Source organism: Magnolia sinica, chromosome 10, assembly GCF_029962835.1.
Source record: "Magnolia sinica isolate HGM2019 chromosome 10, MsV1, whole genome shotgun sequence".
Classification (NCBI taxonomy): Eukaryota; Viridiplantae; Streptophyta; class Magnoliopsida; order Magnoliales; family Magnoliaceae; genus Magnolia; species Magnolia sinica.
The window spans coordinates 86,451,545-86,520,353 of NC_080582.1; the positions used below are offsets into that span (position 1 = coordinate 86,451,545).

The 68,809-nt window shown below is 36.8% G+C and overlaps 2 protein-coding genes and 1 long non-coding RNA gene across 4 annotated transcripts; 1 reads left to right on the forward strand and 2 right to left on the reverse strand.

Moving 5' to 3' along the window:
* Nucleotides 1–32,886: 32,886 nt before the first annotated feature.
* LOC131217387 (NAC domain-containing protein 92) lies at nt 32,887–38,083 on the forward strand. Its single transcript, XM_058212303.1, has 3 exons — nt 32,887–33,675; nt 35,468–35,739; nt 37,432–38,083. Exons 1-3 carry the CDS (start codon nt 33,504–33,506, stop codon nt 37,927–37,929), a joined length of 942 nt encoding a protein of 313 aa, XP_058068286.1. The 5' UTR covers nt 32,887–33,503; the 3' UTR covers nt 37,930–38,083.
* Nucleotides 38,084–43,422: 5,339 nt separating this feature from the next.
* On the reverse strand, nt 43,423–58,234 carry LOC131217393 (uncharacterized). 2 transcript variants are annotated; one of them, XM_058212309.1, is made up of 15 exons: nt 57,985–58,234; nt 56,376–56,503; nt 56,109–56,180; nt 55,863–55,976; nt 53,170–53,238; nt 53,002–53,058; nt 51,852–51,905; nt 51,682–51,744; nt 51,503–51,565; nt 50,828–50,992; nt 50,515–50,670; nt 47,084–47,164; nt 46,891–46,952; nt 46,578–46,706; nt 43,423–43,750 (listed from the first exon to the last, which is right to left on the reverse strand). In XM_058212309.1, exons 1-14 carry the CDS (start codon nt 58,145–58,147, stop codon nt 46,625–46,627), a joined length of 1,329 nt encoding a protein of 442 aa, XP_058068292.1. In that variant the 5' UTR covers nt 58,148–58,234; the 3' UTR covers nt 43,423–43,750; nt 46,578–46,624. The 2 variants fall into 2 exon arrangements, with proteins under 2 accessions (XP_058068292.1, XP_058068294.1); XM_058212311.1 differs by lacking the exon at nt 43,423–43,750 and adding an exon at nt 43,771–43,889.
* On the reverse strand, nt 54,399–55,856 carry LOC131217394 (uncharacterized). The gene is made up of 2 exons (XR_009157249.1): nt 54,595–55,856; nt 54,399–54,468 (listed from the first exon to the last, which is right to left on the reverse strand). It is a non-coding gene; the product is annotated as an uncharacterized LOC131217394 (long non-coding RNA).
* Nucleotides 58,235–68,809: the final 10,575 nt, after the last annotated feature.

Sequence of the window (68,809 nt, forward strand, 5' to 3'; positions counted from 1 at the left end):
AAATCGGGTTCGGGTTCAGGATCGGGTTTAGGTTTGGATTTTCAAGTTTAAGTTTAGGTTTAGGTTAGGGAGTTAAGATTAGGATTAGGTGTAGGTTTAGGTTTAAAGATTTCAGAATACATTTAGGTTTTAGGTTTAAGTTTAGGTTATAGGTTACAGGTTTAGGTTTAGGTTTAGGTTAAGGTTTAGGTTTAGGTTTAGGTTTAGGTTATAAGATATAGGTTTAGGGAATTGAGAATAGGTTAATGTTTAGGTTTAGAAAATCGGGTTCGGGTTCGGGATCGGGTTTAGGTTTGGGTTTTCAAGTTTAGGTTTAGGTTTAGGTTAGGGAGTTGAGATTAGGATTAGGTGTAGGTCTAGGTTTAAGGATTTGAAAATACACTTAAGTTTTAAGTTTAGGTTTAGGTTATAGATTTAGGTATAGGTTAGGTTATAGGTTAAGGTTTAGGTTTAGGAAATCGGGTTCGAGTTCAAGATCGAGTTTATGTTTGGGTTATCAAGTTTATGTTTAGGTTTAGGTTAGGGAGTTGAGATTAGGATTAGGTGTAGGTTTAGGTTTAGGGATTTGAGAATACATTTAGGTTTTAGGTTTATGTTTAGGTTATAAGTTATAGGTTTAGGTTTAGGTTTAGGTATAGGTTTAGGTTTCGGTTTAGGTTATAAGCTATAGGTTTAGGGAATTGAGAACAGGTTAAGGTTTAGGTTTAGAAAATCAGGTTCGGGTTCGGGATCGGGTTTAGGTTTTGGTTTTCAAGTTTAGGTTTAGGTTTATGTTAGGGAGTTGAGATTAGGATTAGGTGTAGGTTTATTTTATAGATTTAGGTTTAGGTTAGGTTATAGGTTAAGGTTTAGGGAATTGAGAATAGGTTGAGATTTAGGTTTAGGAAATCAGGTTCGGGTTCAGGATCAGGTTTAGGTTTGGGTTTTCAAGTTTAGGTTTATGTTTAGGTTAGGGAGTTGAGATTAGGATTAGGTGTAGGTTTAGGTTTAGGGATTTGAGAATACATTTAGGTTTTAGGTTTATGTTTAGGTTATAGGTTTAAGTTTAGGTTTAGGTTTAGGTTTATGTTTCGGTTTAGGTTATAAGCTACAGGTTTAGGGAATTGAGAATAGGTTAAGGTTTAGGTTTAGGAAATCGGGTTTGGGTTCGGGATCGAGTTTAGGTTTGGGTTTTCAAGTTTAGGTTTAGGTTTAGGTTAGGGAGTTGAGATTAGGATTAGGTGTAGGTTTAGGTTTAGTGATTTGAGAATACATTTAGGTTTTAGGTTTAGGTTATAAGTTACAGGTTTAAGTTTAGGTTTAGGTTAAGGTTATAGGTTATAGGTTTAGGTTTAGGTTTAGGTTATAAGATATAGGTTTAGGGAATTGAGAATAGGTTAATGTTTAGGTTTAGGAAATTGGGATCGGGTTTAGGTTTAGGTTAAGGAGTTGAGATTAGGATTAGGTGTATGTTTAGGTTTAAGGATTTGAGAATACACTTAGGTTATATGTTTAGGTTTAGGTTATAGATTTAGGTTTATGTTAGGTTATAGGTTAAGGTTTAGGGAATTGAGAATAGGTTGAGGTTTAGGTTTAGGAAATATGGCTCGGGTTCAGGATCAGGTTTAGGTTTGGGTTTTCAAGTTTAGGTTTAGGTTTAGGTTAGGGAGTTGAGATTAGGATTAGGTGTAGGTTTAGGTTTAGGGATTTGAGAATACATTTAGGTTTTAGGTTTATGTTTAGGTTATAGGTTATAGGTTTAGGTTTAGGTTTAGGTTTCGGTTTAGGTTATAAGCTATAGGTTTAGGGAATTGAGAATAGGTTAAGGTTTAGGATTAGGAAATCGGGTTCGGGTTCGAGATCGGGTTTTGGTTTGGGTTTTCAAGTTTAGGTTTAGATTTAGGTTAGGGAGTTGAGATTAGGATTAGGTGTAGGTTTAGGTTTAGGGATTTGAGAATACATTTAGATTTTAGGTTTAGGTTTAGGTTATAGGTTACAGGTTTAAGTCTAGGTTTAGGTTAAGGTTATAGGTTATAGGTTTAGGTTTAGGTTTGGGTTTAGGTTATAAGATATAGGTTTAGGGAATTAAGAATAGGTTAATGTTTAGGTTTAGGAAATCGGGATCGGGATTGGGTTTAGGTTTAGGTTAAGGAGTTGAGATTAGGATTAGGTATAGGTTTAGGTTTAAGGATTTGAGAATACACTTAGGTTATATGTTTAGGTTTAGGTGATAGATTTAGGTTTAGGTTAGGTTATAGGTTAAGGTTTAGGGAATTGAGAATAGGTTGAGGTTTAGGTTTAGGAAATTGGGTTCGGGTTCAGGATCAGATTTAGGTTTGGGTTTTCAAGTTTAGGTTTAGGTTTAGGTTAGGGAGTTGAGATTAGGATTAGGTGTAGGTTTAGGTTTAAGGATTTGAGAATACATTTAGGTTTTAAGTTTATGTTTAGGTTATACGTTATAGGTTTAGGTTTAGGTTTCGGTTTAGGTTATAAGATATAGGTTTAGGGAATTGAGAATAGGTTAAGGTTTAGGTTTAGGAAATCGGGTTCGGGTTCGGGATCGGGTTTAGGTTTGGATTTTCAAGTTTAGGTTTAGGTTTAGGTTAGGGAGTTGAGATTAGGATTAGGTGTAGGTTTATGTTTAGGGATTTGAGAATATATTTAGGTTTTAGGTTTAGGTTTAGGTTATAGGTTATAGGTTTAAGTTTAAGTTTAGGTTAAGGTTATAGGTTACGGGTTTAAGTTTAGGTTTAGGTTATAAGATATAGGTTTAGGGAATTGAGAATAGGTTAATGTTTAGGTTTAGAAAATCGGGATCGGGTTTAGGTTTAGGTTTAGGTTAAGGAGTTGAGATTAGGATTAGGTGTAGGTTTCGGTTTAAGAGTTTGAGAATACACTTAAGTTAAAGGTTTAGGTTTAGGTTATAGATTTAGGTTTAGGTTAGGTTATAGGTTAAGGTTTATGGAATTGAGAATAGGTTGGGGTTTAGGTTTAGGAAATCGGGTTCGGGTTCAGGATCAGGTTTAGGTTTGGGTTTTTAAGTTTAGGTTTAGGTTTAGGTTAGGGAGTTGAGATTAGGATTATGTGTAGGTTTAGCTTTAGGGATTTGAGAATACATTTAAGTTTTAGGTTTATGTTTAGGTTATAGGTTATAGGTTTAGGTTAAGGTATAGGTTTAGGTTATAAGCTATAGGTTTAGCGAATTGAGAATAGGTTAAGGTTTAGGTTTAGGAAATCGGGTTCGGGATTTGAGAATAGGTTTAGGTTATATGTTTTAGTTAAAGTTATATGTTAAGGTTAAGGTTATAGGTTTAGATTTAGGTTAAGGTTATATGTTTAGGTTTAGGTTAGGTTAAAGGTTTTTGGTTAAGGTTTAGGTTATAGTTATAGGTTTTGGGATTTGAGAATAGGTTTAGGTTATAAGTATAGGTTTAGGTTAGGTTATAGGTTAAGGTTTAGGTTTAGGAAATCGGGTTCGGGTTCAGGATCGGGTTTAGGTTTGGGTTTTCAAGTTTAGGTTTAAGTTTAGGTTAGGGAGTTGAGATAATGATTAGGTGTATGTTTAGGTTTAGGGATTTGAGAATACATTAGGTTTTAGGCTTAGGTTTAGGTTATAGGTTATAGGTTTAGGTTTAGGTTTAGGCTTGGTTTTGGTTTTGATTTAGGTTATAGGTTATAGGTTTAGGTTAAGGTTTAGGGAAAGGTAATAGGTTTTGATTTAAGTTATAGGTTATAGGTTTAGGTTTTAGGTTTAAATTTAGGTTTTGATTTGTGTTATAGGTTATAGGTTTAGGTTAAGGTTTAGGTTTAAGTTATAGGTTTTGGGATTTGAGAATGGGTTCGGGTTTAGGTTATAGGTTTTGGTTATAGGTTATAGGTTTAGGTTAAGGTTTATGTTTAGGTTATAGGTTTTGGGATTTGAGAATGAGTTCGAGTTTAGGTTATAGATTTTGGGATTTGAGAATGGGTTCGGGTTTAGGTTAGAAGTTTTGGTTTTGGTTTAAGTTTAGGTTATAGGTTTTTGGATTTGAGAATGAGTTATGATTTAGGTTTAGAAAATCGGGTTCAGGTTCGGGATTGGGTTTAAGTTTGAGTTTTCAAGTTTATGTTTAGGTTTAGGTTAGGGAGTTGAGATTAGGATTAGGTGAAGGTTTAGCTTTAGGGATTTAAGAATACATTTAGATTTTAGATTTATGTTTAGGTTATAGGTTATAGGTTTAGGTTAAGGTCTAGGTTTAGGTTTCGGTTTAGGTTATAAGCTATAGGTTTAGCGAATTGAGAATAGGTTAAGGTTTAGGTTTAGGAAATCAGGTTCGGGATTTGAGAATAGGTTTACGTTATATGTTTTGGTTAAAGTTATATGTTAAGGTTAAGGTTATAGGTTTAGGTTTAGGTTAAGGTTATATGTTTAGGTTTAGGTTAGGTTATAGGTTTTTGGTTAAGGTTTTGGTTATAGTTATAGGTTTTGGGATTTGAGAATAGGTTTAGGTTATAAGTATAGGTTTAGGTTAGGTTATAGGTTAAGGTTTTGGTTTAGGAAATCGGGTTCGGGTTCAGAATCGGGTTTAGGTTTGGGTTTTCAAGTTTAGGTTTAAGTTTAGGTTAGGGAGTTGAGATTAGGATTAGGTGTAAGTTAGGTTTAGGGATTTGAGAATACATTAGGTTTTAGGCTTAGGTTTAGGATATAGGTTATAGGTTTAGGTTAAGGTATAGGTTTAGGTTATAAGCTATAGGTTTAGCAAATTGAGAATAGGTTAAGGTTTAAGTTTAGGAAATTGGGTTCGGGATTTGAGAATAAGTTTAGGTTATATGTTTTGGTTAAAGTTATATGTTAAGGTTAAGGTTTAGGTTAAGGTTATATGTTTAGGTTTGGATTTGGTTATAGGTTTTTGGTTAAGGTTTAGGTTATAATTATAGGTTTTGGAATTTGGGAATAGGTTTAGGTTATAAGTATAGGTTTAGGTTAGGTTATAGGTTAATGTTTAGGTTTAGGAAATCGGGTTCGGGTTCAGGATCAGGTTTAGGTTTGGGTTTTCAAGTTTAGGTTTAAGTTTAGGTTAGGGAGTTGAGATTAAGATTAGGTGTAGGTTAGGTTTAGGGATTTGAGAATACATTAGGTTTTAGGCTTAGGTTTAGGTTATAGGTTATAGGTTTAGGTTTGGTTTTGATTTTGATTTAGGTTATAGGTTATAGGTTTAGGTTAAAGTTTAGGGAAAGGTAATAGGTTTTGATTTAGGTTATAGGTTATAGGTTTAGGTTTTAGGTTTAGGTTTAGGTTTTGATTTATGTTATAGGTTATATGTTTAGGTTAAGGTTTAGGTTTAGGTTATAGGTTATAGGTTTTGGGATTTGAGAATGGGTTCGGGTTTAGGTTATAGATTTTGGTTATAGGTTATAGGTTTAGGTTAAGGTTTATGTTTAGGTTATGGGTTTTGGGATTTAAGAATGGGTTCGGGTTTAGGTTATAGGTTTTGGGATTTGAGAATGGGTTCGGGTTTAGGTTATAAGTTTTGGTTTTGGTTTAAGTTTAAGTTATAGGTTTTTGGATTTGAAAATGAGTTATGGTTTAGGTTTAAGAAATCGGGTTCAGGTTCAGGATTGGGTTTAAGTTTGAGTTTTCAAGTTTATGTTTAGGTTTAGGTTAGGGAGTTGAGATTAGGATTAGGTGTAGGTTTAGCTTTAGGGATTTGAGAATACATTTAGGTTTTAGGTTTATATTTAGGTTATAGGTTATATGTTTAGGTTAAGGTATAGGTTTAGGTTATAAGCTATAGGTTTAGCGAATTGAGAATAGGTTAAGGTTTAGGTTTAGGAGATCGGGTTCGAGATTTGAGAATAGGTTTAGGTTATATGTTTTGGTTAAAGTTATATGTTAAGGTTAAGGTTATAGGTTTAAGTTTAGGTTAATGTTATATGTTTAGGTTTAGGTTATGTATAGGTTTTTGGTTAAGGGTTAGGTTATAGTTATAGGTTTTGGGATTTGAGAATAGGTTTAGGTTATAAGTATAAGTTTAGGTTAGGTTATAGGTTAAGGTTTAGGTTTAGGAAATTGGGTTTGAGTTCAGGATCGGGTTTAGGTTTGGGTTTTCAAGTTTAGGTTTAAGTTTAGGTTAGAGAGTTGAGATTAGGATTAGGTGTAGGTTAGGTTTAGAGATTTGAGAATACATTAGGTTTTAGGCTTAGGTTTAGGTTATAGGTTATAGGTTATAGGTTTAGGTTAAGGTATAGGTTTAGGTTTCGGTTTAGGTTATAAGCTATAGGTTTAGCGAATTGAGAATAGGTTAAGGTTTAGGTTTAGGAAATCGGGTTCAGGATTTGAGAATAAGTTTAGGTTATATGTTTTGGTTAAAGTTATATGTTAAAGTTAAGGTTATAGGTTTAGGTTTAGGTTAAGGTTATATGTTTAGGTTTAAGTTAGGTTATAGGTTTTTGGTTAAGGTTTAGGTTATAGTTATAGGTTTTGGGATTTGAGAATAGGTTTAGGTTATAAGTATAGGTTTAGGTTAGGTTATAGGTTAAGGTTTAGGTTTAAGAAATCGGGTTCGGGTTCAGGATCGGGTTTAAGTTTGGGTTTTCAAGTTTCAGTTTAAGTTTAGGTTAGGGAGTTGAGATTAGGATTAGGTGTAGGTTAGGTTTAGGAATTTGAGAATACATTAGGTTTTAGGCTTAGGTTTAGGTTATAGGTTATAGGTTTAGGTTTAGGTTTAGGTTTGGTTTTAGTTTTGATTTAGGTTATAAGTTATAGGTTTAGGTTAAGGTTTAGGGAAAGGTAATAGGTTTTGATTTAGGTTATAGGTTATAGGTTTAGGTTTTAGGTTTAGGTTTAGGTTTAGGTTTTGATTTATGTTATAGGTTATAGGTTTAGGTTAAGGTTTAGGTTATACGTTATAGGTTTTGGGATTTGAGAATGGGTTCGGGTTTAGGTTATAGGTTTTGGTTATAGGTTATAGGTTTAGATTAAGGTTTATGTTTAGGTTATAGGTTTTGGGATTTGAGAATGGGTTCGGGTTTAGGTTATAGGTTTTGGGATTTGAGAATGGGTTCGGGTTTAGGTTATAAGTTTTGGTTTTGGTTTAGGTTTAGGTTATAGGTTTTTGGATTTGAAAATGGGTTATGGTTTAGGTTTAGGAAATCGGATTCAGGTTCGGGATTGGGTTTAAGTTTGAGTTTTTAAGTTTAGGTTTAGGTTTAGGTTAGGGAGTTGAGATTAGGATTAGGTGTAGGTTTAGCTTTAGGGATTTGAGACTACATTTAGGTTTTAGGTTTATGTTTAGGTTATAGGTTATAGGTTTAGGTTAAGGTATATGTTTAGGTTTCGGTTTAGGTTATAAGCTATAGGTTTAACGAATTGAGAATAGGTTAAGGTTTAGGTTTAGAAAATCAGGTTCGGAATTTGAGAATAGGTTTAGGTTATATGTTTTGGTTAAAGTTATATGTTAAGGTTAAGGTTATAGGTTTAGGGATAGGTTAAGGTTATATGTTTAGGTTTAGGTTAGGTTATAGGTTTTTGGTTAAGGTTTAGGTTATAGTTATAGATTTTGGGATTTGCGAATAGGTTTAAGTTATAAGTATAAGTTTAGGTTAGGTTATAGGTTAAGGTTTAGGTTTAGGAAATCGGGTTCGAATTCAGGATCGGGTTTAGGTTTGGGTTTTCAAGTTTAGGTTTAAGTTTAGGTTAGGGAGTTGAGATTAGGATTAGGTATAGGTTGGGTTTAGGGATTTGAGAATACATTAGGTTTAGGCTTAGGTTTAGGTTATAGGTTATAGGTTTAGGTTTAGGTTTAGGTTTGGTTTTGGTTTTGATTTTGGTTATAGATTATAGGTTTAGGTTAAGGTTTAGGGAAAGGTAATAGGTTTTGATTTAGGTTATAGGTTATAGGTTTAGGTTTTAGGTTTAGGTTTAGGTTTTGATTTGTGTTATAGGTTATAGGTTTAGGTTTAAGTTATAGGTTTTGGAATTTGAGAATGGGTTCGGGTTTAGGTTATAGGTTTTGGTTATAGGTTATAAGTTTAGGTTAATGTTTATATTTAGGTTATAGGTTTTGGGATTTGAGAATGGGTTTGGGTTTAGGTTATAGGTTTTAGGATTTGAGAATAGGTTTGGATTTAGGTTATAAGTTTTGGTTTTGGTTTTAGTTTAGGTTATAGGTTTTTGGATTTGAGAATGGGTTATGGTTTAAGTTTAGGAAATCGGGTTCAGGTTCGGGATTGGGTTTAAGTTTGAGTTTTTAAGTTTATGTTTAGGTTTAGGTTAGGGAGTTGAGATTAGGATTAGGTGTAGGTTTAGCTTTAGGGAATTGAGTTTAGCTTATAGGTTTAGGAAAAGCTTAGATTTAGGTTATAGGTTTTGGGATTTGGGAATAGTTTTAGGTTATAAGTATAGGTTTAGGTTAGGTTATAGGTTAACGTTTAGGGATATGAGTTTAGGCTATAGGTTTAGGTTTAGGTCTAGGTTTAGGTTTAGGGAATTGAGTTTAGGTTATAGGTTTAGGAAAAGATTAGATTTAGGTTATAGGTTTTGGGATTTGAGAATAGTTTTAGGTTATAAGTATAGGTTTAGGTTAGGTTATAAGTTAAAGTTTAGGGATTTGAGTTTAGGTTATAGGATTAGGTTTAGGTTTAGGTTTAGGGATTTGAGTTTAGGTTATAGGTTTAGGTTTAGGTTTTAGGTTTAGGTTTAGGTTTAGGTTTGGGTTTTGGGATTTGGTTTTGATTATATGTTTTGATTTAAGTTATAGATTATAGGTTTAGGTTTTAGGTTTTGGTTTTAGGTTTAGGTTTGGTTTAGGTTATAGGTTTTGATTTAGGTTATAAGTTAACGGTTTAGGTTATAGGTTTTTGGATTTGAGAATGGGTTCGGGTTTAGGCTATAGGTTTTGGCTTTGGTTTAGGTTATAGGTTATAGGTTTAGGTTTAGGTTTAGGTTATGGGTTATAGGATTTGAGAATGCGTTCGGGTTTAGGATATAGGTTTTGGTTTTGGTTTTGGTTTTGGTTATATGTTTTGATTTAGGTTTAGGTTTTAGGTTAAGGTTATAGGTTTAGGTTAAGGTTTAGGTTTAGGTTAAGGTTATAGGTATAGGTTAAGGTTTAGGTTTAGGTTTAAGTTTAGGTTATAAGATATAGGTTTAGGGAATTGAGAATAGGTTAAGGTTAAGGTTTATGTTCGGGTTCAGGATTGGGTTTATGTTTAGGTTTTCAAGTTTAGGTATAGGTTTAGGTTAGGGAGTTAAGATTAGGATTAAGTGTAGGTTTAGGTTTAGGGATTTGAGAATACATTTAGGTTTTAGGTTTAGGTTTAGGTTTTAGGATTTAGGTTAAGGTTTAGGTCTAGGTTAAGGTTGAGGTTTAGGTTATAAGTTAAGGTTTTAGGTCATAGGTTTTGATTTAAGTTAAGGGTATGGCCCCTGCAAATACAGATATAAACACGGCCATCCGGCGCAAATGGTTAGGCCCTTCCAATGCTGTCCATAAAAAATGGACAGCTTCATCATAGTCATAATAGCAGTTCCCTCTTTCCAGGGAACCCCGCTCTTCCGAATAGCTCCGACGCACATCCGGGTCTGCTCCATTAATTTCGATCAAATACATAAACACGGCATGTCCAAATGGCTAGGCCCCTCCAATGCTGTCCATAGGAAATGGACAGCTTCATCATGGTCATAACAACGGTTCCCACCTTCCATGGACCACCGCTCAACATCCGGATAGCTCCAACGCACATCCGGGTCTGCTCTATCAATTTCGAGTTAATACATAAACATGGCCTGTCCAAATGGTCAGGCCACTCCAATACTGTCCATAGGAAATGGACAGCTTTATCATGGTCATAACAGCGGTTCCCACCTTCCAGGGACTCCCGCTCAACATCCGGATAGCTCCGACGCACATCCGGGTCTGCTTCATCAATTTCGATCTAATATATTTAAAAACAACATAATTATATCTAAAAGCATTTGGATACCTGGGGAAGGCTTCCCATATTCGTATTATTGGTTACTCATCCCTTTGTCCATAAGCGACAATTGACCAACACTTTCTATTGCTACTTGTACTCTGAAACCAACACAAATAGAACTGGAAAACAATATAAGGAATAAGAAAAAATGAATTTACCTATACACATCATTAAATGTTTCCCTATAAGGAGGTGATATTATATCTTTGATAGCCACAACCTGTATGACAGAAAAATGCAACCGATACAGTCTATTACAATTCAAAGGAGAAAAAAGATTTGTAGCTGCGCCGATATTCTAGTACATTACGAACGGCTGCCTACGTATCCAAAAAGTCAAATTGGGATCAAGCCACTATGTAGTTCTTTTTAATTAACCAAGTTACTAAAGGTCATAAATTTCATATTTAGCAAAGTATCACTGAATGTCGTCTCGAATCGTTTCTGGTTGGGATTTGAGAATAGGTTTCGGTTAAGGTTACAAGTTTAGGTAAATGTTATAAGTTTAGGTTATAGGTTAAGGTTTAGGTTTAGGTTTAGGTTATAGGTTATAGGTTAAGGTTTAGGTTAGGTTTTAAGTTTAGGTTAAGATTATAGGTTTAGGTTATAAGTGTAGGTTATAGGTTTAGGTTTAGGTTAGGTTATAGGTTAAGGTTTAGGGAATTGAGAATAGGTGTAGGTTTAGGTTTAGGAAATCGGGTTCGAGTTCGGGTTAAGGTTTAGGTTATAGGTTTTGGGATTTGAGAATAGGTTTAGGTTATAAGAATATGTTTAGGTTTAGGTTGTATGTTTAGGTTAAGGTTATAAGTTTAAGTTATAAGTTTAGGTTTAGGTTATAGGTGTAGGTTATAGGTTTAGGTTTAGGTTTTATGTTTAGGTTAAAGTTATAGGTTTAAGTTATATGTTTAGGTTTAGGTTATAAGTGTAGGTTATAGGTTTAGGTTTAGGTTAGGTTATAGGTTAAGGTTTAGGGAATTGAGTTTAGGTTTTAGGTTATGGAGTTGAGATTAGGATTAGGTGTAGGTTTAGGTTTAGGGATTTGAGAATACGTTAAGGTTTAAGTTTAGGAAATCGGGTTTGGGTTCGAGATTGAGTTTACATTTGGGTTTTAGGTTTAGGTTTAGACATGCATTTACTGGAACAAAAATGCCACTAACCAACATAAGGAACACAGTTTGCATGCAGATTTTAAAAATTACTAATGGGGGCAGTTTTGTTAAGAAAGAGTCTGCCGATATATCAAATGTTGTCCCATAATACTATATTAAAATGCAGAAAGCTAATATTTCTTATGCAAAAGCCGTCAAAATCTTCCACCAAGAGAATCTTACAAGTTACAACTTTAGTTAGGGTGTTGGTAATCTTGTTAGCTTCTCTGCTTGCATAAGCAAAAGAAGGGTTTGGTCTAGAAGCTTTCTCTTGATTCTTATTCAAAGAAACATCAAGTATTCTAGGATGGGAAAGAATATTAGTCATGTGATTAATTGGAATATTGATTTTTTCCCCTTTCTTTCCTTTTTATTGATTTGCATTGATGCTAGACAAAGGATGGTAGAAAAAGACTGTAACTTGCAAAAAGAAGAAAATAAATAACTCAGTTTCTGAAAAATGCCTAAATTTTTGATGCTAATGGTTTTGAATTTGTTTTTATTTGAAAAGAACATCTCTAAAAAATAACTCCTAAGTCATGTAATTTTCTTTGTAAATTTTTCTCCTGTTACAATCAGCAATATATGTCTTTAACCAGAAAAGTTATCTACGAACTCTGATTTTTACCATAGGGTGCATAGCTTCTAGAATGATCTGGTCTCTGAATCTGAATTAGGTGACATCATTTCTATTAAAGACCATTAGGTTGCACATATATAGTAACAAGCAGAGCCTAGGATTTCAACATTGTTTTATAAGTATACATTTCATCGAGATTCATATATATTTTCATGGAAATCCATCTTAAAAGTCATTTGGATCATTCAAATTTTAGGATTACGTGTGCAGTTAAAGATTTCAAAAACATACACTTAATGTTGAAATTCACACACATTTTATGAAAATCGATCATAAAACTCAAAATCAAGCTGCAAATAAAAGGAAACAGATATAGCCTTAAATTTCAGATTCCTGCCATATTGGAACTCCCAATTCCCTGGCAAATATGGCCCTTTGGATCATTTCCTCGCATGTACCTGCAGTAGCATTCAAGTAATGTCCTTGATTTCACCTATTTCAGCCTGAGCTTTAAAATCTTGTCCTATTTTGGCTTCCTGTCCTGCAGAAAAAGGGGACTGTAGATGTTGAGGGGCTGCTAGACCAAACCTTTCTGTCAGCAGTTTGGTCCAAATCCAAACAATGGTCTGTTCCAGTCCAACCATGACATGTTTAAACAAATAAAATGATAGGAACTGACTGCAACTACCTGCCTATAGCACAGTTGGTAGTGTTTGCTCTATAAAATAAAAAATAAAATGGTACTCAAACACCACAACCCATTTTGAATTTTACTAATAAACAGTAGAATTGAAGCAATAGTCCAACTGGCAATATGCCCAATCCAGATGTGCAAACCATTTTGGGTCATATGTCACTGCAAAAACAAAACCTAAACCACACAAATGGAGAGAAATGCCCAATCCAGATGTGCAGACCAGTTTAGGTCATATGTTAACAATTGTTTTGTTCAATTGATGGTTCTTTGCCATCCAAATAACACAAAAACTCACATCATGGCCAGCCACAGTTGAGAACTCTGTCTTTGATTGGTGGCCCAAGCATGGAAACATGAAATCCTCCATACATGGGTTATACCCTAATGACTTGAGCAATATTAAATCCAACGTTTCTCATGGTATAGTCCACCATACATTGAAGGTCCTTTCTCTTTTTATTAAACGGCGGCATCTGGTGCTTCTTGGGAGTTCTGGATATTAGATTCATGGTGTTCATAGAAACTCATGTGTTCCTTTTCTTCTTCTCTATGGCTGCTGCTAGGTTCAAGGGGCCAGGATTAATGAGGATATTTGAAGGCAGAAATGAATCAAATGATAAGCAGCAAGTTGGTTATAACTTGCAAACGAAAGCAAAAGCAACCCCGTTAACATAACCCAATAACACACAAAAAAGAGAAAGAACCTCACAAGAATTTAGTGGATTTAGTTTATGTTAAAATTGAATACCTGCCATACAAGAAATTCAAATTAAACTATCCAAATAATATATTCCAGTCCAGATGTATCATTAACCAGAAAAAAGAAGAAGAAGATTATTTTGATTATCTGACCATTGAATTGGTGGACATTGACTGTGCGATTAAAAACGAAATACATACAATGGTAACTAAGAATCAATTCTAAAGAAGCATAAATGATGAGAAAAATGCCCTTTCAGAGAAATAGACATCAGGATTCTCTATTCCCTCAGGTTATAAAATGCTTACCAATCCAACAATCTTTTTTTCAATCATTGACGTTGGATTAGAGTTCAGTGCATTCACCAAAGATACAATCAGTTGCTTCAGTATGGACTGCTTAGATAGACCTGCTTAGATGGGTGATTTCCCTCTCTCCTTCTTGGTCCCCACATTTCTCTCTCATACACCAACCATCAAACAGGGGGTGTGCATGTCCACAATGTATTTTCCATTGCCTTCCCAATCAAACAAAAATAATTCAAACAGATATAGCAACAAAAACCAAGGATTAAAAATGGATTTGGCATATCATACCATTCACCAAGAGATTTAGGGCATCCACCTATAAACCAATCCCAAACAGATAAAAAAATAAAAATCCAAAATATATGAAACAATAATAATATCTAGATCTACTGATGAGGAATACATTAATAAATAAATAACAAAAAAATGAAAATCTTTATATTATGGCTTGAACATTCAATGTTTGAGAGAGAGATACCAACAACGTCGAGAGGTTGACTTAGGGGATGCTCGTTGGAAAGATTATGCTCGCCGAAAAGATGCGTCGTCAGATTTGGGGAAGAAATACTCCGGAGAGTGGCAGAGAGGTTGAGAGAGAGGGAGGGGCTGCTGGCTGCACCAAATGAAGGGCAGGGGCTGCTGGCCGCACCAGTCAGGAAGAGAGAGAGAGAGAGAGAGAGAGAGAGAGAGAGAGTCGGGGGTAGGAAGAAGCTCAAAGTCACGCGGGTGTCTGGGACCGGGACGGCGAGAGTCGCGCGGGTGTCAGGGACCGAGACGGCGAGAGAGAGAGAGAGAGAGAGAGAGAAAGAGAGAGAGAGAGAGGGCAGAGGGATGGCGGTGAGGGCAGAGGGAGAGATAGAGAGAGGGCAGAGGTAGGGCTGATTGAGAGGGAGATTGGGCACGGCTTCGTTTGAGTGCGCACCCAATTTTGGGGGAGGGAGATTGGGTGTATTGTGGGCCCCATCAAGATGTACATGTTTCATCCATTCCGTTCATACATTTTTAAAGATCATTTTAGTGCTTGATACAAAAATTGATAGCGATATAAATCCTAGGTGGGCCACACCACAGGACAAAAATAATGAATGGATATTCACAATTAAAATCCTCCAAAGGCCCACTATACTATTTATTTGACATCTAATCTATTGATTTAGTCATAAAGACCCAGATGAAGGGAAAAAATAAATATCAACTTGATCCAAAACTTTCATGGCCCCCAAAACGTTTTCAATGGTCAAAATTCATTCAACACTATTTACTATAATGTGGTCCACTTGAGATTGAGATATAATCATTTTTTTTGTCATATAATAAAATGATATATAAAAATAGATGAACGGCATGGATGATACACATACATCATGGTGGGCCCCACAGAGCACCAGCTAATGGCGGGTGTCAAGGGGAGTAGTCAATCCATTCCCATGATTTATTCATGTAGCCCATATATTTTTATACATCCTGTGGGACCAACCATGATTTATTCATTTTATCCACTCCATCCATCCATTATAACATATAATTTTGGAGAAAAGAGACCCATGGTCTATACTCAACACATACATAAGGATATTCAAGGATGGCACATGTGAGTTCTGGGCCACTCATGTAGATCACCATATAATGTCTATCATACCCCAAAATCAGTTTGATACATTCATTAAGTGGGCCACATATTCACGCTGAATATGAAACATCCATCATCTTTTCTCTAACCATCTAGAAACCACTGTCAGCATTCAGTTAGTGAAAATTCTCCAACACTCAGTAATTGTAAACAGCAACAATAACATGCAAAGCAAGCCCAAATGTAACAACAAATACACAAAAAAATGCTAATGTATATAGATAATCTAAACAGATTCACAAAATACCCCAACAAATTTCAACAATCTAATAAATAAAATACATCAGATGCAAATAATGCATGTTGAAATGAAATAGAAATAATCAATTTGATCCAAGTGGGACACATAATGGATGGGCTAGATTTGTGAACCACATAAAAATCCTCCTAAGACCCACTATACTGTTTATTTGACATCCAATATGTTGATTAGGTCATACAAGGCTAGATGAAGGGGAAAAACAAAAATCAGTTTGATCCAAAACTTTTATGGCCCCAAAATGTTTTTTAATGGTTGACACTCATTCAACATTGTTTCCTGGAATGTGGTCCACTTAAGATTTGGATATATCTCACTTTTGGTTTCATACCGTAGGATGATCTTTAAAAATAGATAGACGACATGGATTAAACATATACATCATGGTAGGGCTCACAAAAGTTTTGGATCAAGCTGATATATATTTTTTCACTTCATCCAAGTCTTTATGACCTAATCACCAAGTTAGATGTCAAATAACCATTACGGTGGGCCCTAGGAGGTTTTTAACGGTGGACATTCAATCACTATTGTTTTCCTATGGTGTGGTCAACTTTAGATTTAGTCTACCTCATTTATGGAATCAGGCCCTAAAATTATCTTTTAAAATGGATGGACAGCATGAATAAAACACATACATTGTGGTGGGGTCCACATTGTATCGACTACTAGCAACCTGGCTAGTGGCAGTGTAACTAGCCAAACCACGTACGTTTTTGGATGGAAGCGGATTGTGTATAGAGTAACTCGGTACCCTAAGTGCACTGAGTAAATCCTGTGGGGCCCACCATGATTTATTCATTTATTCACTATCCCACTCTTTTCTATGGTGGGTCCACTTGAACTTTGGATCTGCCCCGTCAGTCAGATGCACCATTCCATGGTGGGCCACCAGCTTAAAAATAAAGTCAATCAATCACTTGGGTGGGCCACACCACATACTATAGTTGAGAGGGTTACTCTCCCATTAAAACATTCATAATCATTTATTGGGCCCACCTAGATGTGGTTCATAGATCCAGCCCATTCATAATGTGTGTCCCACTTGGATGAGGAGTTAGACCAAGTTTCATACACATCCAAAACTCATGTGGGCCCCACCAAATGCTTTTATATATTTTGGGGATGTCTTCGCATAGTTTTAGATGCTATGGCCCACCTGAGTTTCATATATGACTGATTTTTAGACTTAAAGGGGACACATCAAATGCATGGTATTGATGTTCTACACGCATCATGGTGGGGCGCACGTAGATTAACCTCATGGGAAGTTCCTATGAGGTGACCTTATAGTACCATTTCACTATTTAGGTAACTCCTTCATGGGTGTTACTCTAACCGTGTAGGGCCCACCTTGATATATTTTATGTATATCGACACCGTCCATTCACTCTATTTTACTGATCATTACCCTCAATTTGACTAGTTACTCGCCTCGATCATACTACACATGAGAAAGATAATGGGCAAACAAGATTGATCAACAATTTAAGTGAATTTTGATTTAAACATATGAAGTTATTTACTCTTCAAGTCCGGATTGATCAAATTGTTTAAAAACAGTTAAAGGTTGTTTATAATATTAAAAATATATAAATTAATAGAAAACAAAAACATCAGCTTGATCCAAAACTTCTATGGCCCCTAAGAAATTTTAAATGGTAGAGTTTCAATCACACTATTTCCTGTGGTGTGGTCCACTTGAGCTTTGGATATGCTTCCTTTTTGTTTTTAAGACCTCAAATTATCTGCTAACATGGATGAATGGAGTGGAAAAAATAAATAAATAACGGTGAACCCCACAGAGTTTACTCTGGTAAAGGTAATGAGTAACACTTAAATGTAATGGAGAAAGGTTTCCTTGAAACATTCATAATCATATATTGGGCCTGCCTAAATGTGATTCACATATCCAACCCACTCATTATGTGTATCCCACTTGGATGAGGGGTTAGACTAAGTTTCAACCGCATCCAAAACTCATGTGGGCCCCACCAAGTGCTTTTATATTTTTTAGGATGTCTTCACATAGTTTTAAATGGTATGGCCCACTTGAGTTTTGTTTACCGATGATTTTTTAGATATCTCATAACATAAAGGGGACACATCAAATCCACAGTGTTGATGTTCGACAAACATCATGATGGAGCCCACAAAACTTACTAACATCAATTCTTAGGTTCTCACGAGGTTAGTAAGTTGGGTCACAATTTTAACCAGAATATTTGGCCCATTTTACATGTCTAGTCCATTCACTCTATTTTACTATCAATACTCTCAATTTGACTAGTTACTCGCCTCAATTTTAACCAGAATATTTGGCTCATTTTACATGTTTACATATGAGAAAGATATTGGGCATACAATATTGATCAACAATTCAGTGAAATTTGATTTAAACATCTGAAGTTAGTTACTATTCAATTTGAACTGATTAGATTGTCCAATAACGATTAAAGGTTCAATTAGTGGATGTGCCTAATAATTTAGTTATTTTATATTTCACAAAAAAATTTAACATTTTTTTTTTCAAAATGTATATTTTTTTAACTCTTTTAACTAAATATCATTTTTATTATAAATAAATTTAACATTTTTTTTTACAAAATTTAGTTTTCTTCTTTAAAATATATATTTTTTTACAATTTGTCAATTTTTTCACAATTTTGTTTAATTTTTTAAATTTTCTTTTTCAAAATATCATTTTTAAAATATCACTTTTGTTATATAACTTTTTAATTTTTCTTTTCAAAATACAAAATCTAGTTTTCTTTTTTAAAAAATATATATTTTTTACAATTTGTCAATTTTTTTCACAATTTTGTTTAATTTTTTTAAATTTTCTTTTTCAAAATATCATTTTTTAAATATCACTTTTGTTATACAACTTTTTAAATTTTCTTTTCAAAATACAAAATCTAGTTTTATTTTTTAAAATATATATTTTTTTGCAATTTGACAATTTTTTTACAATTTTGTTTAATTTTTAAAATTTTCTTTTTCAAAATATCATTTTCTTATCGTTTTTTTTTTTTCAAAATTATCACTGATTGGATGATCTTAACTGTCTGAAATTGCCGTTGGATTAATTTGGACCATTTTCTTTTTGACTATCCTGAGGAACATTGACTTGTACTATTCTTTTTAAACATCTATATGCTTCAATCTCCTTTGGTTTGCACTTGTGTTGAATGGCGCATCTATTCTGTTGGGTAGGACACTTATTTTAATATCATGATGATTGGATAATCTCAACCATCTGATATTACCGTTGAATTTAGACCATATTCTTTTTTACCAAGGTATTAAGGAACTTTGATTTGCACTCCTCTTTCTTAAATGTGCATATTTTTTTTTAACATCGAGTTAACACTCTTCTTCTTCTTTTTCTTTTTCTTTTTTCTTTACACGTTTACATGTTTTTAATGCCACCTTGTGTATTGTAGGCCACATTCATTCAATTTGGTATAGATCCATTTTTTTTTTTCAATTTTTCTTGTCAAAATACAAAATCTAGTTTTCTTTTTTTAAAAATATTTTTTTTTACATTTTTTCAAAATTTTCACAATTTTGTTTAATTTCTTAATTGTTTTTTCAAAATATCGTTTTTTTAATCTCACTTTTGTTATATAACTTTTTAATTTTTGTTGTCAAAATACAAAATCTAGTTTTCTTTTTTAAAAAAAATATATATTTTTTCACAATTTGTCAATTTTTTCACAATTTCATTCAATTTTTTAAATTTTCTTTTTCAAAATATCATTTTTTTATCGAAATCTTGTTATATAACTTTTTAATTTTTCTTTTCAAAATACAAAATCTAGTTTTTTTTTTAATATATATATATATATATATTTTACAATTGTCAATTTTTTCACAAATTTGTTTAATTTTTTAAATTTTATTTTTCAAAATATCATTTTTTAAATATCACTTTTGTTATATAACTTTTTAATTTTTCTTGTCAAAATACAAAATCTAGTTTTCTTTTTTAAAATATATATATTTTTTATAATTTGTCAATTTTTTCACAATTCTGTTTAATTTTTTAAATTTTCTTTTTCAAAATATCATTTTTGTTATATAACTTTTTAATTTTTCTTTTCAAAATACAAAATCTAGTTTTCTTTTTTAAAATATATATTTTTTACAATTTGTCAATTTTTTCACAATTTTGTTTAATTTTTAAATTTTCTTTTTCAAAATATCATTTTTTAAATATCACTTTTGTGATACAACTTTTTAATTTTTATTTTCAAAATATAAAATCTAGTTTTCTTTTTAAATTATATATTTTTTTGAAATTTGACAATTTTTTTACAAATTTGTTTAATTTTTTAAATTTTCTTTTTCAAAATATCGTTTTTTAAATATCATTTTTGTTATACAACTTTTTAATTTTTCTTTTCAAAATACAAAATCTAGTTTTCTTTTTTAAAATATATATTTTTTTACAATTTGACAATTTTTTTACAATTTTATTTAATTTTTAAAAATTTCTTTTTCAAAATATCATTTTCTTATCGAATTTTTTTTTTCAAAATTATTAACATTATTAAAAGTTCTTAATTTTTATTTCAAAATCTAGATTTTTATAAAATTACATTTTTTTTTCAAAATCTAAATTTTTTTCTTAAACATTGTTAGTTATTTTTCTAAATTTTTTAACTTTTTTTTTTTTTTTGAAATTCATATTAATACTTCAGCATTAGAGACGGTCTAGGACCGTCTCTAATGCAGACGGTCCTTGACTGTCTCAAATAACCACAATAAGACGGCTAAGGACCGTCTCTAATAGAGACGGTCATTGATAGTCTCAAATAGAGACTGCTAAGGACCGTCCCTAATACAGGCTATCTTTGACGACCTACCAAAACTAGTAAAAGACGGCCGATGACCGTTTATAACTGAGACAGTCAATGACAGTCTCAGATTACCAATACAAGACGGTCAATAACCGTCTCTAATAGAGACGGTCCTTAACAGTCCCAAACAGAGACAGCTAAGAACCGTCCTTAAGATAGACTCTTTGACAGCCCCAAATTACAGGAAAAGATGGTGAACGACCGTCTCTAATTGAGACGGTCTTTGACAGTCTCAAATTACCAGTAAGAGACGGCCAATGACCGTCTCTAATTCTCCCATATAAGACGGTCAGGGACTCTCTTATTCCCGACGGTCAATGGCCGTCTTTTATCTAAAGTTAACGACGGTTTTTGACCGTCTTAAATGATTTGTCAACGTTCAAAATTTTAAGATAATAATAAGGACGGTCAAGGGCCGTCTCTAAAGCGTCTTTAAACTAAGCAATTTTAGAGACGGTCCAGAACCGTCTCTAAATCCGTCATTTTTTCCCATTTTTCACGTAGTGTAATTGGACTAGGCCAAACCCGTTCTCCTCTAAAATTTAAGTAAAAAATACATCATTGAACCCGTTCAATTGAAAAAAATTAAAAATGCTAGGTGAATAATGTGTTCGAATTTGATTTATTCTCAAATAACTGTTCATTTACTTTGCTTGAAACAAACCCATGTCATTAGTTGGCACTAGCTCAGGTCCAGCTCTTTAAGACTAATTGGCACAAAAATCAAAGTAATATACTCATTGGGTAAGCCACAACCATACATTGATTCAAATAATTGATTATCCATTGATCTCAACAGTATAACTTGTTCAAAGTGGACCACCTTAATTTTTTCCCATAGTGATTTTGTTAGAATCCATGTTTATACTGCTAGAGTGGTTTGCATAAAATAGACACAAACTACTTTATGTCCAAAAGTTGGGGCTGACCCATTTATCATTGGGCCGCCTCGCCTCGAGAAGGAAATCTTGTAGGAGTTGTAATCGACTGATTAATGTAAATGTATTAGAAGAAATGGGTCTATTATTCTACTATAATCCCTTGCTATAGTATTTTCTTTCAATTTAAGTAATCCAAAGGAAAGAAAAAAAAAAAAAAAAAACCTCAAAAAAATCAAATCCTAGCCTAAGATAAACTCTTAGTTGAAACTTCTTAATCGACTAATTTTTAATTAGTTCTCTAATCAAACTCATACTACTAAAACACTCTCCACCCACTTATCTATTTATAGTCTAACGCTAGTTAAAAGATTAAGTACCTAAACATACTAGACTTATAGTGTGGCCCACTGGCACGACCCCTTTGCTATATGGATGGTAGTGATGATTCTCAACAACATATACATACAAACCATTGTAAAATTAGCATTTGGAATTTGCATGATAGAATTGAATTGAATGTATAGACTAGATGTCTTAAGGATGCTAGAAGTTTTACTATTTGAGATCATTTGCAAGACTGTTAATATCGTTGCTTTCCTTCTTCACAGTACAAAAAGTCAATGGGTTAATTCTCTATATTTTTTATGAAACACTATTGAAAATAATGTACCCCAAATTCTTAGGTGCGTTTGGATGCTTGATTGAATTGAAATAATTCAAATTAATATAAAAGAATGATGAATTGATCTAGTACCATTTTAATTTAGAATGCAGAATCAAACGTTGGATTAATTGTAAATTCATTTTGGACTAGATCGACCAAAAATCCATTATGTTAAATGTTGTAGATTGCCTACGAAATACTCCTGAAAATATATGCTCAATTTAACTAAATTGAAAAATAAATAAATCCAAATTAATATAAAACAAATGACAAACAAGGTTTGATGCCATTTTATTAGAAATGCCAATCACGACACTGTCAGCACTAGTCGCGGTAGTGGCGACTGCCAGTGCCAGCCACAAACATCTCTCTTCCTATCACACTCTCTTTCTCATCTTACTCTTTTTTCTTCCTCTCTACCCACAACCTATGTGAAAACTCCCAAATCAAAACTCTTGCCTTAGCCTTAATAAAAAAAATCATGAAATATAACGGATGAAGGAAGAAATGAGGGAGGAAAGAGATGGAAGCAGGAAAGAAAGAGACTAATGGAGACGCACTTGGTTCCTCTTCCATTCGGATGGGGGAGTTGTACCTAATCCAAATTCAAACTCTTGTCCTAATTTAATATATAAAAAAAATCATCAAATAAATAGGGATAGATCCACCTGGTTCATCTCCTCCGTTCAACAACTTGTAAGAAAGTAACAAAACAAGAGAAAATGTTATAATTTTAAGTTTAAAAAGCAACTTATAAAAAACCCTTTGCCAAACTTGCTTTTGTAACATAAGCATCTTATTTATTGCTATAAGAAGAAAAAAAAAAGTAAGCTACTTATGTTGCAAAAGTAAGTTTGCTAAAGGATTATTTATAAGTTACTTTTTAACTTAAAATAAATTACAACCATTATTATTATTATTATTTTCTTTTTTACTTTCTCATAAGTCATTGAACAGAAGAGACGAACCAGGTGTGTCACGATTACTCTCACTCGCTTTCCTCTCTTCCTTCCCTCATTTCTTCCTGTTTATTCCATTTTCAAAAAAAAATATTAGGATTAGGCACATGTAATTAGTTGGACTAGCTGGAGATAGGTATGAATGATCACATTAATGCTCTATTTTTATTAAGATCTTAACAGAGACATTTAGTGCTTTATTCTCATCATGCTATTTTAGAAGCATGTGACTTCTATGAGAGTTGTCTATCCTTAAGATATATTTGAGTAGTGAGAGTTTAGCGTGATATGATTTATGCACAAATCTCATTTATTTATTATTGATGATTCTATTACGCAGTTTACTTCTATTTCCTTCAGTGAGCATATGTGTTATAAGTGAAATTTTTTGTCTTATTGGAGGTATATAGGATCTTAGCAGAGACAGTTAAGCTAGTTGGAGTAAGTACATGTGATCATATTAGCCGAGCAATCTCCATATTGCACTTCTATATCCTAGATCTATATCAGTGTGATTACTAGTACTTGTGACTATGATTTGTCTTATTTTATAAATATTAAATGTCACGATGACTATCAATATTAGCAAATATTAGTGGTCTTGATAGATGAGATCTAAAAAGCATTGCTCATATCATCCAATGGTAGTGATTTTAAAATTTAATGAGCACACATTAGAATATTTTAATAAAAATATTTTATATAATTTTTTTTAAAAAAAATTGAAATTAATTAATGTGGCATAAATGGGAGAATGTAATATTTTTATTACATGATCAATGGCTTAAATTAATCAAACATATTAATTGTTGGATTATTTGGATTTGAGCATACCAAATGGCCCTATATAAGTTGTAAACAATTTAGATACGTAGGGTTGGTGGTACTTTCCCTGTAATCTTGATTCCCTCACCTGAATAGAAAAGTAATTATTCCATCACAGGTTTTTAAAAGAGTATAAGGTTTTAAAAGGGAAAAGGTGCATAGGATCAAGTTTATCATCATCAACAGTCAACCGGAATAGTTTTCCATTCAAGCATGCGATTGAGTTTAATGTTTATCCCCGTTGATCCCCATAAAATTAAAATAAATAAATAAATAAAAACTAGAACCATTAAAGTATGTGAATAGTTCCCTAGATCTTAATGTTTTTTGATAAGGTGATCTATTATTTCACAAATTAAGTTAGCAATGATAATTAAGATCAACAACATATCAAAGCCAACCAACACTAACATCAAAGTCATCATGAATGGTTGGCGATGTAATCCGAACAATGCTCAATCTTAGGACAAATTAATCAAAAGTCACGACTCGCCCAATCGGATGGTTCACCCATATTTTCAGTGTTGAATCATTGTGGCCAACCAGATTGGACTCAAGAGTCCTAGTCGACTTCAATGAGTTAGATGAGTCCAAATCAACTAGGGTTTGCATCTAACTCAGACAATGCATCAATATGTGGACAGCCCATCTTAGGGTTATAGAAAGCTTCCCAAATTCCATAATGTGGCCGAGATGTCTGTACGGACTTACAATTTGGGTGGTCCATCTGATTGCCCTTTTCGTGGGCTGGGCAACAGTATCTATTTGTTTTTGGTCTTCAAATGTATGATTAAATCAGAAATGACTGTTGATCAATGTTCAATGGGGAAAGCTAGGCGGTTCATCAGTGTGATCCTATATGCTTGCCAATCCGTAGAAGGGCCCATCAGATTGATGGTCCAGATCATCTTACCGTACATCCATATGAGCCCTGAAGACAAAACATGTAACTCAAATATGTACATCTTGAAATCATTAGGAGATAACTAAGTTGGAAAAATAGATATCAAGAGTCAACTCAACTCGACTAGCTAGATTCCACCGAAAAACTCAATCTGTTTGCAACTCGGGTCAGAACTCGAGAAATACCTGACTTAGAACCAAAAAGATGTTTTTTTTGGAAAAACTCAACAAATTCTTGAAAGAACTTAATAAGGCCTTATCATTTACACTTTTAAATATTAAATATAACTGAAAAAGCTTTTAAAAACTCGTTTGAGTTTTCTAGTCGAGTGGTTTTTGAGTCAAGTAGAGTTTTTGTGTTTTAAACCCTGAAGAGGACCACACATATATAACACAACATGAGAGAGAGAGAGAGAGAGAGAGAGAGAGAGAGAGAGAGAGAGAGAGAGAGAGAGAGAGAGAGAGCTAATATTTGAAAAACTGCTTTTAGTGTTAATACCTGGTTAAATACCTTATTTTGGACTTTTTAAAATAGAAAAGCCTCCACAGAAAGATGGCCCAAATTCTTCTGTGGGGCCCAACTGGCCTATCTAAACTCATGGTGGGTTGTTGGGGTCTAAGGGGTCACTCACGTCCATCGATTAAGGGACAACAAAAATGGATCAACAATACCACATTTCTACTCCCTCCGTCCATTCTTCATGCCCCTAATTATCAGATCATGATGTTTTATGTGCCATGCACAACCTATAATGGACCCCTCATTTTGAAACAATCATTGGTCATGACTATGGGTGGGACCACTTCACCCAGGCTAGCTATTGAACCATCAATCTGAAAACACTCTCAGATGAAATAGCAAAGAGGAAAGAAGAGTACTTGAGCAACTGCCATTAAACAAATTAATAACCCTAACAAACTTCAACTCACGATCGGTATTTCAAAATACGCCTAACAGATAAATGGCCCGTAGTTTTCAATTCAAACATTATATGAATGTTTTATAGATTTCGTTTCTTGCATACTACTACCAATAACTTCCTATTTCTTTACAAATTTCTCACAATCAGTCGACTATAGTTATCAGGAACGGTTAGCAAAGATGCAGACTGGTAAATTTTCATATTTTGAAGTGTTTGACAAGTTAATTACCAAACTAGGTCGTAAAGACGCATGGGTTTTTTTATTTATAGAGCGTCTACAACACGACTTACCGATGATTCCGCGTGAATCTCACTATAATCATAAAAAAATGATTACTAAATGAACTTGATCGAGACCAATCAAAGCTTATGAAATTTATCATTTACGCAACCGATCAATATTTATAATTTTATCAAAAAGTCATGTATAAATAAGACGCTTGCAGATAAAGAGTGAGACAGAGAAAGCGTCAAAGAGAACGAGAACCCTAAGGTCAATACACGTGTTCATGTTTGATTTCAGAAGTAAGATTTGATTAATTGGTTGCTAATTATCGTTATGGGTGTGCTTAAGAAACCCGATGATCAAGAGATTTCCCTAACATTGATGATGTTGGATATTTTCAAAATAGAAAATAATTTTGGGGTGTTTTCCAAAGTTAAGGTTTAACTTAATATCAAATATGAAAATTGCTTTTTAGCTTGAATCCACTTCATCATTAGATTCATATAGCTTGATTATGCAATGTAATTATGTCCTAAACGATGTATTTTGAAGCATTTCAGTCTAGGAGAGGTATATAGTAAAAGTCCCAAATGAAAAAATAAAATAAAATCTCAAATGTCCATTTTGCTAGTATATCAATCCGGCATACAACTATATCATGCTCACATTTTACACAAATGGTTGTCGGTGATCATATTATCAGTAGTTTTCATTTCAGCCCTTCTATAATGTGTTTTATTATCTTTCTTGCACTCTACTACCAACAACTTCCATTTTCTTTAAAATTTTCATGAATATCTTTCTTGCACCCTACCACCAACAACTTCCATTTTCTTTAAAAATTTCATAATATTAATGTATCAAGGTGAAACACCTCTCGACAGCTGCGTCTTCGAGATGAAGACTCGTGAAATTTCATATTTTGAAGTGTTCGATAAGTTAACTAACAAACTACGACATGTGATCGCACATGCCTCACGATCCTTTGAATCTTCCCGATGACGTATCGAAGATTTCATTTCACCATGTATCTCGACGAAATTATAATAAAAGCATGGTCGAAAGTGACATGGATGGCTTCGAAGAAAATCACATGAAATTAGTATCTTTTAGGCAACCAAATAATAATATAGTTATCTCAAAACCGTGAACATATGGACGGAGACAGTACAAATGTACAAATTTAAGTTTATCAGTTATTACATGAATTGAATATTGTAAAAGAAAAACTAATTACAAATCTAATCTAGGAAGAAATCAAGAAGAATTACATGCTTGTGAAGTATGGGAAGAAAATAAGAAAAACAATCACATTGGAAAATGAGATTTCCAACAACCACATACAAAGAATTAAAAAGAAAAGAAAAATCAACACTAACAGTAGAGATGACACAACAAAGCAAGAAAATATTTTAGATATCAGCACCGTTTTGATTTAATTTAGAAAAATAAAACTTTTATACAACCCCAACTAAAAAATCTTAGTTTCAACTCACGCCTCAAACTGATTTTGTTCGGCTGACATAGTTTTACTATGTCTACATGAGGATGTATGTGGAGAGCATGAGGACACGGTCGAATATCATCGAAACAGCTATGAGATTTCGCATTTTGAAGTGTTTGACAAGTAAACCATGATAAGATTAAGATCGGTAACTACGCGCAAGTGTCGTAGTCAATTCGAACAAGTCTTCTTCATCACTGTACATAAGGAGAGTAACCCATGAATCTTGCCATAATCAGGACTTAAAATACATAGAAAATAAAAGTACTAGGAGACCTCATTGTCATAGGAGCTCTTGCCTAATCCGGCTTATATTAGAAGATTTCTAACATTTTAGAGAGATAGATAGAGAGAGAGATAGAGAGAGAGAGCATGACACAAGCATGGTTTCATCAATCCTCAATGGTTCAATAAAACCCTAACTCAAGGCCTACACATATATAACAAGCATGCACTAACCCTAGAAAACCTTATACTTTCATTCATGAAGAAAGATAGCTTTCAAGGGCATAAAGATGCTGAGAATGAAAAAAGAAAAACTCATTTTGAATGAACATAGGGATTCCACAACATGAAAAACGGACGGTTGGAGATCCCATGTTACCATTGGGGCCCACTAATCCATCACATAGAGTGTGGTCACTTGGGTAGCATAAAATACCTGATCATTTTTATTAGACTCAGCAAAGTTACAGGTGGGGCCCACTTTCCAATAATCTAATCCGTTGATCAAGTGTGCCCCCACGATGGGATAGATCAACTATCCGTCCAATCAAAACAGAAAAGCGCAACCAATGGTTCAGATTTAAATGTGGCCAGTTTGGACAATTAGGACCATCCATTTTGGGGGTGTCTCCAATCACCAATGGGCCCACCATACAACGATCCGGATCTCCAAATTGGTGGGCCTAACATGTATGATCACATTGTCATCTATGAAAGAAAAGGGGAATAATCTCAAGCATAAGAGTAAGAGGAAATCCCGACGACGGTTGGAGGTGGCGGGAAACGCCTGTCTTAGAAAAATGAGAAAAAGTTTGATACTCTGGCAGAGTCTGATGGATGATACACACGCACTTAGAAATTACTTAGGAATTGCATACGTGGCATAAAAGTAAGTCAATTTAAACCGAACAAAACTATGGTTTCCAAATTTAATCCATTTTGAACCAAAATTTTCTCTTATTTGAATATCTAATTATTGGATTAGTCAACATTTATTGGACGGTTTAAAATAAAAAAAATCCAATGGTGTTATTTCAGCAAAAAAGTGTCCACCAATCAGAGGTTAGGGTTTCTCAAACAATCTTATTTTGATATTATTATAATTTAGAGGCAGTGATATTTGCAGTTTAGTCAGTTTATTTTGTGTTTATATATTCCACGTGTACAATTTTTGATAGCTCGCGTATCAAGTGACGTACACTGCCGGAGTATCGAATAGCTACCCATATTATTTTATCCTCGGCGGTTCGCGGGTCAGGGTACCCCGGGCCGAGTCATGTGAATTCCTGCTCCCGCTGGTCAAACGTTAGGGCGTCAGCTGGGCCCCATACAGTGACGTGGCAGTTCCCGATTGGAAAATACCAGTTGTGCTCGTGCGGTGGCACGTGGGGCCCACTTGTCACGTGGCGTGCTGGCTGGCCTCGCGGGGTTTGGTCTGAATCTAAGGAAGTAACGTGAAGAAGTCGACATGGCATTTCGTGGTTTTTGTCTTATCTAGGAGTTGTAAATTTACGGAAATGCCCATGCCTTTTCGACATAATAACAGAACTGCCATTCATGGTATCTCTGAGAAATGACCATTGATTTGAATGCATGCCCCTTCATTGCGGGGACGCGGAGTGCGTCCTACCCCCACCCGTCCATAGCCCCGAACGGGCAGTTCTGTGGCCGGGCCCACCGTGATGTATCTGTAAATCCAAGTCGTCTATCCCTTTTCTCAGATTATTTTAAGGCATAACAAGAAAAAATGTGACAGATCCAACGTTTAAATGGACCACACCACAGATAACTCTTGCATTTAAAGCAACTGGCATTTAATGCGTCGTACATTTAATGCAACCAAGCTTATTATTTGGTGTTGTTTACTTGAGCGTTGGATCTGCCTCATTTTTGTGTTTATATCTTAAAATGATATGAGAAATGGGATTGACAGCTTGGATGTACAGATACATCACGGTGGGCCCACCTACAGAATGACCATTCGGGGCTAAAGACCGGCGGGGGTAGTGCGCAATCCGCGTCGTCGTTGCGGGAGCAGATTCAATCAGATCGGGGTAAAACTGAGTTCGGTCAGGGCGTGACCATGGGGCCCAATTTTATATATTTTATTTATATCCATACTGTCCGTCCATTTTTTAATATCATTTTACGATATAATCCCAAAAATTAGGCAGATCCATATTTCAATTAGACCACACCACAGGAAAAAATGGTGATTGACCATTAAAAACTTGTTATGGACCACAAAAGTTTTGGATCAATATTATATATTTTTTTCTGCATTCATACATGCATTTTTAACCTTATCAACGGTTTGGATGGACAATAGACATTATGGTGTGTCCTAGGAATTTTTTAACGGTGAATGTCTAATTAAAACTGTTTCCTGTGATTTGGTCTATTTAGATTTGGATCTGCATAATTTTTCTTCACACTCCTTAAAATGATATTTCAAAACGGATGGACAGTGTGGATATACAACATATGCATCAAGGTGGGCCCTACCGTCACGACTGACATAAGTCGGTGTTCCCCGACCTGACCGAATCCGCTCCCCTTCTTTGCGCGGGCTCGTTTTGCCTCTTTCACGACTTAGATCCAGCACGTGTTACCACGCACTGGGGCCCACATATTGAGATTTTACGATTATTTGAACGGTCCATATTATCTTTACTACCATAGGCAATCTACTGTTCCATCATCAGACTTCAGCGATTATCTTAACCATTGATTTTTAGAGTTGAATGAGAGCCATTGAAACTCTTCCTTTTATTGTTCTTTAATTAATGTACGGTTGTGATGGCCACAGTCATCCGTTCAGAGTAAGTTTCTTCAAGTGGTTAGCATAACATATATCCCAAAACAAGGACATTTTAATCGGACCACTCACCGTGTGGGTCCATTGGCCTGCAACACACAGTGGATTCTCAGTCGCAACAGAAGCAAAATGGATTCGACTCAGTCCATGCACGTAGTTGCATTAAACTCATTGCCATCCACACCATCTATCTGGACCATCCTTGCGGTCAGTCCACTCTTCATAGTCTGCCTTGAAAAATTAATAGATGATCAAAACCGTCCAGTCAGTGGATTAAAAAAAAGTGAACGGAGAAGATAGTTCAAAGAAGATAAATCCAGTCACATGTGTTTATACGACCCGGTTGCTGGGACTAGACCTAACGGACGGTCCAGATACGTGATGTGAATGTCAAAGGGTCCAAATGTGCATGGGAAGCTTTCCAACTTTCAAAGCACTTAGCCCACTAGAGCATTTCTCAAGGGTAGGGGTGTACATCGGGCCGAACCGAGTCGAACTGGGCTCAACCCGGCCCGGCCCGTTCACCACCAAAGTAACCCGAACTCGGCCCTGCCCGGTCACTGGGCCAACATGTCCGGTCCGAACCCGGCCCGATCAGCAATCGAGCGAGTTTTGGCCGAGTTCGGGCCAGTTTCGAACCCATGATTTGGACGGTCTTGATTTTTTGATTCTGCTCCATCTATTCCATGAGAAGAGCTTAGGCAGATAACTTGAATGACCTTGATTTTTGGGAAGAGTTTTTGTCATAGATTTTTAGGACTTTGCTCCATCTACAAAGGGACCCACGATTTGGATGGCCTGGATTGTTATAAATGGTTAGGATAACTAGGTAAGAATTTAGAAAAAATATAAAAATATATATAATTTTATATATATAGGCCGAGTCGGGCCAGGCTGAGTCAGGTTTCGGAGCCGAGTCGGGCCGAACTGGAACGTATTCGAACTCAGCCCGAACTCAGTTTCGGACGGAAGAAAATGGCCCGTCCCGACCCAAATTTAGTTCCGGGTCGGACCCGGTCGAGCTTTTTCTGGCCGAGTCAAGCGAGCTAATCGGGCTAGCCCGGTTTGTGTACAGCCCTACTCAAGGGGAGCATTACCAACACGTCCAAAGTACACGTGGCAGATGATCCTGGCCCGGATAGTAGATTAAGCACATTGAAATACACCAATTAGATGATACTCACCGTCTGATTGATAGACATTGGAGGACCGTTTAAAAGTGGTCAACAATCCTCCATATTTAACGGACAAGATCAATTTTTTGGGCTCCTCCGATCAACGTAATGTAGGGATATAATCCATGTAATCCACAATGGGCCCACAAATTCTGATGGTCTGGATTGAAGTACAGACACCCTTTGGTAGTGGGACGCGGTTTGGCTAGTGAGGCTGCCAGGAGCCAGGTGGCTACTAGTTGGTGCTCCGTGGCCCAACCATGATGTATTTTATCGACGCCGTCCATCCGTTTTTTCAAATCATTTTAGGCTATATCCCAAAAATGTGGCATATCCGAATTTTAGGTGGACCACACCACAGGAAAACAGTAGTGATTGAATGCCCACCATCAGAAACCTCTTAGGGCCCACTGTAACGTTTATATTTGACATCTAAACTATGGATTAGGTCATTCAGACCTAGATGAAGGGAAAACAAATATCATCTTGATCCAAAACTTTTGTGGCCCCAAGATGTTTTTAACGGTAGGTGTTAAGTCAACACTGTTTCCTGTGATGTGGTCCACTTGAGATTTGGGTATATCCCATTTTTGGGCTCATTCAATAAAATGATTTGGAAAAATATATGAACAGCGTGGATGAAAAGTATACATCATGGTGGGTCCCACACAGCACCGACCAGTAGCCCCCGGCTATTAGCAGCGTCCGTAGCCAAACCGCGTCGTTGCTAGTAGTCTCTCTTCGAACAAACTTTGCTTTAGCCCTTCAAAATTCCAAACGCTGCGGATCCGTGCACGTCCACACACAGAACACGTGCCAATTTGGAACATTTTCATGAGATCTGAGCTTTCCATCTCGTTGGAAATAAGACTTTAGATGTTCTGATCCATATTTAGGCCTTTTTAATCCTTTAATGGTCTACAATTACAAAGAAAACTGACCGTTATAAAATTTTTATCTAGCCGTCCATTTCATCATTAATTTGTGGTCCAATGAAGATGTGAAACATCCATTTTTTTATTCCATAAGATATAAATAGTATATAACACCTGATCAAAATCTCGGATCTTTCAAACATTTCTTTATTGGCACTTGTTACTGGTGTTGATAAGCAAGGTTCCCACGCGCGTGGAATTAGTACAAAACTCTGTAACACTCATACAACAGCCAGTCAAATGCAACGTCCGTAGTTTTCGGTGGGGCCATTTTCGTCATTTTACAATACAAATCGCGGTTTGCTAGACCACACGCACCATTGTAAACACGCGTGCCAACGTGACGAGTATGTGGCCACGTATCCGGTTCATAAGGTGATCTCGACCGTGAATACAAGCATATGCAAAAATCCAGGCATTGAAATCATCATACGGAGCACAAAGTTTCATTAAATATAGATAGATGGAAAGTTCATCTAAACCGTTCATTCTTTCTACCTGACAACGGCCCATATAACGAGTGGTCCAGATAAATTTTTACCCATACCCATTATCTCTATCATTCCCACATTATGAAGGTCTCAGATTTTCATCATTCTAGGAAGGATGACATAGCTTCTGAGTGAGGAGAGAGTGCGTGCAGGTTAGCAAACCTTATATAGAATCTACCTTACATCTACTCCCAAAATACGGACTATAATCGTAAATTCAATCAACTCGAAGGGCTTTTCTGTAATATTTTAATACTCTGTGTTAGTCGTGACCACAAAACCTTGTGAATGACGACCCTTAGTCGGTAAGAGCTTCACAAACACACTCTCTCTACCGAAAGCTTAAATCCCAATCTTCATTCAGAAACTCAATCCACAATCTTCAATCCAAACACACCCTTAAAATCAAAATCCAAAAAAATCACGCATTCGATCAAAGGCCAGTCCCAACGACATCCCAACCAACGGCCCGCAACGGAATTCTAACGTGCTATCTCCTACGATCGTCGTGGCCCACTTGAAGTTTCTCCAATATGGAGATAGAGATCAGCTTGGAAGAATCTGAACCGTTTTTTTGATAATCTGAACTGTTCATTCGATCTTTGGAGTTGAATTTGAAGTGGGTTTTTCTTACTAAGTGTTAGTTCTTAGTGAGGAGATTGAATTATGGGATTCTCTTTGTAGTTTTTGGAGTCTCCACATATATACGTAGCATCCATACTCTTAGAAGTGTAGAGTGCCAAAATCCTTGTGTTGTAGAAATATCAGGATTGCAATTGGGTGGGATATTGGGAATTCGACGGCACGACTGCTACGATAGTGAAACTTGAAGGTTTGGACGGTGAGGAAGCATGGACGGAGCTCCGGCAAAGGAGGAGACGTTACCTCCCGGTTTTCGATTTCATCCAACCGATGAAGAACTCATCACATATTATCTGACCCACAAGATATCGGATTCCAGTTTCACCGGACGGGCAATCGCTGACGTTGATCTCAACAAATGCGAACCGTGGGATCTTCCAAGTGTGTATCTCAATCCTTGGTTTTGTAGTCACAAGCATAGGACTTCATGGCATAATTTCTTTTTCTCATAGCTAGTTTTACTTTAGGGTGCGTTTGGTTGCACCAAATGTCATGAAATTTCTGATATTTTGCACCAAACTAGATTGATTAGTCATGAAATATCATGCAATTTCTTGATATTTGGTGCAACCAAACGCAACCTTAGTATTCAGATAACTTAAAAGGAAGTTTTATTATTTGGTATGCACACCATTTAAAAAAAAAAAAAAATCTCAGCAAGGCTTCTTTCTATAGCGTGCAATTGGGGCATATGTATGATGATCTGAGCCTTTCATTCATCATAAGGCCACATAAATGGATTATTGACTGAAAATCACAACGGCTGGAAAATCTAACTGGGTAAAAGATGTGATACAAGCATCATTAATTGGATTTTAGTAATTTTGTACCGAATTTGATCGTGGGTTCACTGTGATTGATAGTCATCAACCATTGATGGCTATTGTTGATGAATGAATGGTTCGGATCATGATAAAGATGTGCCACACGTGTGGTATGGGAGACCGTCCATATTCAACGGAGAAGAATCAAGCGATCAAAAGAATTTAACTTCTCCAAACCAAGAATGCTTATTTTCTGTCTCTCATCCATCCAAATTGAGGCCCATCATATATGCGGTTTGGATCATTGAAAGATGATCTCAATTTGTAATTTTTTTTGTACCTTTTGTTTAAGATGTTGAAACGGAGTATGGATTGAATTTCAGTGCATCGCATCATGTACCATACACATGGGACACGTGTATGGTCATCTTCCATGCATCCTGCTGGTCCAGCATTGATTGACCCCACACGGTAAATTTCCTGGATCAGAGGATCCTAACATATAACAAGTGATTTTTTTAAAAATTTTTATTTTTTGTCATTGAATGTGAACCATTGATGATATGTCTTTTATTGTATCCTTGCATGTCACCTATTAGAGGGTTAGGATCATCCCAGAAGTATGATATTTTATGTGGCCCAGCTTCTAATGAACCCACCGAATGAAACCAATCAATTAGATGATGAGTTTCCTCTCACATCTTGAGCCTTTAATTATGATAATTTCTAATCAGCCATCTGCATGCAACATCTACTCCGTCTAATAAGTAGGCCCCACCATGAAGATCACCTTGCACAAAAATCTGCCCCATCCACTCATGAGGTGGGGCACGTGTGGTCTAAGAAGATTTATGATTTGTGGCCCACCACAGGAACGGCAGATTTTCGATCCTGACAAATGGGGTCTGTTGTTCAGTGATCCAGACGTTGGTTTGTAGATCTCACGGTGGATGGTGCATGCCAAAGAAAAATCTCCTAAGTTGGAGAGACTACAGTAGGATCCTTTTAGTTAGAATGTGAACAGTTCTTGTATTTCTATTTGTAACCGTCAATATGTAAGCCAAAAAATATATATATTTGGGGCATAGTCCATCCACAGTGAGACACAAGAGACCAACGGTCGGAAATTAACTATGCATAGGGCTACAAGGGTTGGGTGGGCCCGTTGTCACCTGATCTGGCCCACTTCTTATATGGGACTTCTCCACACCCAACAGATCATATGTTGGGCTTGGGCTAGAAAATCAGATCCATTAAATAAATGGGTCGTAGGCAATGCGAATTGGGGTTCGTTTTGAGGTGGGCCACGGGCCCTTAGACCCATTTAGCATATGGGTTGGGCCTGAGTTCGATTCCTGGCTCATTTATCAAATCATCACAAGACATTTGACATATGCTATGTTTTGTAGGCAAGGCGAAAATGGGAGAAAAGGAGTGGTATTTCTTCAGCCTTCGGGACCGGAAATATCCAACAGGCGTTCGGACGAACCGTGCGACGAACGCCGGCTACTGGAAAACGACGGGCAAAGACAAGGAGATCTTCAACAGCGTCACGTCGGAGTTAGTCGGAATGAAGAAGACGCTCGTGTTCTATAGAGGAAGAGCTCCAAGAGGGGAGAAAACAAATTGGGTCATGCATGAGTATCGCTGTCATTCGAAATCTGCCTATAAAACCACCAAGGTATTTTAAAATTAAAAAGGTTATGACTTGGGCTAATGTGCATAGGACTATTTTATAGGTGGGCCATGGTGAGTCTGGTTTGGGCCACTTAGTTAAGGTTTTAAGACTCAGATGAATCTTGTGCGACTCAGTGAATTGACTCAGACTAGGTTGGACACCAATCAGGTTCAATACATTGAGTTAGGGGTGACTCGGTACGACTTATCCGAGTCAACCTCAAACTCAGCTAAGGGGCTACTCAACTCATGATCGAACGAGTCAGTTCAAGTCTTAGGACAACGGTTATGACTTAGGTCAATGTGAATGAGTTTATTATTGCCTAGACACAGGTCTAATTTTCAAAGGGAGAAGTTGGGCCCCATTACAAAGAACACATGGGCTAATGATTTTTTTGGCCTAATTAAATATGACTACCTTAAAAAATAATTTTAAATGTTAGTTATATTTTGTTGTCTTTTTATTTTACCACTTTCCGTCAAATTTAATTAATACATGATAAACATTAGCTTATTCTGGAAATAACGAAAATACTTCAAAGTGATGTATAGACAGTGATATGGACCATTTCATGATCATGGACATCGATTTAGACCATTTAAAATTAGGTAGTTTGTGATTTGAACCATTCAAAAATAGGTGGATAGCTATTTGGACCATTTCAAAATATGTAGACAACATTTTTTTTATCATTTCAAGGTAGTGGACAACATTTCAGACCGTGCAAGAATAGATGGAAAGCAATACGAACCACTCGAAGATGGTGGATAGCAACCTAAACCAATCTTTCCACCAATATATGCAAATATCTGATTACTTTTTAAGAATAATTTCATCGGTTTAGGAGATAGGTTATCGTTTATGACTTGAATAAAGTGGTAAAATAAAGAGAATTGTCAAAATATGGTGTTGTATCTAAAAAAATATTTTAAAGGGTAATATTTCATAAAATTCCTTTTTATTATGCTTGGCCTTGCCAAACCCATTAACAGCCCTAATGTTTTCAAATACAACTGATTGAACAAATAAATTACCATCTAACCGGCGGACGAGCATCACCATATCAAGTGCATGAAATGTCCAAACGGTCCAAAAGGTTTGATCAGATTAGTGGCTGTCCATTGTTTTGTGTAGCCTACCTGATGAGTGGATCAACATGGTTGTTGCACCAGGTTTCTTCATGGTGGGGCCCAGTAATTAGACTGCTTGGATATCATATCCACTCAGCAAGTTATCAACTTGTTCATTAGTTGGACAACAACAACATGATCTTCCAAAAGAGTACTTAAAATGCTACTTTTTTCTACTTGTTTTTGCACCAACATACATGTCTATGTCTCCATCCTAAATATGATCTCATTTAAGTTAGGGTACTTATGGTTGCACCAAATTCATGATATTTCATAATATTTTTCATTAACTTAGTTTGATTACTTTCATGAAATTTAGTGCAACCAAACACACCCTTAACCATTTATTACTATTTTAATACTTAAAAAAGAAGATGTAGTTTTTCATAATTTAAAAGAGAGGATATTTTCAAAGGTAAATTAAAAACATTAGTTCCAAGGATAAAAAATTAGAATTCTTTCATATATATGCATGTTTTATGTTCTTTTATATAAAATCATCTATAAAAGTTATGAAGTATTACTTAGTTGAATTGATCTATATCATATGATATAAATTCGACAGGATGAATGGGTGGTATGCCGCATCTTCCAAAAGAGCTCTGGCGTGAAGAAATATTCATCGACCCAATCAAGGACGAACCCGTACCACCTTGACATGGCCCCCAACAACATCCTCCCATCCATGATTCAGGGTGACATTAGCCATTTTGGCCCGGGAAGGGGCTATGTCCATAACACGGACTTGGCAGAGTTGAACAGGGTCCTCAGGGGCTCATCGAGTGCGAATCTACCGATCCAACCACAGTTCAATTACCCCGGGGCTTTCACACTATCAGGGTTGAACTTAAACCTTGGTGCATCGGCCCCACCAGTCATTCGGGCCCCGCCCGCTATCCAAAATCAACCAATGATGGCCACAAATGGACCACCAACGATGATGGGTGGTTGTGTCCAAGTGACTGACAATGGGATATGCTCAGACATGAACCCAAATGGGAACAATAGGTACCAACACATGGACCCATGTGTGGACCTTGATGGGTACTGGCCTACTTACTAAGGAAATGAGACCTTGATTAGGGAAAAGAGAGAGATTAGGGAGAAAATGTGTATCAATCTTGTTGATAGTATTTTGTGTAGTGACAGTAGAATATTTTTGTTGTTTTATTTTTATTTTAAGGTAATAGTAATGGAATGCATATTTATCTTTGCTCTTTTTTTCTTTTTCTTTTTTTTTTTTGGGTCAAGAGATTTTGGGGAAGGATTTGTGAAATCCATGGATTTAGCATATGATGAAAAAAAAGACCACATGGATTCTATAATTTTTTAAGAATTTGGATTTGCCCCCAATTTTCTAAACTTATGGAGGTGTGAATTTGAAAATCCTCGGTAAAAGACAAATGATGGATATTTGAAAATCATGGATTTTGTTTACATCTTATTGCGTTCATGCTAATCAATAAGATGCCGCCATGTGCCTGTACTACCTACTAAATAATGGATGAAATCCTGCTTGCAACTAAAGGATATCTTTCACCCTATATCTTTTGGTGGCATGTCACCTGTTAAAAGCATAATGACATGGAGCCGTACGTATGTATACATATAAGATACTATGATGAGTGACATGTAGCCCTAACATAAGTGGCATGTATGGTCGAAGCAACATGATCAACGAGTCTATAAAGACCCACCAAGATAGGGATTCTATCATAATATGGATATGTTCAACAAGATCATCACACACAATTTCCTTAAAATGAAAGATATTCCTAGGGATGATTGGTGTTCTTGTAGACTATGAAGATTCGAAAAGCAGATTTTTCTCAAAACGAAAGGAAATCGAAAAACATTGTAAGGAAACATATTCCAGTGAGACTGTCCCCTTGACATCCAGGGATCTCTATAGTCATGCTAATAAGGAGATCTGAAAACGGTTTCATATCGTAATCTTTGAGGATCTCATAATTGTCAAGGATATTGGACTAACTAGGAAACCCGAAAAAGTTTGCCACCTCCTGAGCTATATAAGGAGCACGAGATAAAGAGCTCGAGGCTCTACGCTACACACAATCTATCTACACAGTGCAACGATGCTTGTCTTAATTTCTAATTCCTCCACTTATGTCAAGCCACGCTGCACAACGCCTAGAGTTTAGGATAACTTCAATCACTACTGTACAATACTATCGCTACAGTACACTTAGGAGTAGTATAAATATCCATGACCTAATGTCATTGATCCCGATCAACGATCAACGAAGACCTGATTTATTTCTAAGCTTTATTTCTTTGTTGATTGTATTGAGCTTCAAATATAAATCAATAAAATTGGCATTCTAACCTGTACTTTTAATGTTTTCCATCTATTATTACACTATTAAAAAATATAAGGCCTACAGTCATTGTTGAAAAAAAATAATCTTTAATATGAGGTAAAAAGTTTCCATTCAGAAGGACAAACCCCACCCCTTCTAAATTGTTTGATTGCCTACAACAATAGATGGCTAGGAAGGCAGCAAATTTCACAGATCTGGTCTTAATCAATCTATCTCAGTGCTTGGGGTCACAAAGTGTTCAATTAAACTCGAGTCACATATGAGTCTAGCACACCCCCATTATCATAATTGCTTATGTTTGATTGAATATGGACCTTCGTTAACATATGTAGCCTCGTGTTTGATTGAATAGCAAACAGATTCATAAATCCCCTCCCCAATATCACTCACTTCAAACAGCCCTACATTCTGATACGCATGATTTTCGTGATAAGACATGCGCTGGGACCTGCCTATCGATGGACGTCCCAGATCACAAACATGTGGCACGATTTGATAAGTATGCATCTGGCACTTCACTTCTTTTTCCTTTGAAAGCAGTCTTTCATTTGGAGAAATTGCCAAGTGCATTTGATTGCGAACATTTAGTTTAATCAAGCAGAACCATTAGAAGAAATGGGAAGTTATTTGATACTCTGGCAGAGCATAACGCTTGATACGCAGACACTCAGAAACTGTACACATGGCATACATTAACTCAAACTAAATTGAGCACTGTCACTCGTGAAAACTTGTTTATTGAAATTGGACCATTGGACATTTTTATATACATATTAACCGTCCAATAAATGTCCACCAACACGATATTCAGGTAATCAAATAATTATAATTTTTGAGGTATGATGCATCCAACCCGGAACATAGAGATTGGAGAGTTTAATTCGAATTGGTTGTATGCCATGTCTGCAATGTCCGAGTAACTTTTAGTGCCTGCGTATCATCCACCACACTCAAGAGTATAAATATTTTTCTTGTGAGAATATCACCGCAGTTACTGTGCACGATTCTAGCTGGATGATCTTTGGCCTGTTTTGATTGAATGGGGACCGGTACCGCACTCTCTTTCTCAACCGCCAATTTTCTGGACAAAGATTGAAGGGTTAGGGTTTGTCCATCTAGAAGAATCTGGCACATGGGCCGTCTAGATTGGAACCAATCTAACGGTTTGGATCAGCAAACCATGTTCCCCATTTTTAGAAACTCATGAGAAAACGATACAATCTGGAGAAACGAGCAAACGTCTGGAAAAGATAAGATTAAATGGGCTTTACACATCATCAACCGTCGATCAAAAGACGACTACGCAAATCTACACCGATTAAACAAAGAGAGAAGTCATGTCTACAGGCAACGACCACAACTTTTGATGCCATGTCATATTTCTGGCCAACATGCAACTCATGCAAGACATCCGTACCATGATGAACCAGTATACGTCCGACCATGAGAATCAAGCTGAGTGACTCACTAGGTGGGCCACAGCTGTATGCTGGATCAGACCGTTTGTTATCCATTGATTTCAACAGTGTGGCCCATCTGATGATCCTGGTATGTGCCAGTTGATCTTCATGGTGTGTCCTACAGTTTTCGTGGCAGGGATTTCCAACAAAAGATGTATGTTGACGGGGAATCATAAAGAACCAGACCAAAAGTCAAGAGGGCTTTTCATATAGAAAAGGGAAATAACCATAGGGCCTACTTTCTTTAACTTTCTTTTAAGAATCTAGGAATGTTGGACGTCTCACCAAAAGCTCTTTTTTTATTTTTATTTTTAAAAAAACAAGAAAAAGGATATGCTGAGTAGAGCAGCTCGTTTTTTTTAGAACAGGGCGTCTAATGATGATAACTTTTTGAGAACTATCTCCCGTGGGAGATGAGCCCAATATCTGAACGGTCCATCGTGATGCAGCACTCCATTAAACCCTCAGGCCCAACTTTTACCATGGCCTGGTATAGTTTTGGATCAAGGTAAAAGTTGAACCCTGGCAATTTGGGATTTCATAAGGTGTTGCTTGCATCATATGGACTGTTCAGATCTTAAGTTCAAGTTCTCGCAAGAACTGATGAGTAGGTGAGTATTCCTCTAGAGATAGAGAGGAAAAGGTTTTATAGAGTATTCCTCTAGAGATAGAGAGGAAAAGGTTTTATAGGATATTTAGGACTTGAATGTTGGCAGTCAAGGAACAAGATAATGGAATGCATGAATCCGAAGGAGGCGGGTTACATCCGGTCACTGCCCGGGCAGAAATCGGTCCAGGCAGGTGCTCTGTGGGGCCCACCTTGATGTATGGGTTTTATCCACTCTATTAATCCAATTTTATGGGTCATTTTAGGTTATGAGCCAAGAATGAGGTAGGGTGTTCAATCCACGCCACACTGCGTGGTCCACTTGAGCCTTGGACCTGCCTATTTTTGGGTTCATACCCTAAAATGATCTGGAAAATGGATGAACGGCTTCGATAAAAACCCACATAACCAATGCCTAGAAATGTTGGCAGTGGAGGAACAAAGTGATCGAGTCGAATCATGTTGAGTCGGTTCAAGTCAAGTCAACTAAGCTGGATTAGGTAGCCTGTAGCCACTTCAAACACTAGGCGAGTCCTCCAAAATCTCCCTCACCTGTATATTGTTTATCTTATTCGCACGTTCATGGCAACCATACTGTTGTGGAATCTTCTTTTGGGCTCTCTCTCTCTCTCTCTCTCTCGATACTCTTGTGGATAATTAGCAGATACTTGCGTTCATACACATAGCACGTGTACCTCAAGATTTAACTATCAAAATCATGGAACGCACTGTAGATGGGTTATAAACCTAAAAGAATAATGTTAATTGGATGACCGAACTCGCTATTTCTTGAAAAAATGTGCTTGTTGAATCTGCGCCATAGATTATTTCGCACTTTGACCATCCATTAGAAATCAAGTAATCAACCAGCAGATGAATCATTTGAGAATATACCTTGTTAGATAAACCTTGTAAAGTGGTGCCTACTAGATGGACAGTTCAATTTCAGTTGCACAAGCCATGTATGTAGCTTTTTTAGTGCCTGAGTATCATCCATCACACTACCCAAGTATCAAAGTCTAGTCAGAATTAGGAGTTACCTGGGTAACAAGGTGTTACAAACTTACCGTAGGGCCCCACCTTAATGATGTGTTATATATCAATGCCATCCATCCGTTTTTTCCAGCCTAGTTTAGGATGTTTTCCCAAAAATTAAGCAGATCCAAATCTCAGGTGGATCACACCACAGGAAACAGTGGTGATTGAAGTCCCACCATTAAACTTTTCCTAATGCCCAAAATAATGTTTTCTTCTCCATCAAACCCCTTGGCAAGGTCAACCAGACCTGGATGAAGGGAAAAATATAAAGATAAGCTTGATCCAAAACTTGTGTGACCAACAAAAAGCGTTTAATGGTCATTCACCACTGTTTCTAGTGGTGTGGTCCACCTGAGATTTGGATCTGCTTCGAGGTTTGAGATAATGTCCTAACATGATATTAAAAATATGGGAAAACGGATGGACAGCACATACACTAATAATTCATCAAGGTGGGCCCCACACAGTAAGGGTAACACACGGTAAGGTGTCACCTAATCAGCTCCCCTCTTCGAGAGCTCCACATGGGTAAAACATGGCTAAGGGCCCGTTTGGATACATCAAATAAGTTACTTTTTCTACCTACGGCCTGGATAACTTATTTGTAATAAGTTTGGTTTACAGCCTGGATAACTTATTTGAGATAAGTTTGGTTTACAGCCTGGATAACTTATTTGAGATAAGTTTGGTTTAAGATCAACTATAAGTAACCTTTTTTACTTTCACTTGAGCTTAATAAGTAGAAACTAAGATAAACTACTTGAGGCATATGTAGCTTTCTCAAGTAACTTAAGATCCAAATGCCCCCTCAATCACTTCAGCTTAATTAGAAACCAATAAGTTACTTGAGGCATAAGTAGCTTATCTTAACTTAAGATCCAAAGGCCTCCTAAAAATCAACTTTTACAGTAATCCCAGCTATGGGAGTTGTGCATCAATGCACTTTTTCTTTTATCTTTTTCACTCTCTGAACCCTTTAATACAAGGGCTGAGTTAGTCTGGTCTGTTAACTGTCATCTATATACCCCCTTACAAGGCTTGATATATCAACAATTCCAGTCATAGACACCGTCTATCAGAGATGTAAATCAGGACTTCTGAAGGATAGATTTAACTAACGAATCCTAACTCAAAGTCACTATTATATAATCTTTTTTAAGCACAAAAATTCATTTCTAGCAACCGAAAGAAAAACTTAGGACAAAACAGGCACCTTTCATCTGAAAAGAATACACATCAAAGAAACATAAACAACAAGCACTTCCTGATACCTGTGTCGCTCGTGTGGCAATTCAAACATCAATTTCCTTTTCTCCACAAAGGGTTCCAACTTCAAACCCACCATCCAATTCTACACGTAGATGAACTCGCATGACTCAAAAGGTACATCATTCTCCAAAACTCCTGGTTATCGCCTCTGCCACAAACCAGAAATTCCTGCAAGAAGAGATCAGAAGATCCACTGTGACTGTATCAGGAAGGGCTTGTAAGAGAATCTTTTGGTTCAGAGAGAGAGAGAGAGAGCTCATACATGGAAGTGGAACACCTAAAATCAAATAATCTCTTTCGGTAACACCTGCCCAAAAATATCAATTTTAATGATATACTTAGGGGCCCATTTTGACCAACTTCCACGAAAGGGTTTTTCCCACGAAAGCAAGCATGTATAGACTGTGGGTTGATTTCCCATTTTTTGGGGGTAGGCTTTTTAGCACCTATATTTTAGGGGTGTGGGATCAATAGGGGTTTGCAAAAGTGCATCCCAACACACAAAACGAAAGGGATTTTGGCTGAAAACAGCATTTAGGCATGAAAGGCCCCTACTGAGGTTGTCCAAATGGGCCCTAAAATCAAGTGAAGGAACAAATCTGTTTCCACAATACTATAGTCAGTTCAAGTATGTTAGGGAATGAAACTGCTCAAGCTATTTATATATACATTTAAGATCACCGATTCTTGGTGTTTGTGAGTGTTTTGTTGCACACGTTTAACTTTAGAAATTGCCCCTTTAGGTTGATAGTGTCAAGAAAACACTGCCAGTGCAATGTTCCATCTTGTTCCCACGTGTTTCCTCCCCCCTTGGTGTGGTCCCACATAACACTGCAAAAGCACAAGCATCTGCATTCCATTTACAGCATGATGACCAGATATAGAAAGGGTCCGGCAGGACAGAAGTTCTGCATGAATGTTGCATTGGTACAAATTTTACACACAATTGAAATATCTGCCCTTCGTTGCACAAAACATGAGGGGAAGCAGGAGCAGATTTGGTTTCTGGAGCAGTAAGTTTCTACTTCAAAATGTTAGCTAGTGTGCAAGCCTAGGCAGTCTGCAAGTTCGAACAGGAGCGACATCATGGTAGAAGGTTACAACAACTACATATTGGACATGACAAGATACGGATAAATTACCTGTTTTGAAGTATCTAGCTATCGTGGTGCCTAGTTTGCTTCGGAGTCCTAATTCTATTCCATGTAGATTTGGACTCATCAAGATCCACAAGCTGCCGAATGACTGGCAACCCATCATCACCACAACCATTTTGTAGACAGTCTAAATTGACTTGGTTTATCTGACAGCCTCACTAGGTTAGTCCATCACAGTACTTTCTTTTCACTGCCTCTATTGAAACTCTTGTGGGTCCCAGGTCCTCTTAAGAAACCAGTCCCATAATCTTTGTTGGCATCAGTAGATGCATGAAAACTGAAGTATGCGGATCTTTTTCATGCACTAGTCCAGATGTGTGTTGGAGAGAAAATCTCGAGGCAACTGGATGCAAATGAATGTGTATGGAATTGAATTTAATGCAAACGGGTACACGACGGGCCAATCTGGGTCATGATTCTCCCCAGATCTAGAGCTGCTAATGTTGTAGAATAATCACCAAAGCTGAAACTAAGTCTGTGGGAAGAGTGAGTTCCCAACAGTCCACCAGTTGAAAATAGCAATCAATCACCCCCTCTTCTACCAAATGGAACCAAAGTAAATTTTCCAAATCTGATTTTTATTTACAATATATTTCATAATGGCCTTTAGAAGTAAGATCTTTGTATAGGCCTCAACAATAAGAGAGACCATACTGTAATAGACCGTGACTAAAATATCCTTGAGTCATGTCTCAACCCTATGAGCTTTCTATAAATTGGTAATAACTCATTCAAACAGCACTGGAATTGCATGCTTTTCAGCTTATTTGCAAGCTAACTCAATAGGCTATCAAAGAGGACCAATTTTGTGTCATTTTCACATCGTTGTTTGATGTCCAAAAAAGTGACCTACCGAGTGTGACAAAAATACAAAAGGAAACTAATTAAATAATCACAACCAAATCTAACACTAACACCTAATTAAAATAAATAGATCCTATGAAATTGATGACCCAAAAGGACTAGGGGAAGGCCCAAAAGGGCATGTCTAAGTTATGGACTTGACAGAGTGGAATAGCAGAACAAGATTCATGTAGCAGACCCCAATTAATTGGGACAAGGAGTAAATGATGATGATGAATGAACATCCGATTGATCCCATTTGCCCCATATCACACCATGAATTTGCTCTGGATGATCAATCAAGACACTGTAAACAGTCGGATAGGTCAGATCTTTGATTGGCCAACTTTTGTGACCATCTGGTTGCATTACAGTGGATTAAATATCGGATAGTCAAGAACGATGTATTGATTTAGCAATTATACAACCCTCGAACTGAGGATATGCAAAATATACTTGGCTTTTCAGTTTATACAAGTGGACTGCATGGTTCAATGATCAAGACAATTGGTTTGCTGGACCATGCCCAAATCTCTCCCAGATTATATCATCCTAGCCACCAATCATGGGCATTTTTTCGAGTTTAACGTGGAAAGTTGATGCATCCAATCTAGGAGATATTCAGAGTCAATAGAAAGTAGGACCTGCCCAGACTGACCAATGGACTGGACCACCCAACCATGGGCCCCACTAGTACAAATTGAAAATCCAAGCATACCATACATATTTTTTGTTGGAATATTATGTGTTTCCTCTTGATTATGATTTCTCTGATCCAGCATCTCATATGGTATTATTTTCGCAGTCACCTTAATTTTTCAAGAAGAAGAAGAAGAAGAGCATTACAAATGATGCCATTTTTTACAAATTTTGAGAATGTATTCATGGTTTTCCATTACAAAATTGCAGACTTGCAAGATAACATATATTTGAGAAACTTAGAAATTAGATATACCAGAAATTTGCAAAATTACTCCGAAATTCAGTAGGTATACCTTGAATTTAAATATGTCAAACACCTAGGCCAAATTCCTCATGAGATCTATTTCTCAACATGCCTGCGCTTATGTCTACGAGGTGCCTGGTTTGCATTAGCATTTCGGGTAGATTTCCTTGCCCTTTTGCTGCAAAAGTCAAAAACAAGCGGAAAACATGCAAACATGATCAAGTTAAAAACTGTCACCCAAAGAAAAGAAACGGAGATGAACGAGAACAGGAAACATGATCATATGAAAACAAAACAATTATTCACTGACTAAAACCACAAGTTTAGAGGGAAAAGGAAAGGGAAAAAGAAAAACAACTGACCAAAAAATGGCTGCAAGCAGCTTATATAGAAAGTATGCGGGAAGAGCCAAAAGCGCTGAGGCCTATAGCAATTGAGTTATGCACATGTCAGATACATACTACCAGAAGGAAGAAAGCTGATACATGATATTATATATGGCAACCACAAGTACAAGGTCAAGGTATATACAGAGAGTATAGAATCAGTACATACCACAAACCACACCAGCTCTTTTGTTGCAAGAGCTTTTGTAAGCTCGTGCTTCTTCAGAGTTTCCTGGACTCTGGATTGGACCTACAGCAGAAACAAAAGCAATCAAAATAGAGTGTTTGTTTTTTTGACACGCGAAATCAAAACACATTGCTGATTTGAAGTAATCAGAACAAAAACAGAGACTTTGAATTGATACTGTTATACAGAGTGAAAATTTGAGTTACATGCAGTGTTTTAAATATCGGCGATATCCGCCAATATATCCCACCAGTGCGATACGAAACGCACAAGTAGCGCAATATATCCCACATGTTCGATCTGGTGAGTATTTTCAAATTTTGGTCATTTTATTTTCTGTAAATAATGTTAAATTGGTGTCAAATTGTTACAAATCCATGATTTTTCATGTTTTGCATGAAAAATCATGAATTGGGAGCTTCGATTTCGAGATTTGGAGGAGATGGGCTGAGTTGCGGAAAATTGAAAAAAAAAATAATCGAAATTTCCCAATTTCTCACAAATCATTTGCATTCTTTGTGTCCAAACATCAAATCAAACGTGTATGTAACCTAATCCAGTGATTCTTCTTTTGTTTTTGAATGTATTACTTGTGTTTCCACATCTTCTTACATTTATAAATTATATGAATAGACATTGAATATACTTGCATTAATTCAATTAGACAACACATAGATTAGGACCTCATAAAAAGAAAACCTATTATGTGTACTTGTTTTTTGTAATGTTTTGATTTATGAGTGTGTATTAATGTCTTTTTTAACAATCACCGAAGTTTCGTTGAAAAATTCAACTAATTTCCCAATGTTTTCCCACGTTTCCAACAACAGCGATACATTACACGATACAACCGATATATCACATGCGATAACTGATACATATATGTATCTCAAGAATGCGACACGCAACGCGATACCGATATTTCGAACGCTGGTTAATTGGGTGTACAAAGATCCACTTCAACACAGAATCTTTACAGTTAGAATAAGTACTTCAAGATTTGTGAAAAAGCCACGCTACTGAGAGGATAACTACAATAACTTCCAAAGGTTTGATGCGGGACATGAAAATTAAATATGATATGCGAGATTTCAGGCTTAAGATCACGTTAGTTCAGAAACAATTACACAAATTCCATATCCCACATGAAAGTCCAAACATTTAAATAAGGAGAATCTATGCGGGTCCAGGCCCACACATGATAGGGCTGGATCAATAAAAATTATGAACCAAACGATACTCAAAGATAAGAAATAATCATCCACACATGCATAGTAATCAGTCTCTAATCCAAGGGATTAATCAATTTCAAATTAATGAACCTTAGGGTAAGAAAAGGGGCATAAAATTGGAGATTTGAGTAATTTAGGGTTAGGTTTAGGGATTTTGGGTGAAAGTGGAGTGAAAGAGAGGAGAGAGACGAACCAGAGAAGTACCACACACGTGGACAACAACAATGGCCCAGACGCACGTGCGTGTGATCCCGGCCACACGTATGTGGGGCCCACTATTCAGAAAAAGGCCACCTTGACCCTGGTCGGCCAGGGATGGACTCCAAAACCCCCAAATCTCAGCTCGATCCGATATCCGGTTTGTGCGTGGTGCTCCGCCGAAGTTTTAGCCCTCCTGTAGGGCCAGATTCTGAAATTCTGCTGTGGGGAGGAGAATTGCTGCAATAGATGATTGATTCAAAGTGTAGATGATGGGGTGAGATGAGAAGAATGGATGGTAGAATATGGGTAGTAGAGATGGCGATGGATGGGGGCGAATCAGGATAGATGTGACTTCGCACCACGGTAGTTAACCCTTCGATGAAGGGAGGGCTTCGCACCCAATTAGGCTTTACAACTCAGAGAGTAGGAAAACACAGAATTTTTATTAATCTTCAATGAATCAAAAGAACTATAAGGGATGCCTATTTATAGGAAAACCTTATATTCCAAAACTCGTGCCATGTGCGCAACCTATTACTTGGCGATGAAGTAAACTAAAATAAAAACCAAACAAAGAAATCTAAAGCGTTCATGATGTTCTAAATAATAACAATAAGCAAAACTTAAAATACGAAATCAATCCGACTAGTGGGATACGATCATGAGATCCCATGGTGGGCTTTTCTTGATTGTTGGGCCCACTCTTTTGAATCAAAACTTTCTCCTAACTAGGAGGCCCTCCTTGGACGTTGTCATCGATCCAGATCGACGATGGGGTCCTCCTTCTAGCGTACGTGCGTAGGGGGCGGCGTGCGTGCGCGTGCGCGCGTTGATGTCCCCATCAAGGTTACTGTGTGATCCTCGCTTTCAGAAGTCAATAGAGATGACTAGTTTTCCTCAAACTCACTAGTGGGGTAAACAATTCCCTAGCTGAATTGATCTTACTAGTTACCACAATAAATAATCATGATACAAATTAAAGCATTTTTCGTATGACAATTCCAATAAGAGGGGTCCAAACCACGCAAGTCAGCCCACAACTATTAACCAACATACAGGCTGACTTGAATTATCACACCTCCAAACTCATCAAAGAAAAGAATAATCCTTCAATTCTTTCCCGCTACTGAAGTATCATGTTGACCATAGAGTTGGTTTGGATGAAGGACACAAACGTTTTGAGGAAATATAAAAAACACCCCATTGTATGAGAGAAAGGTGAGACCATATATCACTGTAACCTCTATATTACCAAATTGACCATGATATACATAATGGCATCAATCAAAAGTAAATTGGTACTGCAATTTGAAGATTGATCATATTGTAGATGGCACGCATGCATGCACACGTCGCAAGATAGAGAGGCCATGCTAACATTTTTTCAATGAGTGTGCTATTTTCAACACCAAATGACCCATAGAAGAAGACCAACACTGCCTACCATCAAATAGACCTTCCCTCAGGTTTCTTTTAAAGCCGCACAATCCCATGAACACCACTAGTACGTGCTATCTTTTTCAAATTTGTACACGATTATTGAAGTGCATGTGTACATGTCATAGTCTGGTTACAAACACGACTGGGAACACATCAAAGTCAATTGACAGTTTGCTGCATTATCAGAATACAAAAGGTAATTTGTTAAAATATATGAAGTTCCATGAAGATGTTGGCATCAGGTATTATCATGTTACAGGGTACAGTCTACTCAATAATCTCAAGCAGGTACTATTGTCATTATTTTTATTTTTATTGTACACGTCAGTGAAGACACTTAAAAATTTACTATGCTGGTTCTTCTCGGATCACTTCGTGAAGCTGCTAAGAGATGCACCTCATGTGCCCTAGCAAATAAGTTGTACAAAAGAAAGTTTGCTGCATGCGTGAAGAAATATTGACATCTATAACAAATAAGGAGAGTCCCAGTTACAAATAAAAATATAGTCCTGAATTAATCAAGACAACCAAGAGAGGTACCTGGTGATGGTACACTGTTGCTGATTTAAGAAACTTTTGAGAAACATGAACTCCTTTGTCAGTATAGGGCTTCAAAGCAGTGCGCGCCTTATCAACATGAGGTTTGGTAACTGTCACGACCTGATCGATGTAAGGCTTGGAAAACTTCTTAGCTTCCTGTGATAACAGGAAAACTGTATGAGGCATATAGGGACAAAACACCAATAAAAAGAAGAAAGGGAAAGAGTCAAATAAGCACATTGTTATGGTACATATGCATTTCACGTCACCATCTACAATGTCACCTCCTTCAGGCAAAACAAAATGGAAATACCTGGAAGTATGGAGTTGCCAATTCCTGTACTCTGACAACATGTGGTGTAAGAGTGCCCTTGGATGCCTGATAAACCTCAACAGTTCTAGTCGTTGCCAATTGCACATATGGTCCAACAAAGGTCGTGATAGTCAACCATTGTTCCTTTAAAGCAGGGACCCACCTCTTCAAACAGTAGATATTAAAGAATGAGAAGAAAAATTCAAGAACTTCGCCCAAAGCCTTATAAAATCACCACATTTTACGATACATAATGTTATACCCAATACATAACAAATACATACACAAAGTAATAAACACCGTTCATAATCATGTTCCGCGCCATGTCCTTGATCTCATAAACAACACATGAGGGGCTTTTTTTTTTGAAAGATAACACATGAGGGGATTAAGGTCATATAGACGTAATCTCCTGGTTTAGCAACTAATATTGCCTTTTATTTTATTTATTTCTTTCTTTCTTTCTTTTTAACGGTGACAAAATTGAACAGTAACAGTTCAGAAAATAACATTTTAGTTAACTCTACAAAGATGCCAGCTTTGAAAGAATCACCCACTGAAAGAATATTGTAGCTAGGAAGTTGACCAAGATATTAGAGATGAAGCAGCAAACTGATGAAATACAAGCATATTTAATAAAAGAAAGAAATAGCAAATCCGTAGCAGTTAACTCACAACTTTAACTGTTTCCAAGTGGGGTTCAACCCATTTCTGGGCCTGTGCTGATTTTTCTGATGCCTGAAACAATAATGTGAAACTGATCACTCTAGCATCCTCTGAATAATGAGATAGTCCAGTGAAGTATTTACTAGATAGCATCAAATAGAAATCTTAATCAAGTGAAGGCACTGCACCTTTTGTATGGCAACATCCAAGGCAGGTTTCCCATGGTTATTCCAGTGCTTTCCTGCAAAGGACTGAAAATGGAAAATATAGAGGGTGAAGCGAAGAAATCATTTTTTAATGGTATCAAGCAAAGAAGTCCTGTTGTAACAATACATCTAGACCATCCCAACCACTTTACCTGAAAATTAATCAAATAAGTTACAAGCCAAGGTGGTAGCCATCCTCCATGAATCTGATCAGTCATAAAACCCAAGTTTGTTAGCCCTAATCTGACAAGCAATCAAAAGAACTAATCCAAAATGTCAGCTTCCATGTTTTCTCTGGATAAATAGTTGTTGTATGTATACTTCAAACCAAAAGCAGAACAAAGTTGCCTATATAGCAGCAATGCTTTATGGCACAAACTGTTAGGCAGTTAGGGACAAGATGTTCATAGGATGAGTGCAGCTGAAATGAGGATGTCGAGATGGATAAGTGGCAAGGCGGGGAAGGATAGAATTAAAAATGAATGCATTCAAGGAAATTAAAGAATAGCACCAATAGGTAATAAGATGAGAGAAAGTAGACTTAGATGATTTGGCCATGTGCAATGAAAACCAAGAACTGCAACGGTTAGGAAGAATGAGTTGGTACAAATTGAAGGCTCTAAAAGGGAAAGGTGAAGGCCTGAAAGGACGTGGATGGAGGGTAGTAAGAAAAGACTTAATGACCTATGGTCTAATTGAAGCTCTGGCCCTTGATAGAGTGAAATGGTGGAACAGGATTAGTGTAGCCACTCCCAATTAATTGGATAAGGCTTAGATGATGATGATGATACTTTTGTTTCTTATCCTAAAGAGAGAAAAGGAAGCCTTCCTTAGGCTCCATCATTTTTACCAAAGAATAAGTCAAGTTTTTGATGTTTAGATTCAGAAGTTCATTTTCAGCCTGCCATGTTTTTTCTTTTTCTTTTCCTTTCACTTTTGTTGATAATTTATTTTTATTTTTTTTAAAAAGAAAGAAAGAAAAAAAGTGGTTACAAGATAAAGCAAAGGGGAAAGACTACACTGGCTCTCTCCCTTGTGGCCAAGGTGTTCCAAAACGGTAACGGTGGCCGTAACGGCCACCACTATTACCGTTATGATACGGGCCGTAATGGCCATTACGGTTGGTTTTAATTTTTTGAAAAAACTGTTATTGGACCGTTACGGGGCCATTACATAACGGTAACGGTCATCCACGTGAAGATACTGACAGTAAGCTTGATGAAACATCCCTCAAAGAGCTAGATATTAGGAAATCAGTACAAAGAAGCATCAAAATCTGGGCAGTTGCATTCCTATCCTTACCTGCAGCAACTCCTTAGACTTTGATGTAGCTTCTAGTTTTGCCTTCTTCATCTCTTCCTAAGAAAGGAAGGGAGGGAAAAAAAAAAACATCAGCACCATCATCTAGCAAAACACCATATAAAAAACCCATGTAGACAAACAAAATTAAAAAATAAAATAAAAAATCACCTCTGCCGCTTGAAGAGCACGTTCAGTTTTACGAATCCGGGCCTTCTGTTCGTCACTAATCTTTTGGAGCTAACAGTCAACAAAAAGATAAATATAAGTCAGAAAAAAAAAAAAAAACCTAACACCCATCAAACATCACTATGGTAAATAACATTTAATCAGGTGAAGCAGATTTCAAGTACACAAAAACTCATGAAACTTTCATCTTCATCTAAACAAATAGAGCAGCAAAAGAAACCTCAAGAAGATATTAACTTTCCAGCCAATTTGACATATAAGATCCACATACTCCACTTTTTATCTTAACTTTTTCCACCTTTCTTTTCTTTCTTTCTTCTTCATCCTTCTTCTTCTTCTTCTTCTTCATTCTTTTTTTTATTTTTCTTTTTGTTTTTGTTTTTCAAAGGAACCCACTTGTAAGGTCCAATAGCATCATAAAGCAAGAAACAAATAATAGAAGATCGGACTTACAAATTAGGTACCAAAATGAGGAGACAAAGGAATAAGAAACCAGTAAAAACAACTAATCATGATGAAAGAAACTAGTAAAACAACTGATCATGAGAGAATGAGGGTCACTCATATTAGTTGACATGATAATACCAGGAAGCAACCACTGGAAATAGAGATTAAGATTACCAGTTGAAAGTTAAACCAGTTAAACAAGTAAAAGCACATAACATAAGACAGACAATACAATACGTAGGATCTCCATGCCACAAAACTTGCATCCTCTGCAACACAATGGAAGGGGACAGGACAATGACTTGTTTTTTTTTTTTTTTTTAGAAGCAACGCAGGAATTCATTAAGAAGGAAAGCAGAAAAACAAAGAAAAGGAGGGCTGCTGAGATGGCAGACCACACCTAACAAGCAATAAAGAGAAGATCAGACCTATTCAAATCTAACAGTCCATGTTGACTTGTGGTGGCCCAGGGAGGGAGGGACCCAACCATAGTGGTAGGCTGGTAGCAGTCCATGTTTTTTCTTGTTAGAGCTGGTTCCTTCTACCCCTATGAACTGAGAGAGTTGGTAACTGACCTCAATGCCAATCTGGAAGCTAGCACCAATGGAAAACATCATTAATAATGTTGTCTCTGGCAGTCAGCCCGATTGAACTAGAATTTTCACAAAAAGGCATGGATGTGCCACTTTGCCTATTAATGGTGTGAAGTGACACTACCCAAGTTTGGAAATACCTCTAACTGGCAAACCTTATCTCCATCCATTCGAGGTAGATGATTCCCATTCCCACCTTTTTCCTTCGGGAAATCCCCACTTACATGTAAAATGCAGTAATCTGATTTCAAAAATAAAACAAAAAACATACTCCTTTCCCCATAAGTCCATGATTCCCTGGTAAAACAGTTTGGTTCTTGTAACAGACATGAACTGTAGTATTCCTATTAGAATGTATTAACACTACCTTCTCTTGATTAGAAAGATTTAAATACAAAAGTCAGATGTGCTATCACACAACTCTGCCCACAACCAAGTGGGATTAGCATTTAATGCACTTAGTTGCCAGTGTCACACACGAGTCCTGCTCCCCAACGATAGAATTCAGCTTCTGGTAATCTGCTGCAAATAAAAATTTGATTCCTTTTTTAGGAAAACTGCCTTAGAAACTCTCATCCTTTCCTAATTAGAACATTAAACGGTTGGCTATCATAGATCATTCAGTCCATTTTTTACCACCAGTTTCCTCTTAGCATCTCTGTTCCAGTCACATACATAGACTGCAACTCAAAGTCTCAAATACTGTAAGAGCATGCTTCAACTCCGGTCAGCATTAACCACTGGAAAAAGAAGGGCTACATTGGACTTGCATGCAAGATCACTGATCAATAGGTACCGTGTATTTGTTCAATCATAGTTTCAAGAAACAAACTCCCACCGAGTTCAGTGAGCTGGCGAATAGATGAAACAATACAATTGAAAACTCCCACAATACGTGTGAAAATTGCTCATCCTTGTAAGCACCCACAAAAGCTATGAACAACTCGACAAAAAAAAAGAATTTGCAAAAAGTTCGTTGATATCAGACATGCTCATAATTGACCAAAGTATAACAAATTCATTATCAAAATTCAAATTAGGTGCTGAGGAAAAACTATTTCTCAACTCTTCATTAGCCTTGAGGCTAAACTTCGCTGCACTAAGAATCCTAGTTTTTTTTTTTTTTTAATCCTTTTCTTAATGGCTACACATTTTTTGTTGGCTAGATGCATCAAAAGCACAACAAGTGTACCAAACAATTAGTACTCTTTCGTTGCCATCCCATAGAGAATAGGTAAAAGAAAAGGAAAAAGGAAAGAAAATCATGGTGCATTTTACATTGACAAGAAATTAATTAGGGGGACTACATCAATATGGTCAATAATAGAATGGTCATGTTTGACATTAAGTAAGATTCTTTTCCATCGCTTCCTTGACTATAGCAGTTATGTCAAATATAGTCAAAAGCATCTTCTACTTGAGCGTGTGAAGAGTTGCTTTTTAAAGCGTGGAGATATGACAAGTACATATCTATAAGGACTACAAACAATAGAAACATGCACTCTAAAATGCAGCCTTAGCAATAAAAGCAAAATCTACATTTGCCAAAAAATTCATGAATCCTAAAGTTCAAATTGCTAAGAAGCAAATAGCGTGTTTGTTGCCAACATCATTCAAACAGTAAATAATACTAACCTTCTCTAATTTCAAATTCAGTTCTTGCATCTGCTTCTCAGATTCACTTGCTCGGGCTTCCAAAGCATCTCTCTTTGCATTTTCTGTTTCTATGTCCTTTTTAAGATTTTCAACCTGTCAGAATATTAGCATCAACAGAGTATATCAATTATCAGAAACATCTAGAGACTTTCTCTCCTTTTTTTCTTTTTTATTTCTTTTTTTTTTTTTTTTGTTGAATTTCTATAGAATTTTTCATTCCACAACCTTCTTCTCAAGTTCCCTTGCACGTGCATGAGCCTTCCCTAGCAGCCCCTCAGCATCTACAGTCCCCTTTTTCTGCAGGACAGGAAACCAAAATAAAGCTTGCAACATACACATGTTATTGACATTCAATATAAATCACAAACAAACTTCAAAGGTCAACAATAGCTCAGTGACCACAAATCATACAATTGTTACAGGAGCCAAAAAGTGGAAACCTTCACTAAGTCAGATGCAATGCAATCGTGTGAGCATTATATCAAACCTCACCTGAAGTGATTCTATCTCGCTTTGTAATACTGTGACCTTATCCGACCTCTCTTGAATGATCTTTTCCATCTTTGCAATGCTCTCATCCTTGTTTTTCAATTGTCGAGTTCTATCCTCAATCGTTGATTCTTAAAAGAAAAGGGCAAAAGTAAGCAACCCATGAACTAAGAAAAATAAAACTACCTTGCAAGGAAAGAGAGGTATTCTACAATGCTTGGCCAGTGTTGGTAGTGCTTTCAGGCCAGCATTTTGTATAGCTGAGGTGGCCTACCTTCCAATGCTCCAGATCACTAATCTGGTGGCCCAAAGTGGAGATGGAACAAAATTAACCCCCATCAACCAATCCCTGTGATGCAATCACTGAACTTCTTCTCGAGCAGCTCATGATCACTGCTGTATATAAATATGGAATTGCAGGATAAATGCTGGAAAGTTAGATTGTCAAAATCTGGAGTTTTTACAAGATTATCTATCCACAGTTGGGCCAACCAGATGAATGGTTTGGATGAAATTTCGGGGCCACCACTATGGAATGCAAGCCTAAAAGAAATGCACCCTATTTCCAGGGCAGATTTGCATAATTCAGCAGGGGGAAAAAAAAAGGTGCCCAAAACAATATTATAATATTTTTAGAGGAAAAAACCTCCAAATTTCTCATGGACATTAGATACCATGGATTCATACATCTGTGTGGTTGTCCATCCAAAATACGCAAGATAAATCCCAGCACCTTTTTAGTTATGTATAATATCTGACCAAACAAAATGGCATTTGTTATACAGCCCAGCAACTGTACATGAGGGCCACTTTTCAGTGATCCCGATTGTTCATCTGGTGGGGCCCACAAATGGATGCATGATGCCCCAAAAATATTCCCATGATGATTTCTTAACGGTAGGATTAGTGGCCTGAAAATGGACAATTTAGTCAATTGTTCACATTCAGCAAGAGAACTATCCCCCTGGATAAGATTTTCTATTGGTAGACAAGAATTTTTAAGCATGGACACTTTTGATAGATTCTCAGAATGAACGGCCAAGATTGTCTGAACGTGATCCAAACATAGAACACAGTTCACGAACACATGAGGTGCCAGTTTTTCAGTGATCCCGATTGTTCATCTGGTGGACAGCACAAATGGATGGGCGATGCCCCGAAAAAATATTCTCCATGATGATTTCTTAATGGTGGGATTAGTGGCCTGAAAATGGACAATTAAGTCAAGTGTCCACATTCAGCAAGAGAAATATCCCTCTAGATAAGATTTTCTATTGGTAGGCAAGAATTTTTAGGCACGGACACTTTTGATAGATCCTCCGAACGAACTGCCAAGATCATCTGAACACCGTTTACTAAAGTCGAGCATTGGATCACAGATTATCAACACAAAAATTGAAACCCTAAGTTACAGAAACAAACGAAAAAGACGAAATTAGTAAATTCCGCAACTACCACTAAAAAGAAAAGTTCGATTTCCAAAACCCTAACATTGGATAAAAGCAAAACTAACATCTCCCGTTCAAGAAATTCCCTAAAAAAGCAAAGCAACAAATCAAACCTAAGAAAACCCTAATTCTTCATCAGGAAAAATTCCGACAACTGAACTAACCTAGAACGGAGATCGTCGACTTGAGCTGCTGCAGTTCCGCATACAACGCCGGATCAGAGCCGTCCGATTCAAAGATTCCGTCTTCAATTGATGCATCTGCCCCGATTTTCACGAAAATTACGGATAGAAATATGGAGAAAATCAAGAGCTTGGAAATCGCCATGGAAAAGGAGAATAAACGAGGGATATCTTTTTTCTTCCTTTCTTCTTCTTTTTCAGTTGTTCTAGACCTTTTGAAAGAGGAAAATAAGATATTTAGAAGAAAAGAATATTTCTACGCAGGCCTTATCGTAGCGTTTCGGGTTTTTTTTTTTTTCCCGAACGTATCGGTTTTGCTCGCGTCACGAAATCTATTCCTGGTGGTTACGCGACACGTGGCAGTTGCGCCGGGAATCGGTGGCTGGGAAATTCGTCGGCACGTGGCTAGGATCGACTTATGTGTGTGTGTATGGGGTGGTTAACACTTTGTATGTTAGTTTTGCACCATTTTAAAAAATGGTGGTGACGCATCAAAACGTACACATGGTACAGATGTAAGGCAATCAAGACCGTTAAAATCGACTACCTAACTGTGGATGGAGCTCCATAAAAAAACATTCACCGAGAAGATAATGGTGACCATCTTATTTTTCCCTTTGTTGGACCAATCATTATTTTACTATTAACGATCTATTTAATAGCCACTTAATCGGACGGTGAAAACTGCTTGAGCAGTGTTATTTTATAGATATATCAATGGGACCCACAATTTGGTGGGTTTGGATAGCTTTACATCAATGACACAAGGCGAGGAGGATGGTGGTATGGGTCACCAATATTCTATCCTATATAGGTCTGCTTGTACAAGAGGCAATCAGAAAGTGAAAGTGACAGTGTAATTTGAAGAGAATTACACGGTGTATTTGTGATTTAAGAAGATATCCAGAGAGAATTTTACACTAATATAGTTAACATCTATCTAGCGGTGCCATTTCAATCACGAGCAAGAGTGGCGGGACGGACCTGGTCGCGTTGATAAGGAAGATTGGAGTGGTTTAAGAGAGGATGTAAGGTTGAGAGGGCCCCATAACATCTGTGCAGTCGATTTAAGACTATAAATAGTAAGAAGATAATTCAGTAAAATAGGATCTCATGCCAACTAATTGATCATGTCATATTATTTTTCTTTACGGGCTAGATGTGTCTCAATCCTGTGCTACAAGGCTAGCGGCCATATTGAGGCCTTTTTAGCTTGATTAGGGCTACACCAGGCCAAGTTTAGCCATTGTACACCCACTTTCAGTTTATACTTCACTGTTAGCCACCCCACTAGGGAATCGATGTCAAGGCCTCAGTGTTGAAACAAGGTATCTTTCACTCAATCTACCACTTTCTTAATTAGGGCTACACCAAGCTAAGAATAGGGCTTAGGAAACTAGGGCAAAGCCAGGGCTAACTCTGATCCAACCCCTCGTGTACATGCTAGGAAGGCTTGTAAACATGGAGAGTGTATAATGTTCTAAAATGTCTTACAAAAATCTTTGTATTAGTTTTAGAGATTCATAACAACACATCCATGGGGTAGTCTAGAAAATAAAAGGTTCTATGATTAGTGGATGAATATTCTAACATTATAGAAGAAGTTGTTGCCTCTCATGCAAAAGGTTTTTAGGTTTTTGCATTGCAAATTCTATTCGAGACTTACTTATAATGGACCCTTGATAACTCATTAGAACAATAATCATCTCTTGGGTGTTGTTTGAAGTGAGTGGATTAAGTGCACCTCAGCATCACCCAACATAGTGGGGCCCTGTGGAGCTCACCTTGATGAAGCACATGCAAGTCTCAGGTGGACCACACTGCATGAAACAATGATTGATTGAATGCTTGAATCACATGAAAGTAGGATACTCCAAATTTGAGGGTCAAAGAGTTTCATAAAATGTTATTGGTGGAAAAAAATGTGAGTAAAAGATCCCACTGAATTGAATTTGGTCCATGAATCTAAGAAATAGTGAGAATTCTTGATCTCTCAATATCCCTCTCAATTTGAAGATCCAGGATTTGAGTTGTTATCGTTTCATTGAATCTTCCAAAAGATTTTATTTCAATTGGAATTTGGACATTCTAGGGTCACAATATTGCTTGATCAAAGAAATATTGTTTGATCAAAGACTCTTGTGGCCCACTGGAATTTTCTAATAGTCAATCAACACTATTTCCTTTAGTGTGGTCTACCTAAGATTTGGGTCTACTTAATTTTTAGTCTAATGCCTTAAAGTGATCTTAAAAAGGGAAGGGACAACTTGGATATACTACACATACGTCAAAGTAGGCTCTACGTCAAAGCCATACTTTGTTAAATGAGGGTGGGTCACACCTAATTGACTCCCTCAATTGACTTTAGGGGTGTACACGAACCGAGCTAGCTCGGTTAGCTTGCTCGACTCAACTCCAAAAAGCTCGATTCAAAGCTGAGTTCGAGTCAAGTTGAGTTGATTTTTTGAGCTTGAAAATGAGTTCGAGCAGGCCCCAGCTCGACTTAACTGGTCTCGAATCAAACTCGGATCGAACCAATTTGATGACTCAGTTACTTTGCCATTGATGATGCTCATTAAGTGTTTGATAAAATGACTCAACGAAGTGTGGCCGGTGGCAAGGTAGGTATGTACGTGAAACAAATACCTTTTTTTTCTTGATTTTTATGTTGCTTAGAAGATGATTGATAAAATACCTGTAAAACTATTGCTTTTGTTTCACATACAGAGGGATTTTGATGGTGCAGTCCTTGTGTTTATGGAAATGTCTCAATGGTGAACTCGGCTCGATGTTAGCTTGCACACGACGCGAGCTGCTGACCGAACTGAGTCGAGCTAGCCAGTCAGGCTCGAGGACTGTGCCGAGCCGAGTTCGAGCTGAGGTTAGCCAGTAGACGAGCCAAGTCGAGCCAAGGCCAACTCGACTCGGTTCGACCCGATGTACACCCCTAGTTGTATTGGTGGCAAATCTTTGAAAAGAAAATGAATTCATATGACATGACATTCTCTTTTTAAGAGCCTTGGAAAGGATGGACCAAAAAATTACCTTTTGGGATCTTTAAAAACAAAATTCCTATTAGACTTAGATTTTACCAAATAGATGCACCGAGGAACTAATATTCCCTGTTGTTTTTTAGCAGGAGAATTTACATTGCTGCCCTCTTTTATACGTTTATTTTCTGGAAAAAGTGAAGAATCGAGATTTATGGGCCCATGTGGTTTATCTGACGTACAACTCATTCAACAGATGCACACCAACATGATTATCCCATTGTAATATGGGCTAATATATAAAATATTAATATACACCACCTGGAAATATTCAAATTCAAGTGTAGCCCATTTAATGATTTGATTGGTCCGATTTTTGTTCACGTCATTACCATGGAAAGGGTGCATAGGGTGGATGGTTTGGATGTTATACACATATCACGTGGGGCTTACAAGCTTTGACTTTCACTACATGTAGTATTATTTGTTAAAATTTGAATCCTCGAATGATTTTCTTTTAGGGCCTATTTGATTTTTCAAAAACGGTGTAAATGCCTTGTAAATAGATAATAATTACTTAGCTAAGTACTTAAAACATAATTCATGTAGATACGGGCTTACTGAATAATAAAATCAAGGATGGGACGCCTAATAAATGTGAGGCTCATCACAATTAGAGGTGTACATAAGTTGAATTGAGTTGAGCTTGGCACGGCTCGACTCGGCTCGGCCACCAGCTAACCCCAGTTTGAACTCGGCTCAGCTCGATCCTCGAGCTTGACTGGCCAGCTCAGCTCAGTTCAGTCCCCGGGCTAGTTCAATACAAGATCGAGCCGAGTTCACCTATGCAGCATTTTAACAAACACATGGATTGCACCTTCAAATGCTTACTGTATGTAAAACAGCAGCAACGGTTTTACAGGTATTTCATCAAACACCTTGTAAGCAACATTAAAATCAAGAAAAAAAAAGAATTTGTTTCATATACATACCTTCCTTGCCATCAGCCGACACTTTGTTTACTCATTTCATCAAACACTTGGTAAGAAACGTCAATATTAAAGTAACCGAGTCACCGAACTGGTTCAATCCGAGTTTGATTTAAGTCAAGTCGAACTCGATTCAAAATTTTTTTGAGCTCAAAAAATCGGCTCGAACTCAGTTTCGAACCAAGTCAAATTAAGCTTTTTTGAGTCAAGTCGAGCAAGCTAACCGAGCTAACTTAGTTCATGTATAGCCCTAATCATGATGCACGTGGCTTATCACCATCCATCCTTTATGCTAAAATTGAGTCGGATCCAAAACTCAAGTGAACCACACCATGTAGAAATTGAACATTCATAATTAGAAACTTTTTAAGCCTTAGAAGTTTTGGATCAACATGATATTTGTGTTTTCCTGTCATTCGTGTCACCTTATAAGCTAGTTAGATGACAACTAAACATCAAGGTGGGCCCAATAAAAGTAACTACTATCAACGATGGACGTTTGACACTTGAGCTTTGGATTTGCCTAATTTTTTGGCTCACACCTCAGAGTGTTTCGGTGAAATTGATGGACAATATGAACATGATGCGTATATTATGCTGGGCTTATAAATTTAAGTTAATCTTTTAAAACCGGGTTTCAAAGTGAAAATACAATCTGATTTTCCAACAAGCTAAAATATTAATAATTCCTTATTTACAGCCCATTTAAGGAGGATTTGAAAAATCAGACGGTCCACTAACATTCTCACCAATAACTATAAATGGTTTTTTCATTTGGACGTTGTGGAGTCTTCCTACCAAAAAGATGACAAGAGGCTGCTCCTGGGGGTTTTGGCTAAGGGGTCACATGTGAAGGACATCTGACTGACGCAAAAGAAAGTTCAGCTGTGAAAAAACTGATCCGATCAATGAGGTCGGCCACATCTGTACGTTGAGTCGGGCGGATTGCATAACCAGAACTACTAACTCTGTGGGGCCCACCCTGATGTATGTGTCCTATCCATGTGGTGCATCTGTTTTACAGCCCATTTTACTGCATAAGGCCAAGAAGAAGCATATACAGCGCTCAAGTGGACCATACCAGAGGAAATAGTGTGAATTGAATCAAAGGGTTGAAAATTTCCTGGTGCTACGGAAGTCTCGGATCAAGATTTTATATATATATATATATATTTATATATGTGTGTGTGAGAGAGAGAGAAAGAGAGAGAGAGAGAGAGTGGGTGGGTAGGTGGGTAAAGGTACTATGCGGTGCATCTGACTAATGGGGTAGATGTTCAAAACGCATCACGGTGGGGCCCACACAGCTCGACCTCATGGGACGTTCCCATCAGCTCGGGCGCATAGTAACTTTTCCTATATATATTTCCATCCATCCATATCTGTGTGACGTACGGAACAGATTGGCTCACCAAAAAAACATCACTGCAGGCCCAGTTAGGTTCCGATGGCGCATATCATTATCCCACTTTTTCCTTTGGTGTGGTCTACTTGAACTTTTGGGTATGCTTCAATTTTGGGCTCATGATCTAAAATGAGCCGTTAAAAGGAATGGACGGTGTGGATAAAACACATACATCCAAGGTGGGCCCGCAGAGTTTACATAGTACGCCATTGCCTACTGAGTTTCTCAGAACGCAATCCGCTGAGTCGTGCACCAATTTCGAGATTGTCGCCTGCCCGGTAAGTGGACCATTCCGTGTTTTACACAAGAGAAGATCCATTGTGGGGCCCACTTTTTGAACGGTTCTGATGTCCTGCACAAACGACAAGTTAGTAGGAAAGACGTGGCTGGATGCTGACGCAGGTGCACCGTTCTCGACTCCCATTATAGTCGGCTGTTTTGATATTTACGATGTTTTCTCCATCGCCTAGGAGTGTGTGATTGGCTCTGGAGACCGTTGTGCGGCAAAAAAACATTAATACTCTGGCAGAGTGTGATGTTTGATGCGCATGCACTAAAAACTTACACGTGTCATGCATGCATAAATTAAACCGTTGAAATAGTGGGCCGCAAACATAGGACTCTGGTTTATTTATCTAGCTAACTGATTAGTGGACATTTAACTATGGTCAAAATGGAAAACTATCCAACGGTCGAAATTCAACGAACAAATACCATTCGCCCAGAGAATAGGATCAATCAGCATTAGATTTATGGTGGGTATCGTAAATTTGGCGGTTTATATTCTGTCGTTGTGTGCAACTTGTAGAATTTCATAGTGCCTGCGTACCAACCATCCTTATTGTGTGCAACTTTAGAATTTCATAGTGCCTGCGTATCAACCATCCCACTCTGCCAGAGCATGAAGTAGCCTGTTTGTTTTTCAGATCATTATAACCTATTTCTATTTTTCCGGAAGAGATGGAATCTGAATGGTAATTACACCACCATTTTCAGTATTTACTTTTTGAAGAAAAGGATGAAAGTGATGGAGTGAAATTTTTAGATCTCATCATGATGTATGTGATTGATCCACACCATTTATCTATTTTATCAAATCATTTAAGCACTTGTGTCAAAAAAATAAGTAGATTATAAACTCAATTGGACCACACTGCAGCAAATAAGGGGATATTGACCTCCATCGTTGAAATGTGAAGCCATCCGTAGGTCCCACACTGGCTTGTATCTATGATCCAACCTGTTAATATGATCACGTGGACACAAATAAAGGAAAAACACAAATATCAGCTGGATACAAAACCCGCATGGCTCACGAGAAGTTTTCAATAGTGTGTGTTTAATCCACGTGTTTCTTGTGTTGTGGTACACTTGCATTTTGGATTTGTTCCGATTATCAGTTTATGCTCTAAAATGAGCTATTACAATGAATGGACGGTTTGGAACAGACATATATTATGGTGGGTCCCGCAAAATTTTAAAATTTTTTTCTCTATATTAATATCAAGCCAAATCAAAGCTTACTTTACGTGGCGGCCGCCGTGCATTTCTTATGGAAAATAATAATTGCTTATTTACTTTTATTTCCGGTCATAAATAAGGAAACAAACATCTTCTTGCCCCACTGAAAGAAGAAGGAAATAGATATTCACGCTGCAGGCCCCACTAGGAATGATGGGTAGATCCACATGTTAGATTGGTCCCAAAGACAAGTGGTCCCACCGTCTCCTCAATCTACAATGGCAGTGATTTGATAATAATATAATATAGGCAGGGAATGGTTGACTGATACGAAAGATCACCTACCACTCCTTCCAATGGAAGAACTTCATTCCGCAATTATGTCAGACTGACTGGTGGACTTCAAATGGACGGTTAAGATGAAAATAGCCAATGGTTATAAGTGGCCAACCAAATGTCCACTAATCACAGGTTATGACCGATAGTTTAATCCATATTCTTTGACTCTAGGGTTATGATCTATCTATATTGGGTCCCATGGGTCGGATTGGATAGAAACAATCATCCAATCCCTAATGTCCACGATGGAGGTAATCATATCAACGGTCTGGATCACTAAATCATAAGTCCCACTTGCCAAAAACTATGCCTGAGGACACTGTTCAGATTGAGATGCATCATAAGCTTATTAATTTCTTATCACGGGATCCGCCCATGCGATGCACGTGAGGTTTGCAGGGAATATATGCAGTGAAGTTTCTTAATCCACATTCGGGTGCAGCGTTGTCCCGTACACATGCAGATGATTCATGTGTGCAAGAGATCCAAGCCGTCCGCTGGTGAGAGACAGGTTTCCTGGTCCAAGAATCAATCCAATCCGCTCACAGGTGGGTCACTATGTACAAACAAATGGACGGTTACAATAGTGTGGAAGAAGGGGTCAGATCTATGCCTTACATTTAAGTGGTTTCATACTCTTACCTTGTAGATGCCCCATAGCAAAAAATCAGTCAAATCAACGGATCAATTTCACCATATTTACAAAAAAAATGGACGCTGGGAATAAAAAATCATCCAAAAATTCTAAGCCGTTCCTCCATTTCTAGCATTGTGGCCCACCAGGTGATGGACCATCTTGATGGTTGGACTAGGACATCAACTTAATCACATAGCCTGATTACAACATAATCTCACACACGTGCCACATATTGGCACATGTGTGCATGGATGATACACTTTTAAGCAGATGTATTTTGCAGGGGGGTATTAATTAAAATAGTAGTAAGTCAAGACATTATAAATGTGATTATAGTTGAGAGTTTGCTTCTCTTGCACTTTATGGATATGGACTAGATATGGAACACACGGATGGACCATAGGTATAGACAGGTTAAGTATAGAGCTCCACGTACTGATATATCATATTTAGGAAGACATCAAAATCTCGATCACTGGCTAGAACAGGTGGAGTGACAGTGGGAAAACTGGATTGGGGTATGTTGCAGAAGAATCCTTGTCATCATAAGTTATTATTATTTTAGATTTTTAGTTACTATTTGGCTTTTTCCTATGAAAATGTTCATATACTAGTTGTATTCTTGCACAACAATAGCTTTTTGCGATACTTAAGAGGAGCTTTTGAGAAGGGAGGGTGGGCCCCATTATATTAATTATAGGGGCCACTCTCAGGTAACTTGATCCATTCATTTTTATTGAATAATAAAAAATCCATGATAGTATCATTTCAAAAAGAAATTTGGAGTTCTGTGGCCCACAATTACATAACATTTTGCATTAATTTTGAATTGTTTCCTCCGGTGTAATATATCCGTGACAATTTTATTCTTTAAACTTTGACAGATGACATGAAATTAAAATAACTTTCATGTGGACGACTTATATCTGCTTTAAGATAATCTAATGGACCTCATATAAGATATAGGATGGTTTCATAGATAGGTCTCGTGTGGGAAATGCCATTTGACATTTAAAAATTTTTTTTTTTTTTTCATGGGAGGAGACTATTTGGCTATTAGGACGGTTGCCACCTTTGTGGTACTCACTTTGGCGAGCTTTTGGTATGCATCCGGTGTCATTCCCTCTATTCTAGCGAGCTTAGAAGTATTTTTTTAAAAGATTTTTTTGCCATTCTCTGACATAAAAGTTATAATGGTCAAATGTAGGTTTGGCTTAAAATAATATAGCTTTTGTATGTTGTTTTTGTTTTTTTTTGTTTTTTTTTTTGGTATCAATGGTGGGAGTTTATGAAATGGAGAAGAGTGTGATGGTTCTTTTTATAATTGGTTTTTATTTTTATTTTTTTATCAGTATGAATGGTGAGAGTTTGTAAAAGTGATAAATTTTGTAATAAAAAAATATGATGAATGTTGTAATCGAATATATTGAAATGGATGACTGGACATAGCTGTCATAGCTCCTTATGAATCTCAAATTCCACGAACGGTCATAACTCTCTTATTATATATCCGTTTTATGTAATCTTGTACTCGTTGAAAATGTAATTTGATGAACTTTTAAATGCCTTTTAAATCATCTCATTCGGATATCATTTGATTACCTAAAAGTGGGCCGAAAGTTCATCATAAGATTTATCACTGAATGAGATATCCAAATAAATGAATTTTGGGCCCATTTTTGAACAATCAAATGATGTCCAAATGAAATGATTTTAAATTTATTTGAAATCTCATTAAATTACCTTTCTAATAAATACAAGATCACTCAAATTAGACATATAACAGGGAGTTGTGACTATTTTTGTCGGACCAAGATACATGAGTATTGACAACTCATGGTAACTTGAGGTATACTTTTAGGCAATCTAATGTTATCTAAATAAAGTGATTGTAAAGGCATTCAGAAATTTATCAAATTACATTTCAAATGAGTATAAAATTGGCTAAATTGGACTTGTAGCAGGGGAGTTATAACTGTTTTCATTAGTTCGACGATCCATAGTACGTATTGGCGATTCACAGTTCTTGATGAACTTTGAGACCACTTTTAGGCCATTAAATAATGACAAAATGAGGTGCTTCTAAAGCCATTTGAAAATTTATAAAATTACCTTTCTAATGAATATGGGATTACCCAAATCAAATATGTAACAAGAGAGTTATAACAATTTCTATCGAATCAACGACCTAAGTAAAGATCATTGATATTAACTGTGGATTGTCGATATTCAATGAGGATCGTCGATATTAATTATGGTTCACTGATATTCACCGTTGATCGTCAATACTTACAATGGATCATCGATATGCATTATAGATTGCTAATCTGAAAAAAAAAGGTCATAATTTTCTCGTTACATGCTCAATTTAAGTGATCTTATACTTGTTAAAAAAGTAATTTCATGAACTAATATTTGTATTTTTTTTTTCCCTTCATTCATATATGTGTGACCCAATGGACAGGTTGGATGGTGAATAAACATTATGATGGGCTCTAATATGATTTCAATGGTGGGCATCATCATCCCCACTACTTATATGATGTCGTCCACCTGAGTTTCAGTTTCGGATCTATCTCACTTTTGAGGTCATGCATAAAAATGATTTGGAAAAATGAGTGTACGACGTGGATAAAACACATCATGGTGGGCCATAGAGTTTTGACATGCATACACTGCTGGCCACGGTAAAGTAACAGTAATGTTCTATTCTATGGGACTCACAATTTGAATGGCTTGGATTGACAGATCACCCTACACGTGTACCATGGCGGGCCACCTTGAACATGTCCAACTCAGAGATGCTTCTTCTCACCAGGTGTGCCATGCTTACATCTTGACCGTCCATTTCTCTTAAACGGTGAGTCCGCGTGAACATGCCTGATCTTTGTTGTAGCACTTAATAATTTGTGGAATAACGACAGCCATACACGGCCACGTATTATCCATCTCCTCTGCTCGGGTTTTGGCCGTTCATGGTTGTCTC

Excerpts from the sequence above, each read along its gene's own strand:
- LOC131217387 (XM_058212303.1), top strand. The coding sequence starts at position 33,504 with ATGGACGGAGCTCCGGCAAAGGAGGAGACGTTACCTCCCGGTTTTCGA. Across the intron at positions 33,676-35,467 it reads CGAACCGTGGGATCTTCCAA|GCAAGGCGAAAATGGGAGAA; the intron begins GTGTGTATCTCA and ends TATGTTTTGTAG. Across the intron at positions 35,740-37,431 it reads CTGCCTATAAAACCACCAAG|GATGAATGGGTGGTATGCCG; the intron begins GTATTTTAAAAT and ends TAAATTCGACAG.
- LOC131217393 (XM_058212309.1), bottom strand. The coding sequence starts at position 58,147 with ATGGCGATTTCCAAGCTCTTGATTTTCTCCATATTTCTATCCGTAATT. Across the intron at positions 56,504-57,984 it reads GTCGACGATCTCCGTTCTAG|AATCAACGATTGAGGATAGA; the intron begins GTTAGTTCAGTT and ends TTTTCTTTTAAG. Across the intron at positions 53,239-55,862 it reads TGAATTTGAAATTAGAGAAG|CTCCAAAAGATTAGTGACGA; the intron begins GTTAGTATTATT and ends GTTGACTGTTAG.